Source organism: Ovis canadensis, chromosome 15 (assembly GCF_042477335.2).
Source record: "Ovis canadensis isolate MfBH-ARS-UI-01 breed Bighorn chromosome 15, ARS-UI_OviCan_v2, whole genome shotgun sequence".
NCBI lineage: Eukaryota > Metazoa > Chordata > Mammalia > Artiodactyla > Bovidae > Ovis > Ovis canadensis.
This window is the reverse complement of record NC_091259.1, coordinates 53,846,195-53,918,283: the sequence shown is the minus strand read 5'-3', so window position 1 is coordinate 53,918,283 and position 72,089 is coordinate 53,846,195. Positions and strand designations below refer to the sequence as shown.

General features: G+C 39.1%; 5 protein-coding genes and 1 non-coding gene across 6 annotated transcripts; 3 read left to right on the top strand and 3 right to left on the bottom strand.

Annotated features, from left to right (window-relative positions):
- Positions 1-5,593: 5,593 nt before the first annotated feature.
- Positions 5,594-6,538, top strand: LOC138420519 (olfactory receptor 2AG1-like). The gene has a single exon (XM_069553754.1). It carries the CDS (start codon positions 5,594-5,596, stop codon positions 6,536-6,538), a length of 945 nt encoding a protein of 314 aa, XP_069409855.1.
- Positions 6,539-29,035: 22,497 nt separating this feature from the next.
- Positions 29,036-29,980, top strand: LOC138420554 (olfactory receptor 2AG1). Its single transcript, XM_069553846.1, has one exon. It carries the CDS (start codon positions 29,036-29,038, stop codon positions 29,978-29,980), a length of 945 nt encoding a protein of 314 aa, XP_069409947.1.
- A 4,498-nt stretch (positions 29,981-34,478) lies between these two features.
- On the bottom strand, positions 34,479-34,584 carry LOC138421426 (U6 spliceosomal RNA). Its single transcript, XR_011249504.1, has one exon. It is a non-coding gene; the product is annotated as a U6 spliceosomal RNA (small nuclear RNA).
- A 4,592-nt stretch (positions 34,585-39,176) lies between these two features.
- LOC138420535 (olfactory receptor 2AG1-like) lies at positions 39,177-40,109 on the top strand. Its single transcript, XM_069553771.1, has one exon. The coding sequence runs from the start codon at positions 39,177-39,179 to the stop codon at positions 40,107-40,109; it is 933 nt and encodes a 310-aa protein (XP_069409872.1).
- A 9,333-nt stretch (positions 40,110-49,442) lies between these two features.
- LOC138420557 (olfactory receptor 2D3-like) lies at positions 49,443-50,408 on the bottom strand. Its single transcript, XM_069553850.1, has one exon. The coding sequence runs from the start codon at positions 50,364-50,366 to the stop codon at positions 49,443-49,445; it is 924 nt and encodes a 307-aa protein (XP_069409951.1). The 5' UTR covers positions 50,367-50,408.
- A 15,021-nt stretch (positions 50,409-65,429) lies between these two features.
- Positions 65,430-66,353, bottom strand: LOC138420353 (olfactory receptor 2D3-like). The gene has a single exon (XM_069553545.1). The coding sequence runs from the start codon at positions 66,351-66,353 to the stop codon at positions 65,430-65,432; it is 924 nt and encodes a 307-aa protein (XP_069409646.1).
- Positions 66,354-72,089: the final 5,736 nt, after the last annotated feature.

Below are 72,089 nucleotides of genomic sequence, written 5' to 3'. Positions count from 1 at the left end.
TTAGTATTCTTAATCACCTTTCAATAGTATGTGTTTATTATTACTATTACTGTATTTATAATTGCTTGACTATATGCTGCCTTGTAAGTCTAGCAGTAGAGAATGTTTTTGCTCCTGTTCTCTAGTTCCATTGGTCAATAAAGAATCTCTGTTTCCATTTTTCCTCACCAAAATTTCCTTAGGTTTTACCATCAGTTTATTCTTCCTGATGAATTTTTGAATCATCTGCTAACTGTTCAAAAAACCACACTGGTATATTGTTGCAATTGTATTTAACTCATACATTGATTTGGAAGTGCTATCTTTTTGCAGTATTCAGTCTTAACTCCCAGGAATGTAGTATCCTATTGCCTCACCCAATATAATTTGTTTGTTATTTCCTAAAAATACCATTTCACACCTTGACTCTCTGCTTATGACTTGCATCATACATCGCAGGGAAAAGGGGAGTAGATATATAGAACTTCATCATCTTCCACTACCAGCTTGACTAGCATAGCTGCACATCGTGTTTTCATCTTTGGAAGAGCCCATCATATTCTCCAGGACAATCCATGTTGCTACAAATGACAGAATTTCACTCTTTTTAAATGGCTGAGTTATTTTTCATTGTTAAAATTTAAAAAGTGCCCGTGAGAGACCAAACACTACACTAAGTTCTCTTGAACCAAGTTCTCTTACTACTCAGAGAAATAGGTATTAGCATTATCTGCTTCTGCTCTGCAGCATCTCTTTACAGAAATATTTGCTGCAGTTTACACACTTGCTCCAGTAACCCCCATCTTAAAGAACTCTTCTTTGAAGTCATACTCTCCCCTCCAGTTCCTACTCCATTTCTCAGAACAAGTCATCTTACCAGGAACTATGGCTTTAGGGCCTAACTATACACGTAGCTTCAGGCCCTTTCCTACTATTCAGGACACCTGCCACTGTAATCAGGTCCCCTTCCACGCCATACCCGGAGTACTGAAGTTGCGCTTGTCAGCAAAGACAGGTTTGTGATTCATCGTCCGACAAAGAAAATATAGTTTGTGTATTTTATAAAGTGGTAAATGTGAACTTTAATTACCCATGATAACCAATGACCATAAAAAGGTTTTAGAGATTAAAAACTACATTCCATAGAAGATACAACAAAAAATCTACATGTCTCAGAAAAAGTTTGAACAATTTGTGGGAACTTCCAACACTGCTAACTCTACAGAATTCCATTGTCATTAATGTTTTTAGTCTTATACTCAGTGTGTGTGTTCCTACATGATTTTCTCTCTGGAACTGCACTCCTTCTAATAAGCATAAAAAATTCTGCTCATTTCCCAAAACTCCTTTTTCTACTTTCGAAAATGCTTATTGGAAAGATGTGAGGTTTAAGGGTTGAGGCAATAATTCCCTCATTTTGAATGACAACTTAAAGAGCCTATATTTTGCAATTTAATAGAATGCAAAATGAAAAGTAAAATTGGAAATGAAAATGCTTCAGTCACTATGGAAGATAATTCCTTAAAAATACACTTACCAAAAAACTGAGCAAGTTCACTAAAAGATATTGACCCAAGTGAGTAACTTTATGTTCACTTGAAAATCTGCACCTGAATGTTTGTAATGGCTTTTTACACAAACAACAAAAATCAGAAAGAACACACAGATGTCTTTGATGAATAGATAAGCAAGCTATGATACATCCATACAAGTGGACACTACTCAGCAATAAGTACGAACAGGCTTCTAATAATCAGCAGAATTTGGATAAATCTCAAATATATTATGCTAAGTGAAAGGAGCTATACTCAAGTGTCTGATACCATTCATATGACATGCTGAAAAGGCAAAAAAGAAAAATAGTAGCAGTGGTAAACAGATCAGAGAGTTGGCAGGGGACTGGTGGAGGGCAGGATATAATTACCAAAGGACACCAGAGAATTTGGGAGGTTGATACAACTTCTATATCTTGATTTTGGTGGTGGCTGTATACTATATATGGGCTTCCTTGGTACCTCAGTGGCAAAGAATCTGCCAGTGCAGGAGATGTGGGTTGATCCCTGGGTCAGGAAAAGCCCTTGGAAAAGGAAATGGCAACCCACTCTAGTATTCTTGCTTGGGAAGTCCCCTGGACAGAGAAACCTGGCAAGCTGTAGTACATGGGGTCACAAAAGAGTCAGACACAACTTAGTGACTGAACAACAAATATACATTTATTAAAACTTGCAGCACTATATACTACAAAAGGTGAATTTAACTGTATGAAAACTGTACCTTAGTAAAACTGAAAAAAATACAGGAAAAGATAATTGTAAATAAGAGGATATGAAGCTTTTAATACCCTGCTTCTACAACCTTCTTTGAGTACCATTAGAAAAAGTCCCCTGCCATATTGTTTTTTGTCAAGAGTTTAGTGTTATAGTTTTGAAATACGATTGTATTTATTCTGTCAATTAAACTTGCCAGATTATTTGCTGAGCCAATTACTGTGTTCATCATTGCTCCCTGTAATATATATACATCCCTAGGCATCACCTTCCTTCTTGATGAAATTATTATATTTGGGCATCTTTGGTGGTAAAGCCTTATAGTTTTGTTTGTAATTTTTTGTCGCTCTCTACTGATGCTTTAATCTATGCAGAAAACTCTCAGTGGGGGCAGTTATGTTCCCTCAGCACTTCTGAAGATATTTCTCTCTTGTCCTATAACTTCAGTGAGAACTCCACTATCTTCTGTCTTTATCAGTGGGAAATCTGTCTTGTTTCTTTGAGAGAATTTAAAAGATTTTCATTAACACTGATATTCTCTATATTCAGTACTGTCTGGATAACTTTTTTTATTGGCTGCTCAGTGTTTACGAAGTTGCACACTTTCTTTTCAAACGTCGCTTGTGGCATACATTATAACACCAACACACATACGTATGTACAGGACAAAACAGATTGCCAAAGGTCATGGAGGGAAGACTTGGAACTACAGACTCCACAGAGCACAGTCATGTTGAATTAAATAGTCCAGGCTAAGAAGATGATAAGTGAGGCCAGGGGGATGGAGGTGGGAAGCAATGTCCCATAGATGCCTCAAAACCCACCTTAAATTTGGGGCAGAGGACTGATTGACCACGAAAGGGTCTTTTCTTCCTGTTCATTTCAGTCGGTAATTTGGAAATGGGCTATCAGTGCCTTCCTTAGGTGACATAGAAACCCAGGGCCTCCAAGCTCATTTAGTGAGAGAAGAGTACAAGGAAACAGGGCCAGGAAACAGGCCCAAAGGGATTCATTACCATCCTGTTTCCTGGACCAGCCTTTCTAGGAAAGGCCATTACAGCTGAGAGGCTAGGCTAAGTCCCTCTAAACACAGGGGTAGAACAGAGGGAGTGGGATCGTGGGATGAGGAAACTGGGTAGCCTCCACCAGGACAGGCCCTGGCCTCGTGTTGACCCCAGGGACGGTGAAATCAGTCATTGCTGGGTCTCCTTTGAGCAGCCCTTCTAATATCTACTTCCTCCCGATTCCCACTGCTTTCATTTTTTCTCCCAGACGCCAGCAAGAGTAAATAAAAGTCTCAGCATCAGTACCCATGAACTCTGTCTGACTAATGCACAATAGATAGATGAAACTTTTACTTGAGGAGCTGTGTGACAGAAGCAGTTTCTTTTAATTTTCCACAGGTGTAAAAACAGGAAAGCTATCCTCTTGTTCCGTAGAAGCTCTCCAAGTCAGAAGGATTCAGCTGGCTCTGTCAGCAAGGATTGCATTTCCAGAGCAGACCTGCAGAGGAACTGAAGGAACGGAAGGAGTCCTAACTGACCTTGGTCAGACCCCTCAGACTTTTAACATCGCTTAGCAAAATCAAACCTATTGGATATGGCTGGAAAAGTCCCATCTTCCTTCTCATTTTCTACTGCATCTTCCTTGACCCTCAAACAATCCCCAGGGTTGTCCATGTGGTCAGGCAGCTGGCATTTAACCGCCTCAGGTAAGAGTATTGTCTCACTTTCAGGGAAGGGTGCAGTCTTGAGGAATTTCGACTTGAGAAACGGAGCCCAGTGCAGATCCTAAGAACTTCAGCTACTCCGTCTTCCAGATTCTCTGGTGCTTGGGCTCTATACCTCATCACAAACTCCTCTATTCTTTGTTTTCTAAAAATGAGGAGGAATCAGTGAGGCTTGATGGAAGATTCTATGCTACATCCCAGACCAGTGTATGTGCTTCCGGGTGGTAGCATCAGGATCTGTCTTTAGACCCCATAGGCTTTGCTGGCATCTGATAAAAATATTTGTAGCTATGTTATAATATATGCCTCTGAAGGACCATTTAAGATCAGATGATAGGTTTGTGACATGTTTTAGTACCTCTTTACTATTAAAATTCTGTGGAACCTGTAGAAGTCAATGGAAACTAGTGAAATGACAAAATATATGACATAATAGAGGAAAGTGAGTTTTATAAATATGCCTCATTTACAGACTTTTTAAAATATGTTCAAAGTTGGATTTATCTGCCCAGTTTCCATGATGTGTGAGACTGATTTTTGTCAATCTCATGTCCCTGTTCTAGAAAGCTTCTCTGGGAATGGGTCCCAGACTCCCATGGCAGCTTTCAGAACAGGAGCTCTTTTTCCTCCCCTGTGGCTCCTCAATGCAGTGTGGATGCCCTGGCTCTGTAGTTTGGGGACCTAAGATGGTGAAAGAGAGGGAAGCTAAGGTTAATGAGCTTGATTACAAATACAACACATGCTCTTTTTTCCCCTAAAACTTTCCCTATTTCTCCCCCAAACAGTCTGAGCTTCCTTATCAATTCCTTATGTTTTTCATATTTCTGAGTAATCCCAGGGTCACCTTTATTATATAAGAAACAGCTTATAAAAGAAACAGTTAAAACAGTTATAATGAAACAGCTATGTTTGCCTTGATTTTAAAGGTTAAGTTCTGAAAGTGACATCACCTCAAGCACACTATTCCATAGTCTCAGACAATCTAAATTATCTTCCCTCTTTGGCACATGGAGAGTGTAAGGCTGTTCCAGTGAACTAAGGTGCACACTTTAGCTCTTCTAATAAGACTGTGTCTACAGCTTTGAGGGCTGCAAATCAATGTGGACATACAGTATATGGAAAAAAATAATGAGGTACATTATTGATATCACACTGATGCTCTTGTTTTAGTATTTCATATTCAAAATAGGTACACAGAACAATGACTGGGTACTTATATATCAGTCAAACATTATACCTAAAGCATAGGTATAAGAATTATTAAGAGCATGGATACCTGGATATTGATATATTGTAATGAGAAAGATGATTTGAATTTCTGGGGAGATACATATTCAGGTTTGATATCCTGAATAATATTCTTATCTAGTGATCTTTGAATATTTAGCTGTTAATGTGATGCTTGTTCTCCATTCAGATGGTTCTTTTCAAGATACTTAGAAGATTCAGAAACAGAGATCAAGAAATAAAATTAGCTACCAGTGAGAAAGGAATCACCATATTGGACTCATATTGGTCATTGTATGGGGCCTCTGATGTTACAAAATGCTGCAACCATCTTAAAAAAAAATTCACCTAGAATCTACTTGGTTCTAGGCAACTAAAGAAACAACACAGAATGGAGCACTGGAACTCCACCCTGGGAAGTGGCTTCATATTGATGGGGATTCTGAATGACAGTTTGTCTCCTGAGCTGATCTGTGCTACAATCACAGTCCTGTACATGCTGGCCCTCACCAGCAATTGCCTTCTGCTCCTGGCCATCACAACGGATGCCCGGCTCCACGTGCCCATGTACCTCCTGCTCAGGCAGCTCTCTCTCATGGACCTCCTCTTCACATCTGTTGTCACTCCCAAGGCCATTATGGATTTTCTGCTCAGTGAAAACACCATCTCCTTCGTGGGCTGTGCCCTTCAGATGTTTCTGGCACTGACCCTGGGTGGTGCAGAGGACCTCCTACTGGCCTTCATGGCCTATGACAGGTATGTGGCCATTTGTCATCCTCTGAACTACATGGTGCTCATGAGGCCGAGAGTTTGCTGGCTCATGGTGGCCACATCCTGGATTTTGGCATCCCTTAGTGCCATTGTATATACTGTGTATACCATGCACTATCCCTTTTGCAAAGCCCATGAGATCAGCCACCTGCTCTGTGAGATTCCACCTCTGTTGAAGTTGGCCTGTGCAGATACTTCCAGATATGAACTCATGGTGTATGTGATGGGTGTGACCTTCTTGATTCCTCCTCTTGTTGCTATCCTTGCCTCCTACACACTAATCCTGCTTACTGTGCTCCACATGCCCTCAAATGAAGGGAGGCAGAAAGCCCTGGTCACCTGCTCTTCCCACCTGACTGTGGTCGGGATGTTCTATGGAGCGGCCACATTCATGTATGTTCTGCCCAGTTCCCTCCACAGCCCCAAGCAAGACAACATCATCTCTGTCTTCTACACGATTGTCACCCCAGCCCTGAACCCCCTCATCTACAGCCTGAGGAATAAAGAGGTCATGGGGGCCTTAAGGAGAATCCTGGGAAAATATATGCTGTGGACACACTCCTGATAGAGTTGCCAAGTGGACTTGGTAGGGGACTAAATATCATGTGGCTGTGATAATGGTAGCTTATAGAAGTCTGATCAAACTCCAATAGCCTCTTACATCAGAGGAGAGCTGCTCTCATCTGACTGGATTCTTAGACAATTGTAGAGAGAAGTAGCCTCATAAGACATATTAGGCTTCTTGTTTATTAGGTAGATGGTTGTTCAAACAATTAGTTGGAAAGAATAATCGATTTGTGACTACATTTGTACAAATACTTATGTTGAGAGAGTGGGAAAGGCTAATGGGTCATTTTTATACCACGAAATGAAAATTAAAGTACAGAAATGAGTAAAACAGAATGTGGAAGTTCCCAGATTTCAAGTGAGCATTGGAAATATAATAGTAGTGAGAGTCATGTGTTGTGTATTTTTCTTGAGTTTTTAAAAATGTGAGTTACATACATGTAGACCTGTTTTGAAACATCAGAACATGCATAAAAACATTAAAAAAAAAAAGAAACATGAGAACATTAGAACAATTGTCTTTGTCCACAGGAAAGGAAAGCTATCATATATAATTCACTTTCTGCTAATTTAGATATGCTTTATTTGTATCATTTGATTTACCTGTGTGGAAATATTTATAACAAAAATGCAAACTTTCCTGGCTCACCTAATTGAAATTATTTTGGGAGATAGTGCTTTTTTTAAAACTCAGAAATATTTTCTTTTCAGAAGATGTCTTAAATTACTTAGTTTATTAAGATCAGTGATAATATAAAAGCTAATAACCTATGGAACTAGTCCAAGTTCATTTAAAAACAGAAAATTCAGAAACTGAGAAAGAAGCAAAAATCTCCTATTAAGTTTTCTATTCATTTTTTGCTTATCTATATGCAGTTTACTGAATAGCTATGTACATTTTGGCTAAAGTTTTGCTTTTTTGTTGCTTGATTTTTGGCGAAGTTTTTTCCTTTGAAGAGAGGACAGTACAGTGTAGGGCTGGGGGACTTAGGGAGGTAGGTGGCCAGAGTGCTGAGTTTAATCTCTGCTCACCATGTATCATCTGTGTATCTTTGAACACAAATTAAACCATTCATTTCTCACTCTGAAAAGCAATGAGAATCATAAGACTCATGATGATCTCATGTTTTAGGGTGACTTGAATAAGATGATGGTCTTGATCCCTGTCTCCTGTACAATGTCACAAACTTCTGTCCATAGTTCATCAGGCACTCTGTCTATCAGATCTAGTCCCTTAAATCTATTTCTCAGTTCCATTGTATAACCATAAGGGATTTAATTTAGGTCATACCTGAATGGTCTAGTGGTTTTCCCTACTTTCTTCAATTTAAGTCTGAATTTGGCAATAAGGGGCTCATGATCGGAGCCACAGTCAGGCCCAGTCTTGTTTCTGCTAACTGTATAGGGCTTCCCCCATTTTTGGCTGCAAAGAATATAATCAATCTGATTTCGATGTTGACCATCTGGTGATATCCATGTGTAGAGTCTTCTCTTGTGTTGTTGGAACAGGGTGTTTGCTATGACCAGTACATTCTCTTGGCAAAACTCTATTACCCTTTGCCCTGTTTCATTCTGCACTCCAAGGCCAAATTTGCCTGTTACTCCAGGTGTTTCCTGACTTCATACTTTTGCATTCCAGTCCCCTATAATGAAAAGGACTAACTAAAAGGGTGTTAGTTCTAAAAGGTCTTGAGGGTCTTCATAGAACCATTCAACTTCAGCTTCTTCAGCATTACTGGTTGGGGCATAGACTTGGGTTACTGTGATATTGAATGGTTTGCCTTGGAAACGAACAGAGATCATTCTGTCATTTTTGAGATTGCATCCAAGTACTGCTTTTCAGACCCTTGTTGACCATGATGGCTACTCCATTTCTTCTAAGGGATTCTTGCCCACAGTAGTAGATATCATGGTCATCTGAGTTAAATTCACCCAGTCCAGTCCATTTTAGTTCGCTGAATCCTAGAATGTCAATGTTCACTCTTGCCATCTCCTGTTTGACCACTTCCAATTTGCCTTGATTCATGGACCTAACATTCCAGGTTCCTTGCAATACTGCTCTTTACAGCATCGGACCTTGCTTCTATCACCAGTCACAGCCACAACTGGGTATTGTTTTTGCTTTGGTTCCATCCCTTCATTCTGGAGTTATTTCTCCACTGATCTCCAGTAGCATGTTGGGCACCTACTGACCTGGGGTGTTCCTCTTTCAGTATCCTATCATTTTGCCTTTTCATACTGTTCATGGGGTTCTCCAGGCGAGAATACTGGTTTGCCATTTCCTTCTCCAGTGGACCACATTCTGTCAGACCTCTCCACCATGACCCATCCATCTTAGGTGGCCCCACAGGGTATGGTTTAGTTTCACTGAGTTATACAAGGCTGTGATCTGTGTGATCAGATTGGCTATTTCTCTGTGATTATGGTTTCAGTGTGTCTGCCCTCTGATGCCCTCTCACAATACCTGCCATCTTACTTGGACTTCTCTTACCTTGAACATGGAGTATCTCTTCACAGCTGCTCCTTGCCTTGGACAGAGGTATCTCCTCTTGGCCACCCCTCCTGACACTGAACATGGAGTAAATCCTCTGGGGCCCCTGCACCCATGCAGCCGTTGCTCCTTGGATGTGGGGTTCGTAACATTGTACAGGAGACAGGGATCAAGACCATCCCCATGGAAAAGTAATGCAAAAAAGTAAAATGGATGTCTGAGGAAGGCTTACAAATAGCTGTGAAAAGAAGAGAAGCAAAAAGCAAAGGAGAAAAGGAAAGATAGTCCCATTTGAATGCAGAGTTCCAAAGAATAGCAAGGAGAGATAAGAAAGTCTTCCTTGGTGATCAGTGCAAAGAAAGAGAGGAAAACAACAGAATGGGAAAGACTAGCGATCTCTTCAAGAAAATAGAGACACCAAGAGAATATTTCATGTAAAGATGGGCTTGATAAAGGACAGAAATGGTATGGACCTAACAGAAGCAGAAGATATTAAGAAGAGGTGGCAAGAATACACAGAAGAACTATACAAAAAAGATCTTCACAACCCAGATAATCACCATGGTGTGATCACTCACCTAGAGCCAGACATCCTGGAATGTGAAGTCAAGTGGGCCTTAGAAAGCATCACGAAAGCAAAGCTAATGGAAGTGATGGAATTCCAGTTGAGCTATCGCAAATCCTGAAAGATGATGCTGTGAAAGTGCTGCACTCAATATGTCAGCAAATTTGGAAACCTCAGCAGTGGTCGCAGGACTGGAAAAGATCAGTTTTCATTCCAATCACAAAGAAAGGCAATCCCAAAGAATGCTAAAACTACCACACAATTGCACTCATCTCATGCGCTAGTAAAGTAATGCTCAAATTTCTCCAAGCCAGGCTTCAGCAATACGTGAACCATGAACTTCCAGATGTTCAAGCTGGTTTTAGAAAAGGCAGAGGATCCAGAGATCAAATTGCCAACATCCTCTGGATCATGGAAAAAGCAAGAGAGTTCCAGAAAAACATCTATTTCTGCTTTATTGACTATGCCAAAGGCTTTGACTGTGTGGATCACAATAAACTGTGGAAAATTCTAAAAGAGATGGGAATACCAGACCACCTGATCTGCCTCTTCAGAAACCTATATGCAGATCAGGAAGCAACAGTTAGAACTTGTAATGGAACAACAGACTGGTTCCAAATAGGAAAAGGAGTAAGTCAAGGCTGTATATTTTCACCCTGCTTATTTAACTTCTATGCAGAGTATATCATGAGAAACGCTGGGCTGGAAGAAGCACAAGCTGGAATCAAGATTGCAGGGAGAAATATCAATAACCTCAGATATGCAGATGACACCACCCTTAAGGCAGAAAGTGAAGAGGAACTAAAAAGCCTCTTGATGAAAGTGAAAGAGGAGAGCGAAAAAGTTGGGTTATTGCTATGTCACTTCAGTCGTGTCCGACTCTGTGCGACCCCACAAACGGCAGCCCACCAGGCTCCCCCTTCCCTGGGATTCTCCAAGCAAGAACACTGGAGTGGGCTGCCATTTCCTTCTCCAACGTATGAAAGTGAAAAGTGAAAGTGAAGTCGCTCAGTGCTGTCCAACTCTTGTCAACCCCATGGACTGCAGCCTACCAGGCTCCTCCGTCCATGGGATTTTCCAGGCAAGAGTACTGCAGTGGGGTGCCATTGCCTTCTCCTGGGTTAAAGCTCCACATTCAGAAAACTAAGCTCATGGCATCTGGTCCCAACACTTCATGGGAAATAGATGGGGAAACAGTGGAAACAGTGTCAGACTTTATTTTTTTGAGCTCCAAAATCACTGCAGATGGTGACTGCAGCCATGAAATTAAAAGATGCTTACTCCTTGGAAGGAAAGTTATGACCAACCTAGATAGCATATTGAAAAGCAGAGACATTACTTTGCCAATAACGGTCCAACTAGTCAAGGCTATGATTTTTCCAGTGGTCATGTATGGATGTGAGAGTTGGACTGTGAAGAAGGCTGAGCGCCAAAGAATTGATGCTTTTGAACTGTGGTGTTGGAGAAGACTCTTGAGAGTCCCTTGGACTGCAAGGAGATCCAACCAGCCCATTCTAAAGGAGATCAGTCTGGTGTTCTTTGGAAGGACTGATGCTGAAGCTGCAACTCCAATATTTTGGCCACCTCATGTGAAGAGTTGACTCATTGGAAAAGACCTTGATTGTGGGAGGGATTGGAGGCCGGAGGAGAAGGGGACGTTAGAGGATGAGATGGCTGGATGGCATCACCGACTTGATGAACATGAGTTTGGGTAAACTCAGGGAGTTGGTGATGGACAGGGAGGCCTGGCGTGCTGTGGTTCATGGTGTTGCAGAGTCAGACACAACTGAGCAACTGAACTGAACTCAACTGAATAAGATGATAATACACTTAGACCTGTGCCTCGCAACTAGTTCTTAAACCATGCAAACTGTTATATGAATACCTAGTAAATAGTCTTGATAAAACTTCATTTCAAATGACTACATATGTACTACTATGGTATATAATGGCATCATATGAATCCTCTATATAATGTTTAGGGATTTCCTTACATTTAATTTTGTCCCTTCAAATTTTTTTATGTAAGGGTATATTTTATGTGAGGTCAAATTCTTGAAGTGTAAATAATGGAATATAAGCAATGAAACTATGAAATTCTTATTTTAAAGAGCTGTTTATGAAAAAGTTAGAGACCTTTTACGTGCTGGCTAGCATTTTGTGAGAGTCTCTGCCTCACTGTACTCTTTCCCATGCTGTCTTATATAAACTCCCTTTTAAATTTATTAAGCACATAAACAAAAAGTAACAGGTGTTTTCACTTATAATATTTATTTTGTTTTATTCTAATGATTTTTCTGTAGCCCTATATAGACAAAGGTCCTAGAAAATTTGGCAGTTATTTATGTGGCAACATTTATTTTTAGTTTATTACATATGCAGTAGGATATGTTGGATAAAGTGTTACAACATTTACAAAATGTCATAGATTCATTTTTTCCTTTGTACTTTATAAGTGGTAGTACCCTTACAATTTCCATTTTTAATTCAGATAATATTGCCATAAATCTTTAGATTTGCTTAATAAACTTTAACTCTCTGTTATTATTTAAATACATTATGGGTAGTGAAACTTTAAGTTAGTTGTTTTCTAATAACTGATTTTCCTGTTAGCATTCCTAATAACCTTTACTTATTTATGTTTATTATTATCATTTACAATTGCTTGACTATATATTTTCTTCTTGTAAGTATAGTGGTAGAGGGTGTCTCTAGTACTGGTCTAGTACTACCCATTCCTCAGAGCAAATCGTCTTAAAAGACTTCACTGTACCTATACCTCTGGTCCTTTTCTCCCGTTCATGATTCATGTCACTGTAATCAGGCTCCCCTCCACAGCCAACAGCACCTCCCCTCCCTACCACATTGTAGTTGTGCATGTCGACAGTGACAGAGGTATATGTCTCATCTGTTCTGACAAAGAAATAATAGTTTATATATGTCATAAAATTGTAAAATGTGAATTTTAGAATCATTACCTGTGATTACCACTGAGCCTCAAAGGGCTTAGAGATTAAAACCTATATTCCATAGGAGATACAATAGATCTTTATAGTCCACATATCTCAGAAAAATTTAAATAATTGTAAATATTTCCAGAATTGCTAACTAGACAGGATTTAACTATCATTAAGGTTTTCAGTCTCCAGTCCTAAGTGTGTGTATGTGTGTGTGTCCCTGTATGACTTTCTGTCTTGAATTGCACCTTCTTCTTTACTTGCATAAATAATCCTCATTCCCCAAAACTCTTCTTTTTATCTTTAAATACTAATTAGGGAGACATGAAATTTAAAACTTGAGGCAATATGTGCTTCATTTTTAATTTAAAACCCCATCTTTTAATAGCTTAAAAATGCAAAATGAGAATAAAATTGTTCAGTCACTACAGAAAACAGATGGACAGTTTTTAATCAAATTAAACGCATACCTACCACACAACATAGTAAGTTTACTACAAGGGACTTACCCAAGTGAATAACAATTTATAGTCACTCAAAAACCTATACATGAATATTTATAATGGCTTTTTCCACTAACAACAATAATGAGAAACAACGCAAATATCCTTCAACTGGTGAAAGGATAAAGAAACTATGATACAGCCACACAACTGGATGTTACTCGGCAAAAAATGGGAACAGACTATTAATAGATGGCAGAATTTGAATGAATCTAAAACATATTATGCCAAGTGAAAGGAGCTACACTCGAAGTATCTGATACCATTCATATGACCTGAAGGGAAAAAATAGGAGCGGCTGTAAACAGATCAGAGAGTTCTCAAGGGTTTGGGTGAGCATGGGATGATTATCAAAATGCACCAGAGAATTTGCAGGGTTGAGGCAACTTTTATATCTTGGTTTTGGTGGTGGTTATATTCTGCTATGGGCTTCTCTGATGGCTCAGCAGGTAAAGAAACCACCTGCCCTGCAGAAGACTCAAGAGATGTGGGATTGACTCCTGTGTCACGATGACCCCTGCAGGAGCGCATGCCAACTCACTCGAGTATTCTTGGCTGGAGAATCCCATGGACAGAGGAGCCTGGTGAGGTACAGTCCAAAGGGTCTTTAAGAGTTGGACAAGACTGAGAGACTAACACTTTCACTTTCCGTTTCAACATATGCTATTATATGCATTTGTCAGAAATTGCAGAACTGTATACAAAAAGAGGCAGATTTTATTGGGTGAAAATTTGTGCCTTAATAAAAATTTTAAAAGTAGGAAATAATTGAATAAAATTTTTAATATTCTGCTTGTACAGCCTTCTTTAAGTACCAATAGAAAAAAGTCCCATCATCTTGATTTCTTTCTGTGAATTAAAAATTTTTTATTTATATCCTATCTGCTTTGAAAAGGGATTTAATGTTCAGTCAGTTCAGTTCAGTCACTCAGTCGTGTCTGACTCTTTGCGACCCCATGGACTGCAGCACACCAGGCTTCCCTGTTCATCACCAACTCCTGGAGCTTGCTCAAACTCGCATCCATTGAGTTGGTGATGTCATCCAACCATCTCATCCTCTGTAGTCCCCTTCTCCTCCCACCTTAAATCTTTCCCAGAATCAGGATCTTTTCCAATGAGTCAGTTCTTTGCATCAGGTGGCCAAAGTATTGGAGTTTCAGCTTCAGCATCAGTCCTTCCAATGAATATTCAGGACTGATTTCTTTAGGATGGACTGATTGGATATCCTTGCTTTCCAAGGGGCTCTCAAGAGTCTTCTCCAACAACACAGTTCAAAAGCATCAATTCTTCAGTTCTCAGCTTTCTTTATAGTCCAACTCTCACATCCATACATGATTACTGGTAAAACCACAACTTTGACTAGATGGAGTTTTGTTGGCAAAGCAATGTCTCTGCTTTTTAATATGCTGTCTACGTTGGTTATAACTTTTCTTCCAAGGAGTAAGCGTCTTTTAATTTCATGTCTGCAGTCACCATCTGCAGTGATTTTGGAGCCCCCCAAAATAAAGTCTGTCACTGTTTCCATTGTTTTCCCATCTATTTGTCATGAAGTGATGGGACTGGTTGTGTCCAACTCTTTGTGATGCCATGGACTATACAATCGATAGAATTCTCCAGGCCAGAATACTGGAGTGGGTAGCCTTTCCCTTTTCCAGGGAATCTTCCCAACCCAGGATTGAACCCAGGTCTGCCGCATTTCAGGGAAATTCTTCACCAGCTGAGCCACAAGGGAAGCCCAAGAATTTTGGAGTGGGTTGCCTATCCCTTCTCCAGTGGATCTCCTCGACCCAGCAATTGAACCGAGGTTCCTGAGTTGCAGGCAGATTCTTTACCAACTGAACTATCAGGGAAGCCCTTACGATACAGTGGAAGTGATTATACAGCACAACGCTGGAGATGCGGCTGAAAAAGATACCCCACATCCAAAGGCAAAGGAGAAGCCCCAGCAAGATGGTAAGAGGGGCAAAAACACATTTAGAATCAAACCCCATACCTGCCAGAGATGCTCAGAGGGCTCAAACAAACCTTGTGCACACCAGAACCCAGAGATACCCCAGAGACTGAGCCAGAACTGTGTTGGAATGCCTCCTGTGGAGGTACGGGTCAGTTGTGGCCTGCCACAGGGGCAGGGGCTCTGGGTGCCACAGACCTGGGTATGACATAAGCACTCTTGGAGGAGGTCACCATTAAAACCAGCATAGAGGCACCAGAACTTACACAGGACTGGGGAAACAGACTTTTGGAGGGAACAAACAGAACTTTGTGGGCACCAGGACCCAGGAGAAAGGAGCAGTGACCACACAAGAGACTGACCCAGACTTGCCCATGAGTGCCCAGGAGTCTCTAGTGGAGGCATGGGTCAGCAGTGGCCTGCTGCAGGGTTGGGGGCACTGAGTGTAGCAGGGCTTGATGGGACCTTTTGAAGGAGGTCACCATTATCTTCACTGCCTCCACCACAGTTTGGCCCCAGATAAATAACTGGGAGGGAAAACAACCTCACCCATCAATAGAAAATTGGATTAAAGATTTACTGAACCTGGCCCTGCCCATCAGAATAAGACCCAGTTTCCCCCTCAGAACAGTGGAGGAGCTACTACACATTTAAGGTCAGGAGGGGTGGCAGTGAGGAGATACCCCTTGTCCAAGGTAAGGAGCAGCAGCTCCGCTTTGCTGGAGCAGCTGTGAAGAGATACCACACATCGAAGGTAAGAGAAACCCAAGTAAGACGGTAGGTGTTGTGAGAGGGCATCAGAGGGCAGACACACTGAAACCATAATCACAGAGAAATAGCCAATCTGATCACACAGATCACAGCCTTGTATAACTCAGTGAAACTAAACCATACCCTGTGGGGCCACCTAAGATGGATGGGTCATGGTGGAGAGGTCTGACAGAATGTGGTCCACTGGAGAAGGGAGTGGCAAACCAGTATTCTCGCCTGGAGAACCCCATGAACAGTATGAAAAGGCAAAATGATAGGATACTGAAAGAGGAACACCCCAGGTCAGTAGGTGCCCAACATGCTACTGGAGATCAGTGGAGAAATAACTCCAGAAAGAATGAAGGGATGGAGCCAAAGCAAAAACAATACCCAGTTGTGGCTGTGACTGGTGATAGAAGCAAGGTCCGATGCTGTAAAGAGCAGTATTGCAAGGAACCTGGAATGTTAGGTCCATGAATCAAGGCAAATTGGAAGTGGTCAAACAAGAGATGGCAAGGGTGAACGTCAACATTCTAGGAATCAGCAAACTAAAATGGACTGGAATGGGTGAATTTAACCCAGATGACCATTATATCTACTACTGTGGGCAGGAATCCCTCAGAAGAAATGGAGTAGCCATCATGGTCAACAAGAGAGTCCAAAAAGCAGTACTTGGTTGCAATCTCAAAAACGACAGAATGATCTCTGTTCGTTTCCAAGGCAAACCAATCAATATCACAGTAATCCAAGTCTATGCCCCAACCAGTAATGCTGAAGAAGCTGAAGTTGAACGATTCTATGAAGACCTACAAGACCTTCTAGAACTAACAACCCAAAAAGATGTCCTTTTCATTATAGTGGACTGGAATGTAAAAGTAGGACGGTAAGAAATACCTGGAGTAAGAGGCAAATTTGGCCTTGGAGTGCAGAATGAAGCAGGGCAAAGGCTAATAGAGTTTTGCCAGGAGGACGCACGGGTCATAGCAAGCACTGTCTTCCAACAACACAAGAGAAGTCTCTACATGTGGACATCACCAGATGGTCAACAACAAAATCAGACTGATTATATTCTTTGCAGCCAAAGATGAAGAAGCTCTATCCAGTCAGCAAAAGCAAGACCAGGAGCTGATGGTGGCTCCAATCATGAACTCCTTATTGCCATATTCAGACTTAAATTGAAGAAAGCAGGGGAAACCGCTAGACCATTCAGGTATGACCTAAATCAAATCCCTTATGATTATACAATGGAAGTGGCAAATAGATTCAAGGGATTAGATCTGATAGACAGTGTCTGAAGAACTATGGATGGAGGCTCATAACATTGCACAGGAGGCAGGGATCAAGATCATCCCCCAAAAAAAGAAGTGCAAAATGGCAAAATGGTTTTCTGTGGAGGACTTTACAAATAGCTGTGAAAAGAAGAAAAGAGAAAGGCAAAGGAGAAAAGGAAAGATATACCCATTTGAATGCAGAGTTCCAAAGAATAGCAAGGAGAGATACGAAAGTCTTCCTCAGTGATAAATGCAAGGAAATAGAGCAAAACAATAGAATGGGAAAGACTAGAGATCTCTTCAAGGAAATCAGAGATACTGAAGGAGGAAACAGACAGAACAAGTTCCATCTTTAAAGCAGGCCTCCATCTTGAGCCGGACTGTGGAATTTGAGCTATATGCCCTGTATCTATGGAAACGGCATACACTGGAAAATCAGAGCCCCAGATGGAAGAGCCCCAGGGCTGGCACTTAGACTCTCTGTCGCCTAAAAAAAATACCCTAATTATCTGTGTAACTGAATAGAATCATAAATTCTATTATGCTTATTGGGGTATGACCACAGGCCTATTGATAATTGCCCACTGTTAACTTCCTGGCTTAAGGTATACGAATCACAGGTTAACTTTGAATGTATCTTTCTTTTCTTTTGTTCAGACTAGTTTCAGAGAATGTGGGGAGGTGAGTTTGAGCACGTACACTTAGGGTACATAAGGTTTTCACAAAAACTGGTCACTGTCCTTAGCTAAGAGGAGACTGCCTTGGGCCTGCCAGTGTAATAAACTGCACTCTGCTATCTGCATTGTCCTTCTAAGCGAGTTTGTTTCCCAGAACGCATAAATACAACAATACCAAGAGAACATTTCATGCAAACATGGGCACAATAAAGGACAGAAACGGTATGGACGTAACAGAAGCAGAAGATATTAAGAACAGGTGGCAAGAATACACAGAAGAAATATATATATAAAAGTTCTTCACGACCCAGATAAGCACAATGGTGTGATCACTCACCTAGAGCCAGACATCCTGGAACACTAAGTCAAGTGGGCCTTAAGAAGCATCACTGCGAACAAAGCTAGAGGAGGTGATGGAATTCCAGTTGATATGTTTCAAATCCTAAAAGATGATGCTGTGAAAATGCTGCACTCAATATACCAGCCCCTACTCAGCAGTGGCCATAAGACTGGAAAAGGTCAGTTTTCAAAGGCAATGCCAAAGAATGCTCAAACTACTGCACAATTGAACTCATCTCACAAGCTAGCAAAGTAATGCTCAAAACTCTCCAAGCCAGGCTTCAACAGTACATGAGCTCTGAATTTCCAGATGTTCAATCTGGTTTTAGAAAAGGCACAGGAACCAGAGATCAAATTGCCAACATCCGCTGGATCATCGAAAAAACAAGGGAGTTCCAGAAAAATATCTACTTCTGCTATATTGACTGTACAAAAGCCTTTGACTGTGTGGATCACAAAAAGCTGTGGAAAATTCTAAAAGAGATGGGACTACCGGACGACCTGACCTGCCTCCTGTGAAATCTGTATGCAGGTCAGGAAGCAACAGTTAGAACAGGACATGGAACAACAGATTGGTTCCAAATTAGGAAAGGAGTAAGTCAAGGCTGTATATTGTCACCCTACTTATTTAACTACTATGCAGAGTACATCATTAGAAAGGCTGGGCTGGAGGAAGCACAAGCTGGAATCAAGATTGCCGGGAGAAATATCAATAACCTCAGATATCACCCTTATGGCAGAAAGCGAAGAGGAACTAAAGAGCCTCTTGATGAAAGTGGAAGAGGAGAGTGGAGAAGTTTGCTTAAAACTTAGCATTCAGAAAACTAAGACTGTGGCATCTGGTCCCATCACTTCATGGCAAATAGATGGGGAAACTGTGGAAACAGTGTCAGACTTTATTTCTTTTTTTTTTTTCCCCCTGGGTTTTTCTTTTTTTTAATTTTTATTTTTACTTTATTTTACTTTACAATACTGTATTGGTTTTGCCTTACATTGACATGAATCCACCACGGGTGTACATGCGTTCCCAAACTTGAACCCCCCTCCCACTTCCCTCCCCATAACATCTCTCTGGGTCATCCCCATGCACCAGCCCCAAGCATGCTGTATCCTGCGTAAGACATAGACTGACGATTCGATTCTTACATGATAGTATACCTGTTACAATGCCATTCTCCCAAATCACCCCACCCTCTCCCTCTCTCTCTGAGTCCAAAAGTCAGTTATACACATCTGTGTCTCCTTTGCTGTCCTGCATACAGGGTCGTCATTGCCATCTTTCTAAATTCCATATATATGTGTTAGTGTACTGTATTGGTGTTTTTCTTTCTGGCTTACTTCACTCTGTATAATCGGCTCCAGTTTCATCCATCTTATCAGAACTGATTCAAATGCATTCTTTTTAACGGCTGAGTAATACTCCATTGTGTATATGTACCACAGCTTTCTTAGCCATTCATCTGCTGATGGACATCTAGGTTGTTTCCATGTCCTGGCTATTATAAACAGTGCTGCGATGAATATCGGGGTACATATGTCTCTTTCAATTCTGGTTTCCTTGGTGTGTATGCCCAGAAGTGGGATTGCTGGGTCATAAGGTAGTTCTATTTGCAATTTTTTAAGGACTCTCCACACTGTTCTCCATAGTGGCTGTACTAGTTTGCATTCCCACCAACAGTGTAGGAGGGCTCCCTTTTCTCCACACCCTCTCCAGCATTTATTGCTTGCAGATTTTTGGATCACAGCCATTCTGACTGGTGTGAAGTGGTACCTCATTGTGGTTTTGATTTGCATTTCTCTAATAATGAGTGATGTTGAGCATCTTTTCACGTGTTTGTTAGCCATCCATATGTCTTCTTTGGAGAAATGTCTATTTAGTTCTTTGGCCCATTTTTTGATTGGGTCGTTTATTTTTCTGGAATTGAGCTGCATAAGTTGCTTGTATATTTTTGAGATTAGTTGTTTGTCAGTTGCTTCTTTGCTATTATTTTCTCCCATTCGGAAGGTTGTCTTTTAACCTTGCTTATATTTTCCTTTGTTGTGCAGAAGCTTTTAATTTTAATTAGATCCCATTTGTTTATTTTTGCTTTTATTTCCAGAATTCTGGGAGGTGGATCATAGAGGATCCTGCTGTGATTTATGTCGGAGAGTGTTTTGCCTACGTTCTCCTCTAGGAGTTTTATAGTTTCTGGTCTTACATTTAGATCTTTAATCCATTTTGAGTTTATTTTTGTGTGCGGTGTTAGAAAGTGATCTAGTTTCATTCTTTTACAAGTGGTTGACCAGTTTTCCCAGCACCACTTGTTAAAGAGATTGTCTTTACTCCATTGTATATTCTTGCCTCCTTTGTCAAAGATAAGGTGTCCATATGTGTGTGGATTTATCTCTGGGCTTTCTATTTTGTTCCATTGATCTATATGTCTGTCTTTGTGCCAGTACCATACTGTCTTGATGACTGTGGCTTTGTAGTAGAGCCTGAAGTCAGGCAAGTTGATTCCTCCAGTTCCATTCTTCTTTCTCAAGATTGCTTTGGCTATTCGAGGTTTTTTGTATTTCCATACAAATCTTGAAATTATTTGTTCTAGTTCTGTGAAAAATATGGCTGGTAGCTTGATAGGGATTGCATTGAATTTGTAAATTGCTTTGGGTAGTATACTGATTTTCACTATATTGATTCTTCCAATCCATGAACATGGTATTTCTCCATCTATTAGTGTCCTCTTTGATTTCTTTCATCAATGTTTTACAGTTTTCTATATATAGGTCTTTAGTTTCTTTAGGTAGATATATTCCTAAGTATTTTATTCTTTTCGTTGCAATGGTGAATGGAATTGTTTCCTTAATTTCTTTTTCTACTTTCTCATTATTAGTGTATAGGAATGCAAGGGATTTCTGTGTGTTGATTTTATATCCTGCAACTTTACTATATTCATTGATTAGCTCTAGTAATTTTCTGGTGGAGTCTTTAGGGTTTTCTATGTAGAGGATCATGCCATCTGCAAACAGTGAAAGTTTTACTTCTTCTTTTCCAATTTGGATTCCTTTTATTTCTTTTTCTGCTCTGATTGCTGTGGCCAAAACTTCCAGAACTATGTTGAACAGTAGCGGTGAAAGTGGGCACCCTTGTCTTGTTCCTTACTTTAGGGGAAATGCTTTCAATTTTTCACCATCGAGGATAATGTTTGCTGTGGGTTTGTCATATATAGCTAATGTGGTGAATTACATTGATTGATTTGCGGATATTGAAGAATCCTCGCATCCCTGGAATAAAGCCCACTTGGTCATGATGTATGATCTTTTTAATGTGTTGTTGGATTCTGATTGCTAGAATTTTGTTGAGGATTTTTGCATCTATGTTCATCAGTGATATTGGCCTGTAGTTTTCCTTTTTTGTGGCATCTTTGTCAGGTTTTGGTATTAGGGTGATGGTGGCCTCATAGAATGAGTTTGGAAGTTTACTTTCCTCTGCAATTTTCTGGAAGAGTTTGAGTAGGATAGGCGTTAGCTCTTCTCGAAATTTTTGGTAGAATTCAGCTGTGAAGCCGTCTGGACCTGGGCTTTTGTTTGCTGGAAGATTTCTGATTACAGTTTCAATCTCCATGCTTGTGATGGGTCTGTTAAGATTTTCTATTTCTTCCTGGTTCAGTTTTGGAATATTGTACTTTTCTAAGAATTTGTCCATTTCTTCCACATTGTCCATTTTATTGGCATATAACTGCTGATAGTAGTCTCTTATGATCCTTTGTATTTCTGTATTGTCTGTTGTGATCTCTCCATTTTCATTTCTAATTTTATTGATTTGATTTTTCTCTCTTTGCTTCTTGATGAGTCTGGCTAATGGTTTGTCAATTTTATTTATCCTTTCAAAGAACCAGCTTTTGGCTTTGTTGATTTTTGCTATGGTCTCTTTTGTTACTTTTGCATTTATTTCTGCCCTAATTTTTAAGATTTCTTTCCTTTTACTGACTCTGGGGTTCTCCAATTCTTCCTTTTCTAGAGTTAGGTTATTTATTTGACTTTTTTCTTGTTTCTTGAGGTATGCCTGTATTGCTATGAACTTTCCTCTTAGCACTGCTTTTATAGTGTCCCACAGGTTTTGGGTTGTTGTGTTTTCATTTTCATTAGTTTCTATGCATATTTTGATTTCTTTTTTGATTTATTCTGTGATTTGTTGGTTATTCAGAAGTGTGTTGTTCAACCTCCATATGTTGGAATTTTTAATAGTTTTTCTCCTGTAATTGAGATCTAATCTTAATGCATTATGGTCAGAAAAGATGCTTGGAATGATTTCGATTTTTTTGAATTTATCAAGTTTAGATTTATGGCCCAGGATGTGATCTATCCTGGAGAAGATTCCATGAGCACTTGAAAAAAGGTGAAATTCATTGTTTTGGGGTGAAATGTCCTATAGATATCAATTAGGTCTAACTGATCTAATGTATCATTTAAAGTTTGCATTTCTTTGTTAATTTTCTGTTTAGTTGATCTGTCCATAGGTGTGAGTGGGGTATTAAAGTCTCCCACTATTATTGTGTTATTGTTGATTTCCCCTTTCATACTTGTTAGCATTTGTCTTACATATTGCGGTGCTCCTATATTGGGTGCATATATATTATAATTGTTATATCTTCTTCTTGGATTGATCCTTTGATCATTATGTAGTGGCCTTCTTTGTCTCTTTTCACAGCCTTTGTTTTAAAGTCTATTTTATTGGATATGAGTATTGCCACTCCTGCTTTCTTTTGGTCTCTATTTGCATGGTATATCTTTTTCCAGCCCTTCACTTTCAGTCTGTATGCGTCCCTTGTTTTGAGGTGGGTCTCTTGTAAGCAGCATATAGAGGGGTCTTGTTTTTGTATCTATTCGGCCAGTCTTTGTCTTTTGGTTGGGGCATTCAGCCCATTTATGTTTAAAGTAATTATTGATAAGTATGATCCCGTTACCATTTACTTTATTGTTTTGGGTTCGGGTTTATACACCCTTTTCGTGTTTCCTGTCTAGAGAATATCCTTTAGAATTTGTTGGAGAGCTGGTTTGGTGGTGCTGAATTCTCTCAGCTTTTGCTTGTCTGTAAAGCTTTTGATTTCTCCTTCGTATTTGAATGAGATCCTTGCTGGGTACAGTAATCTGGGCTGTAGGTTATTGTCTTTCATCACTTTAAGTATGTCTTGCCATTCCCTCCTGGCCTGAAGAGTTTCTATTGAAAGATCAGCTGTTATCCTTATGGGAATCCCCTTGTGTGTTATTTGTTGTTTTTCCCTTGCTGCTTTTAATATTTGTTCTTTGTGTTTGATCTTTGTTAATTTGATTAATATGTGTCTTGGGGTGTTTTGCCTTGGGTTTATCCTATTTGGAACTCTCTGTGTTTCTTGGACTTGGGTGATTATTTCCTTCCCCATTTTAGGGAAGTTTTCAACTATTATCTCCTCAAGGATTTTCTCATGATCTTTCTTTTTGTCTTCTTCTGGGACTCCTATAATTCGAATGTTGGAGCGTTTCATATTGTCCTGGAGGTCTCTGAGATTGTCCTCATTTATTTTAATTCTTTTTTCTTGTTTCCTCTCTGATTCATTTATTTCTACCATTCTATCTTCTATTTCACTAACCCTATCTTCTGCCTCCATTATTCTACTATTTGTTGCCTCCAGAGTGTTTCTGATCTCATTTATTGCATTATTCATTATATATTGACTCTTTTTTATTTCTTCTAGGTCCTTGTTAAACCTTTCTTGCATCTTCTCAATCCTTGTCTCTAGGCTATTAATCTGTGATTCCATTTTGATTTCAAGATTTTCGATCATTTTCACTATCAATATTTGGAATTCTTTCTCAGGTAGATTCCCTACCTCTTCCTCTTTTGTTTGGTTTGGTGGGCAACTCTCCTGTTCCTTTACCTGCTGAGTATTCCTCTGTCTCTTCATCTTGGTTATATTGTTGCGTTTGGAGTGGCCTTTTTATATTCTGGTAATTTGTGGAGTTCTCTTTATTATGGAGCTTCCTCACTGTGGGTGGGGTTCTATCAGTAGCTTGTCAAGGTTTCCTGGTTAGGGAGGCTTGTGTTGGAGTTCTGGTGGGTGGAGCTGGGTTTCTTCTCTCTGGAGTGCAGTGGAGTGACCAGTAATGGGTTATGAGACATCAAAGGTTTTGGAATAACTTTGAGCTGCCTGTATTTTGAAGCTCAGGGGAGTGTTCCTGTGTTGCTGGAGAATTTGCATGGTATGTCTTGTTCTGGAACTTGTTGGCCCTTGAGTGGAGCTTGGTTTCAGTGTAGGTATGGAGGCATTTGATGAGCTCCTATTGCTTAATGTTCCCTGAATTCAAGAGTTCTCTAATGTTTTCAGGCTTTGGACTTAAGCCTCCTGCTTCTGGTTTTAAGTTTTATTTTTACAGTAGCCTCTAGGCTTCTCCATCTATACAGCACCGATGATAAAACATCTTGGTTAAAGATGAAAAGTTTCTCCACATTGAGGGACACTCAGAGAGGTTCACTGAGTTACAAGGAGAAGAGAAGAGGGAGGGGGTAGTTAGAGGTCACTGGAATGAGATGCGGTGAGATCAAAAGAGGAGAGAGCAAGCTAGCCAGTAGTCACTTCCTTATGTGCACTCTATAGTCTGGACCGCTCAGAGGTATTTACGGAGTTATACAGGGAAGAGGACAGGGAGGAAATAGACAGAGGTGGCCATGAGGATAAGAGAGAGGAATGAGAAGGAGAGAGACAAATCCTGCCAGTAACCAGTTCCTTAGGTGTTCTCCACCGTCTGGAACACACAGAGATTCACAGAGTTGGATAGAGAAGAGATGGGGGAGGAAAGAGACAGAGGCCACCTGGTGGAGAAAAAGGAGAGTCCAAAGGAGGAGAGAGTGGTCAAGCCAGAAATCTCGCTCTCAGGCAAAATTGGGTAGTGAAGTTTGGGTTTTTAAATGTACAAAATTGACAACAAAAACCAAAGAGCAAAGATTAAAAATCTAGAGTAGAGGTTGGATTTTCAAAAATACAATATTAAAGAAAAGAAGCAGAAGGAAAAAGGAAGAAAGAAAAAAGAGAGAGAGAGAGTAAAAAACAAACAAACAAACAAAAAACAAGAATTATTAAAAACACACACACACACCAACAACCACCCAAAGACTATATATGGTGTTTGCCTTAAAAAAAAAAAAGTCTTTTTTTTTAAATAGTAATAGTAGGTTATAGAAATAAAAATTAGAGGAGAAATAAAAGACTGTTTTTGAAGACAATGGTCTGCTTTTCTGGTTGCCTGATGTCCTCTACCAGCCTACAGAAGTTGTTTTGTGGAGTTTGCTTAGCATTGAAATGTTCTTTTGAGGAATTTGTGAGGGAGAAAGTGATCTTCCCGTCCTATTCCTTCGCCATCTTTGATCCAGCCCCCAGACTTTATTTCTTGTGCTCCAAAATCACTGCAGATGGTGACTGCAGCCATAAAATTAAAAGATGCTTACTCCTTGGAAGAAAAGTTATGACCAACCTAGACAGCATATTAAAAAGCAGAGTCATTACTTTGCCAGGAAACATCTGTCTAGTCAAATCTATGGTTTTTCCAGTAGTCAGGTATGGATGTGAGAATTGGATTATAAAGAAAGCTGAGAACTGAAGAATTGATGCTTTTGAACTGTGGTGTTGGAGAAGACTCTTGAGTCCCTTGGAAAGCAAGGAGATCCAATTAGTCCATCCTAAAGAAATCAGTCCTGAATATTCTTGGAAGGACTGATGCTGAAGCTGAAACTCCAATACTTTGGCCACCTGATGCAAAGAATTGACTCATTGAAAAGACCCTGATGCTGGGAAAGATTTAAGGTGGGAGGAGAAGGGGACGACACAGATGGGATAAGATGATTGGATGGCATCATTGACTCAATGGACTTGAGTAAACTCCGGGGGAGTTGGTGATGGACAAGGATGTGTTATAGCCACATGTTCCGGGAAACAAACTCATCAGAAGGACAATGCAGATAGTGGAGTGCAGTTTATTACACTGGCGGGCCCAAGGCAGAGTCTCCTCTTAGCCAAGGACTCTGACCAGTTTTTGTGAAAACCTTATATACCCTAAGTGTACGTGCTCAAACCCACCTCCCCAAATTCCTTGAAACTAGTCTGGACAAGGTAAAAGAGAGATACAATCAAAGTTAACCCATGATTCATGTGTCACAAGACTAGATAAACAGTGGATATTTATCAATAGGCCTGTGGTCATATCCTGATAAACATAATGGAATTTACCATTTTGTTCTGTTACAGAGATAATTAGCATATTCTTTTAGGCAATGGAGAGTCCAAGTACAAGTCCTGAGGCTCTTTTATCTGGGGGTCTGGTTTTCCATTGGTATGCCATTTCTGTAGACACCGGGCACAAAGTTCAGATCCATTGGGAGGGTGACCATGCATGCAGCCTAATGTTCACAGCCTGGCCTAAGATGGAGTCCAGCTCTGTCTGTTTCCTCCTTCACCTGTATCAATTTATATTCCCACCAACAGTGCAAGAGGGTTACTCTTTCTCCACATCCTCTCTAGCATTTATTGTTTGTAGATTTTTTTCCATGATTACCATTCTGACTGGTGTGAGTTGATAACTTCATTGTAGTTTTGGTTTGCATTTCTCTAGTGATGTTGAGCATTTTTTCCCCCCATGTATTTATTAGCCATCTGTGAGTCTTCTTTGGAGAAATGTCTGTTTAGGTCATCTGCCCACTTTTTGAGTGGGTTGTTTGTTTTTCTGATATTGAGCTGCCTGAACTGATTGTCTGTTTTGGAGGTTAATCTTTGGTCAGGAGGCCAGGGGAGTGGAGATGGGAAGCAAAATGCTACAGGTGCCCCAAAACCCACCGGTTTTGTGGCAGAGGACTGATGACCATGAAAAGTGACCTTTGCTTCCTGCTCAATTCAGTCAGTAATTTGGAAATGCGCCATCAGTGCCTCCCTTAGGTGACAGAGAATCCCAGGGCCTCCAAGCTCATTTAATGAGAGAAGCGTGCAGGGATACAGGACCAGGAAACAGGCCCAAAGGAATTGATTCCCACTCTGTGTCCTGGACCAACATTTCCAGGGGAGGCCATTTCAGCTGAGAGGCTAAGTAAGTCCTTCTGAACACAGGGGTAGAAGAGAGTAGAGAAGTGGGGTCACGGGTGAGGAAACCAAGCAGCCTCCCCCAGGAGAGGCCTTAGCTTAGTGTTGGCTCCAGAGACAGTGAGGTCAGTCATTGCAGTGTCTTCCTTGAGCAGCCATTCTAATATCTACCTCCTCCAGATTCCCACTGCTTTCATCTTTCTCCCATTCCCCAGCAAGAGTAAATGAAAGTCTGAGCGTTGGTACCCATCAACCCAGTCAGACAAATGGTCCAGAGCTAGACAGGCCTCTACTTGGGGAACTGCGTGACAGAAGCAGCTTCTTATAATTCTCCACGGGCGTGAGAACAGGAAAGCTATCTTCTTGTTTCATAGAAACTATCCAAGGACTGTATTGATGTTCTTTCTGCATTTATTGCATTTCCAGAGAAGACCTCCGGAAGAATTGAAGGAACAGAATAAGCCTGACACCTTCCTTGGTCAGATACCTCAGACTTCTAACTCAACTTAGCAAAAAACTAACTGAATATTGCTAGAAAGTGCATTTCCCCATTTCTTCTGGAACTTCCTTGACTCAGACTATCTCCAGGATAGACCGTGTGGTCAGGAAGCTGGCTTCCCACAGTAAGTGTATTGTCTCACTTTCAGGAAAGTGTGCAGCTTCTAGGAATGCTGAGTTGAGAAATGGAGCCCAGTGCACACATATGAACTTCAGCTACTCTGACTTCCATGCTCTATGGTGCTTTGGTCTGTACCCCATCCCAAACTCCTATATTCTTGGTTTTCTAAACATGAGGAGGAATCAGTGAATCTGACAGTCTGCTGTAAGATTCTAAGTTATATCCAAGACCAGGGTATCTGCTTCCTGGTGGAAGCTTTAGGACCTGTTTTTAAACTCCATAGACTTTGCTGACCTTTGATAAAAGTGTTGGCACCTACATTACAATAAATGCCTCCAAAGGAATATTTAAGAGTAGATGAAAGATCTGTGATATGCTGTAATACCTTTTATCATCAAAATTCTGTGGACCTTGTAGAGGTTGATAGAAATTAGTGAAATGTCAAAATATAGGACACAATAGAGGAAAGTGATTTTTAGAAATATGCTTCACTGTGTTCAAAACTGGATTTATCTACCCAGTTCCCATGCTAAGTGACACAGATTTCTGTCATTCTCAGGTGGCTATCTCTCTATTTTCTCCCTGAAATTGGGTACAACACTCCAAGAGCCATTTCCAGATCAAGAGCTCTTCCTTTCATTCTATGTGGCCATTCAATCCAGTGTGGATACCCTAGCCCTGTCAAAGGGAGAATGGGGATCTGAGTTTAAGCAAAAGTGAGAAGGTAGGATTAATAACACAAGTTATATGGAGAAGTATATTGAGGTGTGTTATTAAAATCACATTTCTGTGCCTGTTTCAGCAAATCAATCAAAAAAGACTTATGCAGATCACTGACAGGGTATGTAAATTATTGATTAAACATTCTTCTTAAAACATAGGTACCAGAAAAAATCAGGAGCATGTATAGTAGAATATCTCTTTATTGTTGTGAAAGAGATGATTTGACTTTCTAGGGAGATACATGTTCACGTTTGATGTCCTGAATAATCCTCATGTAGTAATCTCTTAATGTTTAGCTCTTTAGTGATGTTTATTTTCCAATTAGATAAGTTCTTATACTAATGTTTGTTCTCCAATTAGATGGGTTCTTTGTTTATCAAGATACAATTTAAAAAGTCAGAAACAGAGATTAAGAGAAAAAATCAGCTACCAGTGGGAAAGGCATCATCTCACTGGATTCATGTTGGCCATCCTATGGGAACTCTGATGGTATAAAACTATGAGACCATCATAACAAAAATTCACCAAGGATCCATTTGTTTCCAGGCAACTAAAGAAATAACATAAGAATGGAGCTTTGGAACTCCACCCTGGGAAGTGGCTTCATATTGATGGGGATTTTGAATGACAGTGGGTCTCCTGAGCTGCTCTGTGCCACAATCTCAGTCCTGTACACACTGGCCCTCACCAGCAATGGTCTGCTGCTTCTGGTCATCACAATGGATGCCCAGCTCCACGTGCCCATGTACCTCCTGCTCAGGCAGCTCTCTCTCATGGACCTCCTCTTCACGTCTGTTGTCACTCCCAAGGCCATTGTGGATTTTCTGCTCAGTGAAAACACCATCTCCTTTGGGGGCTGTGCCCTTCAGGTGTTCCTAGTACTGACCCTGGGTGGTGCAGAGGACCTCCTACTGGCCTTCATGGCCTATGACAGGTATGTGGCCATTTGTCATCCTCTGAACTACACGGTCCTCATGAGGCCGAGAGTTTGCTGGCTCATGGTGGCCACATCCTGGATTTTGGCATCCCTTAGTGCCATTGTATATACTGCGTATACCATGCACTATCCCTTTTGCAAAGCCCGTGAGATCAGCCACCTGCTCTGTGAGATTCCACCTCTGTTGAAGTTGGCCTGTGCAGATACTTCCAGATATGAACTCATGGTGTATGCGATGGGTGTGACCTTCTTGATTCCTCCTCTTGTTGCTATCCTTGCCTCCTACACACTAGTCCTGCTTACTGTGCTCCACATGCCCTCAAATGAAGGGAGGCAGAAAGCTCTGGTCACCTGCTCTTCCCACCTGACTGTGGTCGGGATGTTCTATGGAGCGGCCACATTCATGTATGTTCTGCCCAGTTCCCTCCACAGCCCCAAGCAGGACAACATCATCTCTGCCTTCTACACAATTGTCACCCCAGCCCTGAACCCCCTCATCTACAGCCTGAGGAATAAAGAGGTTATGAGTGCCTTGAGAAGGGTCCTACGAAAATATATGCTGTGGACACACTCCTGACACAGTTACAAAATAGACATGGTAGGGGACTAAGTTTCAGTCAATATCACGTATCAGTGATCAATAGCAGTAGATTTAGTCTGAAAAACTCCAATAGCCTCTTAAAATCAAAGGAAGACTTCTCTTGTTTGAACAAGATTCTTAGACTATTGCAGGAATATGGATCCTCAGAAGATATACTGGACCTCTTGTCTGTTATGTAGCTGTTGTTCAAATAATTATTCGGAAAGAAGAATCGATTTGTGTCTATGCATCTACTTCAGTTTCAAGGGACAGTTTTTGTTGAGATAATGGAAAAATCCAAATGGGAAAATTTAATAGTGACTTAATTTAAAATTAAAAGATAAAAACCAATAAAACTGAATGTAGAATTCCTCAATTTGAAATTAGGGTTAGAAATACAGCCATAGATACATCTATTGTTATATTGCTTGAATTTTTAAAATATATACTTTATTATAGATACAGAAAATTTTCAAAACATCAAGACAATTGTGACGTGAGTATATCTCCGTGTCCACATGAAAGGAGGGATATATATATATATATATATATATATATATATATATATATAATTTTCTAGCTACCTTAAATATGCCTTATTTCTGTGATTTGATTTACCAGTGTGGGAATATTTTGGACAAACCTGGTAACTTCAGTCTATTCAGTTAAGAGGTGACAAAGTACTCCTGTTCACATCATTGGAATTATTTTTGTGGATAGGGCTTTGTAAAGATTAAGAAATATATTTTTTTACAGAACTATCTTAAATTACTTAATCTATTAAGATCAACCATAATGCAAAGGCAAAAGCTAATCTATGAAACTATAATCCAAGTTCATTATAAAAACAGAAAATTTAGAAAGAAGCAAAAATCACCTATAAAGTTTCAGTTCAATTCAGTCACTCAGTCATGTCTGACTCTTTGCAACCCCATGGACTACACCACACCAGGCCTCCCTGTCCATCACCAACTCCTGGAGTTTACTCAAACTCATGTCCATTAAGTCAGTGATGTCATCCAACCATCTCATCCTCTGTCATCCCCTTCTCCTCCTGCTGTCAATGTTTCCCAGCATAATGGGTCTTTTCAAATGAGTCAGTTCATCAGGTGGCTAAGGTATTGGAGCTTCAGCTTCAGCATCAGTCCTTCCAGTGAGTATTCAGGACTGATTTCCTTTAGGATGGACTGGTTGGATCCCTTGAAGTCCAAGGGACTCTTAAGTTTGGCATTCACTTTTTTGGGTTATTCATACATGCAATTTACTGAATAGTTCTGTACATGTTGGTTAAGGTCTTGCTTTATTGTCATTTAAAATTTGGTGAAGCTTCTTCCTTGTGAAGAGGGAACACTATAGTGTAGGGGTGGAGAGAAGAGGAGGAGAGAGTGAGGGGGGTCAGAGTGCCGAGTGTAATATCTGCTGTCACTTTATCATCTGTGAACATTAAATTGAACCATTTGTGTCTCAGTTTGCTCATCTGAAAAGTGATGATAGTGATAAGATTTATGATAACCTCATGATGTTTTGCAGGGACTTGAATAAGATAATTACACACTTAGACCAGAGCCTGGCAAATAGTGCTTAATATATGCCAGCTGTTATATAAATAACTAGTAAATAGTCTTGATAAATGATCAATATAAAAGACTATGTAGTATCATCATTTGAATCCTATATAATGTATTTAGGGATTTGCTTACACTTAATTTTGTTCCCCCCAAATTTTCTTACAATGAATGTATGATTTTATGGTAGATCAAATTTCTAGAAGGGAAATTACTGGATATAGGCAAAAAAAAAATTTTAATTCTTGTTACAAAGAGCCAGAGCTGACTGCTTATGAGAAAGTTAGAAACTGTTTGCATACTAGCTAGCATTATGTGGGAGTGCCTGCCTCACTGTACTCTTTCTAGGGCTGTCTCATCATATGAACTCTTTGCTAATTTATTAAACATATCAATGAAAATGTAACAGATGTTTTCATTTATATTACTTCCTTGGTTTTATTTGAACTCTTTATTTTAGCTCTATATAGACAAAGCTCCCCAACAATTTGACAGTTATTCATGTTCCAACTTTTATTTTTAGTTTATTACCTAGATATGTAGTGGAATATGTTGGATAGAGAAGTGCTACAATATTTATGTCATTTCATATATTTATATTTTACTTTGTATTTTTAAGGCGATTGTGCCATTACAATTCCCATTTTTTGTTCAGACAAATTGCATATTTCTCTTAGATCTCTTTAATAATCTCACAAGTGACTTTAGCTTTAATTTCTCTGCAATTAATTTTTATGGTACATTATGGATGGTGAAACTTTAAGTTAATATGTTCCTAAATAGCTGATTTGACTTTTAGCTTCCTTAATAACTCTCTCCTATCATGTATCTTCTCATTATTATTTACAATCCCTTGACTATAAACTGTCTTCTTAGAAGTAGAGTAGTAGGGAGTATTTCTGGGTATATTCTCTAGTTTCTGTGTTTTGTAAGGGGTATCCTTTCCCATATTTCCTCATATGTCTTAAAGTTTTATCATCTGTTTATTCCTCCTGATGAACTTTTGAGTCATCTGCTAAATGTCTAAAAAATCCTATTAGTATATTAATTGCAATTGTATGTAACTCATACACTGATTTGGAAATAATGTCTTTTTGCAATACTCAGTCTTAAATTCCAGGGACATAGTATCCTATTGCCATACCCTAATAAACCTGTTATTCTTTTAAAAAATGCCCTGACTCTTAGCTTATGACTTTGCATCACTGAGAAAAGAGAAGGTGTCATATAGGACTCTCTCATCTTCCAATACCACATTTACCAGCCCATCTGCACATAGTGTTTTTTCTTTCAAAAGAGTCCATCATATTCTCTAGGTCCATCAATGTTGTTATATAAATGGTAGAATTGCTGGGGGTTTTTTTCTTTTTAAAAATTATTTTTATTTTACTTTACAATACTGTATTGGTTTTGCCATACATTGACAGAATTGCTGTTTTTATGACTAATATCCCATTGTCAAATAAAAAAGAGACCATCAGCGGCCAGATCCTCCATTAGTACTCTTCAGCCAGGCTCTCTCACTTTTCAAAGATATTGGTCTTGTAATTTCCTGCTTCCCTCTGTATCATCTCTCTCCTTACAAGAACATTTACTACAGGTTAGACACATGCTCCAGTATCTCCCATCTTAAAGAAGCTCCCCCTTGCAGTTCTCACAGCATTTCTCAGAGCAAATAGTCTTGAAAGACTTAACTGTACCTATAGCTTCTGATCCTTTTCTACCATTCATGATTCATGCCACCATAATCAGGCTGCCCTCACTCAATCCCTCAGCACTAGAGTAGTGCTTGTCAAACAGTGACAGAGGTGTATGACTCATCTGTCTGACAAAGAAATGAGTTTATATATTTTATAAAATGTGAATTTTAATACCAAACTAACAATTACCAATGAGCCTAAAAGGGCATAGAGATTAACAGCTACATTCCATAGAAGATATAATAAATCTTTATAATCTACATATCTCAGAAAGACTTTAAACAAAGAGGAGCCTGGTGGGCTGCAGTCCATGGGATGTCTAGGAGTGGGACACAACTGAGCAACTTCACTTTCACTTTTCACTTTCATGCATTGGAGAAGGAAATGGCAACCCACTTCCTTTCTTGCCTGGAGGATCCCAGGGACGGGGGAGCCAGATGGGCTGCTGTCTATGGGGTTGCAGAGTCGGACACGACTGAAGCGACTTAGCAGCAGCAGCAAGAATATTTCCAGAATTGCCAAATAGTCAGGATTTAACTCATTAATTTTCAGTTCCCAACTCTGTATGTGTGTGTATGTGTGTGTCCCCAAATGACTTTCTGTCTTGAATTGCACATCCCTGTTTACTTGCTTAAATGACCTTGCTCATTACCTCCAAACTTCTTTTTTCTTTAAATGCTAATACCAGGATGATTGCTTTACAATGTTGTGTTGATTTCTGCCGTATATCAGCATGAGTCAGCCATAGATTGCAGCCTTCCCCCTTGCCACCTGCCACCCCATCCCATCCCTCCATGTTGTCACAGAACACTGGACTAAACTCCCTGTCTCATACAGCAAATTCCCACTGGCTGTCTGTTTTACCTGTGGTTATGTATGTTTCAATACTACTCTCTCAACTCGTCCTACCCTCTCCTTCCCCCGCTGTGCTCTATGTCTATATCTCTATTACTGCCCTACAAATATGAATAGGTTCATCAGTACCATTTTTCTAGATACCATATATATGTGTTCATATACAACATTTGTTTTTCTCTTTCTGACTCTCTTCACTCTGTATAACAGGCTCTAGGTTCATCTGTCTCACTAGAACTGACTCAAATTCCTGTGTATGGCTAATATTTCATTGTATTAGTATATATGTACTACCCCTTCTTTATCCATTCATCTGTCAATGGACATGTAGGTTGCTTCCATGTCCTGGCAGTTGTGAATAGTATTGCAATGAACAAAAATTTTGAACACTTCATGAATCTTTTGCCGTCCTTACACAGGGGCCACACTAATCTTTTCTGTATTGTTCCAATTTCAGTATATGTGCTGCTAAAGTAAGCACTTTCTTCACGTTTAGCCAGAATTTAAAAACTCTATATTTTATCGCTTAACAGAATGAAAAATGAGAATAAAATTGGGAATGAAAATGGATTAGTCACAATGGAAAACAGTTCCTTATCAACTTAATGCACTTATCATACATAACTGAGCAAGCTCGCTACAAGGTACTTACCCAAGTGAATAGCAACTTATGTTTACTCAAAAACCTATATGTGAATATTTAGAATGACTTTTTCCGCCAACAACAGAAACTGGAAACAACATGAACGGCCCTTAACTAGTGAATGGATAAACAAATTATGTACACCCACACAACTGAACACCGCTCAGCAAAAAATGGTAACAGACTACTAATAGCAGAATTTGGATGAATCTCAAACAAATTATGTTAAGTGAAAGGAGCTAGATTCAAAATATCTGAAACCATTCATATAACATGCAGGAAAACGTGAAAACAGGAGCAACAGTAAACAGATCAGAGAGTTGGCAAGAGTTTGGGTGCGGTTGAGATATCAATACCAAAGGGCAACGGAGAATTTGGAGAGTCAATACAACTTCTCTATCTTGATTTGGTGGTGGTTATATACTATATTGGAGAAGGCAATGGCACCCCAGTCCAGTACTCTTGCCTGGAAAATCCCATGGATGGAGGAGCCTGGTGGGCTGCAGTCCATGGGGGTCACGAAGAGTCAGACACGACCGAGAAACTTCCCTTTCACTTTTCACTTTCATGCACTGGAGAAGGAAATGGCAACCCACTACAGTCTGCCAGGAGAATCCCAGGGACAGGGGAGCCTGGTGGGCTGCCATCTATGGGGTCGCACAGAGTCGGACACAACTGAAGCGATTTAGCAGCAGCAGCAGCAGATACTATATATATTTGTCAAAACCTGCAAAATATGTACTAAAAATGGTGAACTTTCTTGTATGAAAATTGTACCTTAATAAAAATGAAAAAAATGTGGGAAATAATAATTGGAGATAAATATATATGAAGCTTTTAATATTCTACTCCGACAGCCTTCTTTAAGTACTAATAGAGAAATTCCCCTGCCATTTTTTTTATTTTTGTCAAGAATTTCAATTGTACTGTTTTGAAATACAAATATATTTATTATTGGTCAGTTAAAATTAGCAACACATATATTGAGCCAATTTCTGTGTTCACTATTGCTTCCTGTATTATAAACATTATAAAATTATTTTATTGGGGCATCTTTGGTGGTAAAGTCTTGTGCTTCTGTTTGTAGTTTGTTTTCACTCTCTAATGATACTTTATCTATGCATGGAGAGAACTCTATGTGGGGGCAGTTATGTTCCCTCATTGCTTTTGAAGGTGTTTCTTTCTTGTCTGATTACTGTCAGTGAAAACTCCACTATCTTCTGTCTGTATCTGTCTTTGTCAGTGGGAAATCTGTCATTTTTCTCTGAGAGCATTTAAAAGATTTTCATTAACACTAACATTCTCCAACTTCATTACTGTCTCTATTTCTTCTTGTTGTTCCTGCCCAGTATTCACAGATTTTCATACTTTCTCTTCAGATGTTACTGTGGCAGACAATAATAACACCAAACACACATACTTATGTAGAGGTTACAACAGGTGGCCAGAGGTGGCTCAGACAGTAAAGAATGTGCCTGCAATGCAGGAGGCCTGGGTTTGAATCCTAGGTTGGGAAATCCCCTGGAGAAGGGAACAGCTACCTTCTCTAATATTCTGGCCTGGAGAATTCTGGCTTGGATTGCAATTCCCCCAGGCCTGGGTCACAGAGAGCTGGACACGACTGAGCGACTTTCACACAAAGGTCAATAAAGGGAAGACCTGGTAATTACAAACTTCACAGAGCATAGTCAGATTGATTTAAATAGTCCAGTCTAAGAGGATAATAAGAGAGGCCAGGGTTATGGAGGTAAAAAGCAACATTTCACAGACGCCTTAAAACCCACCTTAAATCTGAGGTAGAGGGCTGGCTGACCATGAAAGGGACCTTTGCTTCCTGCTCAGTTCTGTCAGTAATTTGGAAACAGGCCATCAGTGCCTCCCTTAGGTGACATAGAAACCCAGGGCCTCCAAGCTCATTTAGTGAGAGAAGAGTGCAGGGATACAGGATCAGGAAACAGGCCCAAAGGGATTCATTACCATCCTGTTTCTACGACCAGCTTTTCCAGGGGAGACCATTTCAGCTGAGAGGTTAGGCTACGTCCCCCTAAACACAGGGGTAGAATGGAGGTGGTGGGGTCATGGGATGAGGAAACTGGGCAGCCTCCCCCAGGACAGGCCCTGGCTCGGTGTTGGCCCCAGGGACAGTGAGATCAGTCATTGCTGGGTCTCCTTTGAGCAGCCTTTCTAATATCTACTTCCTCCAGATACCCACTGCTCTCATTTTTTCTCCCAGACCCCAGCAAGAGCAGCATCAGTTCCCATGAACTTTGACAAATGCACCATAGCTAGATGAGCCTCTTACTTGAGGAGCTGTGTGACAGAAGCACACAGCTTCTGAATTAGAAGTTTCTCCTAATTCTCTACAGGCTTGAGAAGAGGTAAGCAATATTCTTGTTCCATAGAAACTTCCAAAGCCCAAGGACTCAGCTATCTGTCTGTAAGTGCCACATTTCCAGAGCACATCTGCAGAGGAACTGAAGGAACAGGAGTCCTATACTTCTCTTGGTCAGACTCCTCAAACTTCTAACCCAACTTAGCAAAAATTTTACAAATTGAATACTGCTGGAAAGGTCTTATCTTCCTTCTCTTCATAAAAAGCTTATTTTACTTTATTTTATTTATTCACCTCTTTCGACTGCACTGTGCAGCATGTGGCATCCTGGTTCCCAGACCAGGGTTTGAACCCTTGCTCCCTGCAGCAGCAGCGCAGAGTCTTAACCACCGGACCACCAGGGAAGTCCCCTTCCTTCTCCTTTTCTACTGGATCTTCCTTGACCCTTAAACAATCCCCTGGGTAGTCTGTGTGGTCAAGCGGCTAGGTTTCTCAGCCACCTGAGGTAAGAATATTGTCTCACTTTCAGGGATGTGTGTAGCCTCTTAAAAGATGAAGCCCAGTGCAGACCTAACAACTTCAGCTTCTCTGCCTTCTAGGATCTCTGGTGCTTGGGCTCTGTACCTCATCCCAACTCCCTTTATTCTTGGCTTTCTAAACATGTAGAGGAACCAGTGAGGACTGATGGAAAATTCTATGCTACATCCCAGGCCAGGGTATCTGCTTCCTGGTGAAAGCATCAGGACCTGTCTTCAGATTCCATGTACTTTTTCTGTCTTCTGATAAATGTATTTACTCTTAGATTATAATAAATGCCTCCAAAAGAACTTTAAAAAGCACCTGATAGGTCTATCACATGCTCTAACACCTTTTTACTATTAAAATCCTATAAACCCCATAGGGACTAATAGAAACCAGTAAATGTCAAATCTGTGACACAGTAAAGGGAAATGACTTAGAGAAATATGTTTCACTTACAGATTCTTATGTTCAGAGTTGGATTTATCTGCCCAGTTCCTAAGATGCATGAGGCTGATTTCTGTCAACCTCAGATCCCTGTCTGTTTGATTTTCTCCCTGAGATTGGGTACCACACCCCAAGCACAGCTTCCAGAACAGGAACTTACCTTCCTCTTCTTTGTGGCTCCTCAGTGGTGTGTGGATACTCTGGCCCTGCAGGAGGGAGAATGGGGATCTGGATAAGATGCAAGAGAGAAAAGTTAGGATTATTGAGCCTGATTACAGCATACAACATGAACTCTTTTGCTTCCAACATCTTTTACCCACTTCTGCCCAAAACAATCTGAATTTCTTGAGTAGGTCCTTATTTTTTATCATATTTCTCAGTAGTCTCAGGCTGACATTTTATCATAACCTGTTTTAAAAAAAAAAACCTCCTTTTTTTTTTTTTGCATTGATTCTAAAGTTTTAGCTCTAATAGTGACAGTACCTCAAACTCAACAATCTCTAGTCTCAGACAGTCTATAATCCCTTCCCTCTTAGGTTCATAGAGAGTGAAAGCCTGGTCCAGTGAACTAAGTTGGACATACTCTATCTCTTCTAACGAGGCTGTGACTACAGTTTTGAATGCTGTAAGCAAAGCGAACCTAAGTTATTTGGGGAAGTATATTGAGGTGCTTTATTGACATCACATTTCTGTACCTGTTTTAGTATTACATTTTCAAAATAGGCCTATGCAGAACAGACTGGGTATGTAAATCTTTTGATTAAAAATTATACTTAAAACCTAAGTACCAGAAAAATCAGAAGCATGGATGTCAGAATATTGCTTTATTGTTATGAGAGAGGTGATTTGATCTTTCTGGGGAGATACATATTTAGGGTTTAGATACTGAATAATATTCTCATCGAGTGACCTCTTACTGTTTAGCTATTACTGTGATGCTTATTCTCCCAACTAGATGTGTTCTTTTTAGCAAGATATAAAGAGTCACAAATTGAGAGATCAAGAGGAAAAATCAGTTACCATTGGCTTGGCCATCCTACAGGGCCTCCGATGTTACAAAACTATGGAGTCATCATAACAAAAATTCACCAAGAATCTACTTTGTTCTAGGCAACTAAAGAAACAACACAGAATGGAGCACTGGAACTCCACCCTGGGAAGTGGCTTCATATTGTTGGGGATTCTGAATAACAGTGGGTTTCCTGGGCTGCTTTGTGCCACAGTCTCAGTCCTGTACATGCTGGCCCTCACCAGCAATGGCCTGCTGCTCCTGGTTATCACAATGGATGCCTGGCTCCACGTGCCCATGTACCTCCTGCTCAGGCAGCTCTCTCTCATGGACCTCCTCTTCACGTCTGTTGTCACTCCCAAGGCCATTGTGGATTTTCTGCTCAGTGAAAACACCATCTCCTTTGGGGGCTGTGCCCTTCAGATGTTCCTGGCACTGACCCTGGGTGGTGCAGAGGACCTCCTACTGGCCTTCATGGCCTATGACAGGTATGTGGCCATTTGTCATCCTCTGAACTACATGGTCCTCATGAGGCCGAGGGTCTGCTGGCTCATGGTGGCCACATCCTGGGTCCTGGCTTCCTTGAATGCATTATGTCATACCCTGTATACCATGCACTTCCCTTTCTGCATGTCCCGGAAAATCAACCACCTACTGTGTGAGATTCCACCTCTATTGAAGTTGGCCTGTGAAGATGCCTCTAGATATGAACTCATGTTGTATGTGACTGGTGTGACCTTCCTGATTCCACCTCTTGTTGCTATCCTTGCCTCCTACACACTAATCCTGCTTACTGTGCTCCACATGCCCTCAAATGAAGGGAGGCAGAAAGCCCTGGTCACCTGCTCTTCCCACCTGACTGTGGTCGGGATGTTCTATGGAGCGGCCACATTCATGTATGTTCTGCCCAGTTCCCTCCACAGCCCCAAGCAGGACAACATCATCTCTGTCTTCTACACGATTGTCACCCCAGCCCTGAACCCCCTCATCTACAGCCTGAGAAATAAAGAGGTTATGGGGGCCTTAAGAAGAGTCCTACGAAAATATATGCTATAAACACACTTCACCATCTTGGGAGAGCTTATAGCTTGACACCAAAATTCATTCCTCCTCAAAGTCAGAAGTTTTCTGCTAAAAATGAAATAGTCATGGCAAAAACACCGTAGTGGAGAGTATATCTTTTAATAGAAAAATGAAGAATTTAGCTTTACTTGTCAAATGCTGTTTTAAATTGTCTTTCTGTGAAGTAATTTATGAGATATGTATCAGACTGTATTTATGTAATTACTCACTTATTTATTTTTATTGAATTATAGTTGGTTTACAACATTGTATTGATTTTCTCTATATAGCAAAGTGACTCAGTTATACATATATTCATTCATATTATACATATATATTCATTTTTATATTATTTTCCATTATGGCTTATTTTAGGATATTGAATATAACTTCCTCTTCTATACAGTAAGACCTTGTTTGTTCATTCTGTAAATGGTTTGATTTGCTAACCCCGAACTCCTAGTCTATCCCTTCTCCTCCTTCCCTCTTCCTTGGCAACCAGAAGTCTGTTGTCTATGTCTGTGAGTCTGTTTCTATTTTGTAAGCAGTTTCCTTGGTGTTATAGTTTAGATTCCACATATAGGTGATATCCTATGGTCTTCTTTCTCCTTCTGACTTACTTCACTTGGTATGATGATCTCTGTTTCCATCCATGTTCCTGTTGGGCGCTTGTGCTTGGCTGCTCAGTCATATCCAACTCTTTGGGACACTTTGGACTGTAGACCACCAGGCTCCTCTGTGGTATCTTTCAGGCAAGAACACAGAAGTGGCTCGCCACCTACCTTCTCCAGGGGATCTTCCTGACCCAAGGAATGAACTCCTGTCTCCAAAAGTGAAAGTGTTAGTCACTCAGTCACATTCAACTCTTTGTGACCCCATGAACTGTGTAGTTCAACCAGGCTTCTCTCTCCATAGAATTCTCCAGGCAAGAATAATGGAGTGGTGCAGTTCAGTTCAGTTCTGTCTCTCAGTCCTGTCCGACTCTTTGCGACCCCATGAATCGCAGAACGCCAGGCCTCCCTGTCCATCACCAACTCCCGGAATTCACTCAAACTCATGTCCATCAGGTCGGTGATGCTGTCCAGCCATCTCATTCTCTGTCATCCCCTTCTCCTCCTGCCCCCAATCCCTCCCAGCATCAGAGTCTTTTCCAGTGAATCAACTCTTCGCATGAGGAGGCCAAAGTATTGGAGTTGCAGCTTCAGCATCAGTCCTTTCAAAGAACACCCAGGACTGATCTCCTTTAGAATGGACTGGTTGGATCTCCTTGCAGTCCAAGGGACCCTCAAGAGTCTTCTCCAACACCACAGTTCAAAAGCATCAGTTCTTCAGCACTCAGCCTTCTTCACAGTCCAACTCTCACATCCATACATGACCACAGGAAAAGCCATAACCTTGACTAGACGGACCTTTTTTGGCAAAGTAATGTCTCTGCTTTTGAATATGCTATCTAGGTTGAACATAACTCTCCTTCCAAGGAGTAAGCATCTTTTAAGTTCATGGCTGCAATCACCATCTGCAGTGATTTTGGAGCCCAAAAAAATAGTCTGACACTGTTTCCACTGTTTCCCCATCTATTTCCCATGAAGTGATGGGACTGGATGCCATGATCTTTGTTTTCTGAATGTTGAGCTTTAAGCCAACGTTTTCACTCTCCTCTTTCACTTTCATCAAGAGGCTTTTTAGTTCCTCTTCACTTTCTGCCATAAGGGTGGTGTCATCTGCATATCGGAAGTTATTGATATTTCTCCTAGCAATCTTGATTCCAGCTTGTGCTTCTTCTAGCCCAGTGTTTCTCATGATGTACTCTGCATAGAAGTTAAATAAGCAGGGTGACAATATAGAGCCTTGACTTACTCCTTTTACTATTTGGAACCAGTCACAGACTGTTCCATGTCCAGTTCTAAGTTTCTCAAGAGGCAGGTCAGGTGGTCTGGTATTCCCATCTCTTTCAGAATTTTCCACAGTTTATTGTGATCCACATAGTCCAAGGCTTTGGCATAGTCAATAAAGCAGAAATAGATGTTTTTCTGGAACTCTCTTGCTTTTTCCATGATCCAGCGGATGTTGGCAATTTGATCTCTGGTTCCTCTGCCTTTCCTAAAACCAGCTTGAACATCTGGAAGTTCACAGTTCACGTATTGCTGAAGCCTGGCTTGGAGAATTTTGAGCATTACTTTACTAGCGTGTGAGATGAGTGCAATTGTGTGGTAGTTTGAGCATTCTTTGGCATTGCCTTTCTTTGGGATTGGAATGAAAAGTGACCTTTTCCAGTCCTGTGGCCACTGCTGAGTTTTCCAAATTTGCTGGCATGTTGAGTGCAGCACTTTCACAGCATCATCTTTCAGGATTTGAAGTAGCTCAACTGGAATTCCATCACCTCCACTAGCTTTGTTCGTAGCCATTCCCTACTCCAGGGGATCTTCCTGACCCAGGGAACAAACCCAGTCCCCTGCATTGCAGGCAGATTCTTTACCATCTGAGCCATCAGAGAAGCCCCCATCTTTCTATAACGACCCTTTCAAGAAGGTTAGTGGGTCTAAAATTTGTACAAAACTCAAGTTCCTTGTCCCTGCTACATGGTCTTTGCTTAGGTTTCCAAGTTGAATTTTCTTTTTGGGGCCCTTATATTGGTTCAGTATGGACTCCTGCAAGTCAGAGGTCCTGTCCCAAGTTTTCAAAAACTCCTCTCCCCATTTAACATTGTAGTTAATTGGGAAAACAAAGAGTAAATTTTAAGTACAATATGATCAAATAACAAATGCTGGAGAGGGTGTAGAGAAAAGAGAACCCTCTGACACTGTTGGTGGGAATGTAGTTAGTGTAGCCACCATAGAAATCAGTATAGTGGTTCTTAAAAAAAATTTGAGTTACCATATGTTCCATCAATCCCACTCCTGGGCACCTATCTGGACAAAACTACAAGTCAAAAATATATATGCTCCCCTATGTTCGTATCAGCACTACACACAATAGCCAAGACATGGAAGTGACCTAAATGCCCATTAACAGATGAACAGATGAAGGTATGGCAAATATATACAATGGAATACTACTCAGATATAAAAAGAATGAATTAATTCATTAGTTCTTAATTAAGTCCATGGGGTCACAAAGAGTCAGATATGACTGAGTAACTAAGCACAGCACATGATAATTATAATTAATTATTAATATTAAATCAAGTATATAATTAAATCAATAAATATATATTAATTGTATTCAATATAATATAATTATTTAATTATATTATTTATATCATCTGGTCTCATCACTTCATGGGAAATAGATGGGGAAACAGTGGAAACAGTGTCAGACTTTATTTTGGGGGGTCCAAAATCACTGCAGATGGTGACTGCAGCCATGAAATTAAAAGATGCTTATTCCTTGGAAGGAAAGCTATGACCAACCTAGAGAGCATATTCAAAAGCAGAGACATTACTTTGCCAAGAAAGGTCCGTCTAGTCAAGGCTATGGTTTTTCCAGTGGTCATGTATGGATGTAAGTGTTAGACTGTGAAGAAAGCTGAGCGCCAAAGAATTAATGCTTGTGAACCGTGGTTTTGGAGAAGACTCTTGAGAGTCCCTTGGACTGCAAGGAGATCCATTCAGTCCATCTGAAGGAGATCAGCCCTGGGATTTCTTTGGAAGGAATGATGCTAAGGCTGAAACTCCAGTACTTTGACCACCTCATGCGAAGAGTTGACTCACTGGAAAAGACTCTGATGCTGGGAGGGATTGGGGGCAGGAGGAGAACGGGACTACAGAGGATGAGATGGCTGGATGGCGTCACTGACTCGATGGCCGTGAGTCTGAATGAACTCCAGGAGTTGGTGATGGACAGGGAGGCCTGGCCTGCTGCGATTCATGGGGTCGCAAAGAGTCGGACACGACTGAGTGACTGAACAGAACTGAACTGATATCATAATTAAATATTGTAATTATACTTAATTATTAATTCATTCTTTTTATGGCTGTGTAGTAGTCCATTATATACCTATATCATATCTTCATCCATTCATCTGTTAATGGGCATTTAATTTATTTCCACATCTTGGCTATTGTGAATAGTGCTTGTATGAACAAAGGGGTGCATGTATCTTTTTGACTTGTAATTTTGTCCAGATAGATGCCCAAGAGTGGGCTTGCTGGATCATATGGTAATTCAATTTTTCTCTTTTGAGGGAATCTCTATACTGTTTTCTATAGTGGCTACACTTACATTCCCCAAACATTGTAAGAGCATTCTCTTTTCTCCACACCCTCTTCATCATTTGTTATTTGATCACATTGTATTTAAAACTCACTCTTTGTTTTCCCAATTAATTACAGTGTTAAATGGGGAAGGAGGTTTTGCAAACTTCAGACATGACCTCTGACTTGGAGGAGTCCATATTGAACCAATATAAAGTCCCAAAAGAGAAAGTTTCAACTGGGAAGCCTAAGCAAGGACCATACAGCTGATGAGATGTAGTTATCAGGGGCAGGGACTTGAGGTTTGTACAAATTTTAGACCAACTGACCTTCTTACAAGGGTTTCCCAGGTGGCCTAGTGGTAAAGAATTCGCCTGCCAGTGCAGGAGATGCAGGAGACATAGGTTCGATCCCTGGGTCGGGAAGATACCCTGGAGGAGGAAACGGCATGCTTGGAAAATTCCATGAACAAAGGAACCTGCTGGGCTATGATCTGGAGGCCAGGCGGGGCGGGGAGGGGGGTCACAAAAAGTTGAACACGACTGAGGGACTGAGCATGCACACATGCCCTTAAAAGATCATGCCAGCAGCCTAGTTTAATGCCCACGCTAGTGGTGGTTTGGATGTATTTGCATCATGTTCACTCCTCCTTTTTCCAAACATCAGCCATCATGGAAACTCCCCAGTCTGGACACTCCAACAGGTGTTTTTTATTTGTTTATCTTTTCTTGTTTTGCTTTTGACATGGAGACTTTTTAATGCTGCCTAAAATTCCAAAAATACTGAAATGAGTAAAAGAAAAACAAGGCATCAGCATAGGCTGTAAGTAAACAGCTATGTTTATGATTTCACAATAAAAGTAAAGTCACTCAGTCGTATCTGACTCTTTGAGACCCCGTGGACTGTAGCCTACCAAGCTCCTCCATCCATAGGATTCTCCAGGCAAGAATACTGGAGTGGGTTGCCATTTCCTTAAACAAGCACACAAACAAGACTAGTTTTCCATTATCTCAAGGCTATATTGAAATATCCTTACACTTGCAAAAGGTATGTTTGACGTGTGAGTCTACAGATATGTATTTATGCTGAAAAGGACTCACATGCACATACAAACTCATGCTTATTCTCTAGTAGCTTAAATATGCTGTGGGGCTACCACTTATAATACAACAAATGATAGACATTGTTTTCTCTTTTTGCTTATTGACTCCAGTAAATCCTGTTGGTTTCATCTATACAATACATTCCAAGTGTGGGCACTTGTTGCCGTCTCTCTTCAAAGCATCTTAGTCCAGTCACCATATTCTGTTGCCTATTGTTGCACAGTAGCCATTTCTTATTTCCGTTCTTGTCCCTCTGTAATCTGCTTTCTCCCTTTCTCCCTCCTTAGACTATTTATGATGGTTTAAGATTGACCATCATAAACATGTCAGAGCATTTCACTTTTCAAGGAGGATACACATGATCTTGCTCTGCCTACCGGTCAGTCCATATTTGAGACTGCGCTCTCTTACATTCACTCTAACTCCTTTGACCTTCTTGTTGTCCATTACACAGTTCAAAATTATTTCTGCTTTAGAGCCAGTTAGTAGCTATTCTCCTAGCCTGTGATGTTTTTCTGTCAAATCTGCTTGTCTTACTACTTCTTGTCATTCACATCTCATCTTAAAAATCTTAACTTTTCAAAAAGGTTACTGATTGAAGTGGCATGCACCCAAACCGAAAGGCATTATCACACACTGTGTTTTAATTTTTTCATTGTATTTATCATTATGTAAAACTTTCTTACACCTTGGTTTACCTGCTCACTCTCTGTTTCCACTTTCCAAAATGAATATTCCATGAGAGCATGGACTCTGCTATGTGTGTGTCATAGCTTCTTCTCCATAAAAATTGAGGTATGTATAGAGAATAGTCTCTACAATAGCAATGTGTATGCATGTAAGGGCATGTACATATCTTCACTGATGAAATAGAGGAATATGCTATGTTCTTACATACAAAGATTACTATTTTATTTAAGTACAGTATATTAGTTTTTTGCTAAATAACCTATAAATTCAAATTTATAACTATCAAAACTTTAATGTCATTTAAAAAAGTGAATTTGGACAAGCTAAGAAGTAGAAAATTGTAGAACAGATGATATATAAGAGATATGTCCTACCAACTAAAACTACAGTAATTGAAATAGAACAAAGTATAGTAGTTGATAAATAGGCAATATTCATATTGAAATTTAGTATATTATATGGTATATTTGATATTAATGGGAAAAGATGAGTAACCATGATACTAGAAAAAAATGGCTAAATATTTAGGAAAATAGTACCATATTAATTCATAATAAATAAATATATATATATTCTCCTAAAATAAATTCCAGATTTTTTAAAGATCTAATGGTTAAAACACAGTCTAATGTCAGGCTGCCCACCCCAGATTCATGTCCCTCTTGTTTCTGTGCATATGTGGGACCATGTGATTGAACTTCAACCAATGGAATATGATGTGTGCTTCTTCTAAGGCACAAAACCTACCAATGAAAAACCTTTTAATCTTCATTTTTCTGGATATTACATGCAAGATAACCATGGAAGCTGCAAACAGCAGAACTTCTGTCAACCTAGGCCTACACATCTTCCACTCCATCCCTCAACTAGGATTTGTGTCAGTGAAAAACAAGCTTCTGCTTGTTAAACCACTGAGATTTGAGATTTATCTGTTAGAACAGGGAATAGTAAACACACCTGGGGAAGTTTTATGGGAACACATTCATTTTTGTATTGTCTATGACTTGTTGTCCCACAGCAATAGTAGTGATGAGACAGTATGGCCTGCAAAGCCTAAATATATTTAGTTTCTACCCTTTACAGAAAGTTTGCTGACTACTATGCTAAAGCAAATAGTATTATTTTACATAAAGGAAAACTGTAAGCAGATAAGGTAGGGGACCACTGTATAAAGAGAACCAGGCATGGCTTTCTTGACATAGGAAGAAGCCATTTTTCACCTAAACCACTTTGTGCTCTAAGTTTGGCCATATTGCTAGCCCTTGAGCAGGTCTCAGTAATTAATGATCTTAAGGGAGCAAAAGAATACAGAAAAGACAAGAAAAACAAGAAATCCTTCCTTCTCTTGACTTTGCCTTAGCTGTGTCTTTTGACTTAATACCCACCAAAAGGTGAATCCAGATTTGAGGTATCAAAACTAGAACTTGAACTGGAAGATGACATAGAATATTTTTGTTATATTAAGGGCGAGAAAAGCTCTCTTAGTAAAAAGAAAAGGATTCTAGCCTTTTACCACTCCCCCATCACACCTTTATCTGGTTGACTCTTTCATCCTTCAGTTTTCAACTTAAAAGTTGCCTCCTCACAAATTGATTCTGTATGATTTCCAGTCAATTATTCTGCTGTAATAATCTTTGTCAAGGTCAGTAATGACCAAATCGACAAATTATAGGCTTTTATCAATAATACATAAAACTCTGAGTCATTTGAGAAATCTTTCCTGGATGGTCACTCCTTTCACCACATCTGACGCTCCATCTGTTTCTCTGATTCTTGCTGCCTCAGACTTGATTGGCTATACTTCCACCTTGAAATGTTGGTAACTGCAAGGTTCTGTCTTGGATTCTTTCCCACTGTCTTCCTTGAACATCACATCTCATCCACGATTGCACTTCAGAATTACCTTGGGATATTGTTACAAAACATCTGTATTGCCTCCATCTTTGCCACCCCTGTGGTCTATAACAGGACCAAGAATTTGCATTTTAATATAACTCCTTCAAGATTGCAATGTATAAGCTTGGTTTTCTGATTAAAACCTTTGGCACATATCCTGAGATATGTCAAATTTCACTTGCAATTATTTACAGTAAACTTGAAGATCTATTTCTCCAGCCCATATCTCTCTTTTAAACTCTAGCTTTATCCATTCATTTGAAAATGATATTTCTTGAGCAATAACAATGGCTGGATAGTTTACTATAAGTGATAATATAGAGATCAACAAAGCAGTCACAGTTTTTACCGCTGTGGAATTTGCAGCCTAATGGATGAATCAGATACTAAGCAAATAATTACACAGTTTGCTTCTGCAAAAGCCATTCCATTACCTAAAATGCAGTGTACAATTTTTAGTGTGTTTAAGAATCACTTGGGACTCGTTACAAAAGGAGATCCCTAAGATCAACTTCCCTACTCCACTGTGTATTGAACAATATTTTCAAAAAATGACTTAGGAATCATTTTAAGTCATAATATATAAAACTATGGTCTACATTATAGATGCCTTACCAAGGCATAAAGTAGTGCCACAGTTCTCATTTTCTTAACTTCATCCTCATTATCTATTACTGTCTTATAAATTACCCATATTCAGCATTTTCAGAATTACATGCTGGGCAAATTCTTCAGTACAAAAAAAGAGTATTTCTCAGTCTAGACTCTGTCTTACTTTTATCTTTATCGCTCATTTTCTTAACATATACATACTCTTAGAAAAATTCTGCCATTTGCTGTTCCTTAAATATTCTCCCTTTAAAATTTTAGATATTGTTAAAATTAGAATTTTAAGCTATGCTGGAAATATAACACCATCAAGACTTTACATTTTTTACATCTATAGCCTCATCTTCCAGAAATACACCTGAAATATATGCTGTATTCAAAATATATTTGATGAATGCATGCAAGTATGAAGAAAATGAATCCATTTGCCAGAAATACATTCTTGTATTTGTGATAGTTTTGTTTGTTTCTTTGTTTTTTTTGATGTACAGTTGTCTACTTGTTTTGATTTCCTTATTAGCTTGTATGGACTTGAAGAGTAGTGACTGTTTATTCATCAGCCTTTCATTTCCTTCCTTCCTTTCTTTTCTCTTTCCCTTTCTTCCTATATTTTTCTCCCTTCTTTTCCTTTCTATGTTACTTTCCTGTGTCTATCAAGGTTCCTTGCTTTGATTAGGCAATATGCTGAACTTATTTGAGAAGACATGTGAGAAAATAGGAGAAGAAAACAGAAGTGTAGGAATGGAATGAAAATGGGAAAGTTTTTATAATAAAGCCACTTCTCTCCACATCCCTAAAATTGTCATCAAAATCAGAGATTCCCACTTTCAAAAAAACTATTTTGCAATCACCCTCCTGAGAGCCCCTTTGACATCCTTGTTCCTCAGACTATAAATGATGGGGTTCAGCATGGGTGTCACTGCTGAATAGAAAACAGAGATCACTTTATCTCTTTCATTCATTATCTTGGAGTTCGGTCTCATGTAGGCAAATATTGCTGAGCCATAGAAGAGGACAACAACAGTGAGATGGGAGCCACAGGTAGAGAAAGCCTTGAGCCGTCCCTCCCCAGATTGCATCTGGATCACAGTGGAGATGATATTCCAGTAGGAGACCAGGATCAGGGAGACAGGAGCTAGGAGGATGGCCACACCCATTGCAAAGATGGCCATTTCTGTCCTGTAGGTGTCTGCAGAAGCCAGCTTCAGGAGGGCAGGAGGTTCACAAAAAAAATGGTTAATGATATTGTTCCCTCGGTAGGGCAGACACAACGTGAATGTGGTGTCCACCAGAGACACAAATGCTCCACTGGCCCAGGATCCTATCGCCAGCTGGGCACATACCCAATGTGTCATGATGGTGGTGTAGCGTAGGGGCTTGCAGACAGCTACATACCGGTCATAGGACATCACCGCCAGCAGTGCACACTCAGTGCACCCAACCAGAAGTAAAACAGCTATCTGTGTTGAGCATCCAGCAAAGGAAATGGTTTTCCTTTTTACCAGGAAGTGGACTAGCACCTGGGGAACTGTAGTAGTAGAAAAACAAAGATCAGCAAAGGACAAGTTTCTAAGGAAAAAGTACATGGGTGTATGGAGCCTGGAATCTATGTGAATGAGCACAACAATAAGCAGATTTCCCAGCACAGTCAGCAGGTAGATGATCAGAAAAAGGAAGAAGAGCAGGACTTGCATGTGTGGATCCTGTGAAAGGCCCAGGAAGACAAATTCAGTCACATATGTTTGGTTTCCTTCTCCCATGAATATTTAATATTCTTTATAGGTCAGCACCAAGAAAAAAAAGCAGACACATATCGATCAGTTAAAAACTATATGAGTAACAAGTATTTTATCAATCAATATACAAAACTGGGCCATTGACTTCCAACTTTTATCTGCTTCCATAGGTTACAAGAAAGAGTTCTCTTTTTGCTTGGTAGTTCTGACAATTGAAATCCATTTCTGATTTTCTCTGCCCTTGAATCTTTCAGTAGAACTAGAGAGCCAGCAATCATCTTGAATATACTATGTGACCAAGCCTCGGCTGGGCTACACATAGTTCTGAGAAGATTTTAAGAGCTGCTCACAGTGCATCCTTTCTTGTACACAAATTTGGGAAACAAACATACTCCAGTTGCTTTAAACCAGTTAGATTTTTATGCTGCAAACTGACAACATTTGTGAAGGCAAATTTTTGTCTTTATATTTACAAAGTAATCCTAAACAAGTGCTCTGAAGCCAGGAAAGGGAAGTTAAAGGAAGATATTGTTGTTTGTAATCCCGGCCCTTAAACAAATTCATCTGTCATTTGTTCTCAACGTGAAGAAGACGCTGAGGTGCATCAGTAAAAATAGCTGCCTCTTTGGTCATTGTACTCTGTGGTGTCCTTTAAATATGCCCTATTCTGTCCTCAACACTCTTTTCTCTCTCTTTGCACAAAGCCTTTTGGCAAGAATAACACTAATTATCATGTGTCAGGCACTCTCTTGGGACTAGTCATTATTGTTTCTTTATCCTTTAATTTTAAATCTTAATTCCATGAGTTAATTATTATTATCCCCCAAATACAGATGATGAAACAAGGACTCAGAAATTTTCAAACTGGCTCATCTAAGCCTTTGTCATCCTTTCTATATCCTGCAATTATGTTCCTTTCTTACTGAAAAACTGGTTGTAGAGAAGGTTAAGGTTTAGCCCAGTTCTCTCCACTCCTTGAAGATAAATCCACAGACTTTCTCCATTTTAAGGGTTTTAGAGCTCATCCACTATGGCAGAGCTATTTATCAATTCAGTTAAGTTACTAAGTAGTGTCTGACTATTTGTGACCCCATGGACTGCAGCACACCAGGCCTCCCTGCCAGTCACCAACTCCCAGAGTTAACTCAAACTCGTATTTATAGGCACACAAATAACAGGCATATTTGAACATATTTTAAAGCATTTTGAGGTGCCATGCCTAAAGGACAACAGAGAGAATTCAAGGAAAAATATTGAGAAAACTGATAAAGATTATTTGCAGATCTCTAATTGTACATCTTTAAAAAATGCAAAGGGATCCAAAGCAAGCTTAGTAAGCTGAGTAAGTGAAAAATAAGTAGAAATTTTAGTTAAAAAAAGAATCCCTTCACAGTTGCTAAACTTAACAGTGCGCAGTTAAGAAACATTCAAAGACTTATGTGAAGAAAACCATGAAATATTATATTTGAATAAGTGAATAAGCAGATTAATTTTATGCATCAATTCAGTCAGTCGCTAAGTTGTGTCCGACTTACTTGGAACATAATCTTGTAAAGATGTTCATTTCATCGAAATTCATCCATAAATTCGTTGAAATTCCAACCAAATTCACAGAAGATTTTTGTAATGGAATTTAATAAACTTATTTTTAATTTCTTCTAGATTCATAATTTTATAGTAGAAAATGAGATGTGGAAAAGAAAAATGAGGGAGTAGAAGAAACATACCCAACCAGACATAAAATATATAATAAAATTTTCCTTCCTTACTGATATTGTATATACTGAACTGGCATAAAGCATTTGACAAATAAACATGTTATAGAACAGAAACATTTCCTGTATGTATGAAAATTTTATATTTGACAAATGTGGCATCTGAAGTGTATCACTTCTAAAAGATATAGAACAATTGGATATTCACTTTAGAATATAACATATGTATGTTTATATAAACATATTTATATATACATATAATGTAAGTATCAGTTCAGTTCAGTCGCTCAGTCGTATCCAACTCTTTGTGACACCATGAATCACAGCACGCCAGGCCTCCCTGTCCATCACCAACTCCCAGAGTTCACCCAAACTCATGTGCATCAAGTCGGTGATGCCATCCAGTCATCTCATCCTCTGTCATCCCCTTCTCCTCCTGCCCCCAATCCCTCCCAGCATCAGGGTCTTTTCCAGTGAGGCAACTCTTCACATGAGGTGGCCAAAGTACTGGAGCTTCAGCTTTAGCATCAGTTCTTCCAATGAACACCCAGGACTGGTCGTATAAGCAATAATAAATCCCAATTGAATTATCTAATTTTAAAAAACACTTTAATTTTCTATGTAATTAGATAATCTACCTATTTTTTGATTTATCTATCGGTCTATTCAATCTTCGGGGAAGTAAAAGCTTTCCTAAACAAGCACACACACACATACATGCAAAGAGACAGAAATCATAAAGAAAAATGCCCACAAAACTGGCAATTGAAGAATATCAGAATGCCACTTTAAACAAAATTTAAAATAAATAAATCTGAGAAAATATTTGCAAACACTTTAACAGAATTTTAAAATTATCCTTAATATATAAAGGACTTACTAAATCAATTATATATAACTGTATAACATAAATACATACATAGGCAAATTGTCAGACTTTGTATGTGATGCATCATTTTAATATTTTAAATCGAGTGTGAATGGGTGTGTGTGTCTGTGTATACATGTATATTTGTGGTATATGTGTGTTTCCACAGTCATTTCTCCTATAGTGAGAGTCAACTGCTCATGGGCTGCATGAGCTGCTGCCATTTGTCAGGAGACAGCATAACTCACTGATTGGCAGTTGGGGCTCTATAGCTAAACTACAGGGTTTAAATCCTAATTTTTCTGGTTGATGTGTTGACCAATAGCAAATTTCTTGGCTTTTCTGTGCCTTGCTTTCCTCATCTGCAAATGGTGAGATTAATAATACATATCTTATAGTGCTTATGTAAACATTAAATAACATACAAAGCATTTAAAGAAATTAAGACAGTAAGCAAAGCTAGCCCATAATATTATATGATATCCCATTACAGTAATGGGATTGTAATCTAGAAGTAACTGAAAGATTAGGAAAATTAAGGACAAAGCATAGTAACACATGGCTGCTAGGTCTGAGTGAGGAAAATGCTTCTTCTCCCTGTTTTTACAGTTTTCCTTCTTTTTCCCTTTGTTCATCCTTTGGAACTGGATCTGTGTTGCTAGCAGAATTCAATGTTAAGGCCAGATATGATAGGGGACGATGAGAGGCTTCTAGGTATATAGAATGAAGGGCAAAGACAAACTTAATAGTTTGATTTAGTCATGTTTTTCTCTCTTTTTGAAAGTCTTACTATGGAAATTTCCAAACATATATGAAAGTGAAGAGAATAGTAAATAAAATGTCAAATACCTAGTAATAGGATTCAAACGCATTAATCAGTTTTGATAATTTAAACATCAAATTTATTAGAGTTTGACATAATAAAATATACTTATAGCTATTGAAAAGCTCCTTTATTACTGAAAGTCTAAAAAAGAAATCATTGTCATATAAGTCTAACATCAGAACCTAGCTTTTTCTCAAAAGTCAAGCATAAAAAGTAAAAACAACCGTATTTAAGGATTCTTACAAAGTCTATCGTGCTATAGAAGAATACTTTGTATACATGATTTGTAGATCAATAGAAATTATTCTGTTAACAGTGATTATCCCCAGAAAGCAGAATTCTTGAGGGAGCAGGGCAAGTGACTGAGATCACACTTTTACCTGTTAAGCCAATCTGTATTGTTTCACTTGTACAATGTAGCCTGCATTTTTTAAGTAAAAAAGAAGATTTAAATTATTTAAAATGAAAAACTTGAATGAATCACAATGATAATACAGTGCAAGCAATACAAATTGTAACAATGAAAATAATATTAGAATAATGTAAAAACTGAAAGATATATCACTGGATCAGAATAAAAATAGAACTTTCAAAGGCTGTGCAAGAATTGTGTAAATGCTTCTGGTAAGTCAGTAAAGCACATATTATTCAGCAAATCATGCTGGAATAATTGACCACAGGCATACTTTTTTTACTGCACTTCACTTTACTGTGCTTTGCAGATATTGCATTTTTTTAAAATAAATTGAAGATTTGTGGCAATTCTGAGTTGAGCAAGTCAATTTGCACCATTTTTTCCCGAAAGCATTTTTGCACTTAGTGTATCTATATTATGTTTTGGTAATTCTCACAATATTTCAAACCCTCCACCAGCAAAAAGATTATAACTTGCTAAAGACTCAGATAATGGTTAGCATTTTTAGCAATAAAGTATTATTAAATTAAGGCATGTACATTGTTTTTTTAGACATAATGTCATTGCACACTTAATAGTCTTTAGTATATTTAGTGTAAATATAACTTTTATTATATGTGCTAGGAAGCCAAAAATCTCACATGACTCACTTTATTGTAATACTCACTTTATTGCAGTGGTCTGCAACTGAACCTATAGTATCTCTGAGGTATGCCTAGAGTTGACAAACAAATGAAATGTGTCCACTTCATTCATTACAAAGAAACCATTCCAGAAGGGTGAAGGATATTTGTCTGTTCATTACACATGGATACACACATAGAAATAACCTTAAACATTTAAAAATAAGGTAATTATCCATTGATCTCATGTAGTAGAATACCTTTCTGAGCATTACAACAAAAGTGCAAACTATAAAAAAAAAACCAACTTATTTTACTTCAATTTTAATCTCTACACATTCATTCAAACAGCACAATAGCAAGAAAATACATAACCTGAGTTTAAAACGAAAGAACTGAATAGATATTTCTCAAAAGAAGGCATACAAATGGCCAACAGGGATATGAAAAGAGGTTCAATATCACTAATAATCAGGGAAATGCAAATAAAAACGCAATGACAAATAATCTCACACCTATTAGGAGAACTACTATTAAAAAGACAAAAAATAACACATTTTGACAGAAGGAGGAGAGGGGCCACTTACACTGTTGGTAGGAAGCTATTTGAAAAACAGTATGGAATTTCCCCTCAAAATTAAAAATAGAACTACCAAGTGATCCAGTGGTCCCACTTCTGGATATATGATCAAATGAAGTGAAATTTGTCTCTCAGGGAGACATCTGCACTCCCAAGTTGATTACAGCATTATTCACAATAGCCAAGATTATGGAAAGAACCTAAGAATCTGTTCATGGGTGATTGGATAAAGAAATTGTGATACAGACCCCCACACACATATGCAATGGAATATTATTCAGTCTTAAAGGGGAAGGAAATTTTGCTGTCTGTGACAACTTGGATGAACCTGATGGACATTATGCTAATTGAAATAAACCAGAGACAAAAAGACAAGTACTTTATGATCTAATTTATATGCAGCATCTGAAAAATTGATCTCATAGAAGCAGAGAGTAGAATGGTGGTTACCAGGGACTGGCAAGCAGGGAAAATGGGAAAATGTTGATAAAAGGGTAAAAGTTTCAATCAGGCAGGATGAATAAGTTCTGAAGATCTGGCATATAGCACCAGTGACTACAGTTAATAATGTATTATACACTTATTTGCTGAGACTAGATTTTAATTTTTCTCCCCTCAAAAAGTAACTGTGAAGAGACAGATATATTAATTAACTTGATTTTGGTAATCATTTCACAATGTATACATCACACATCAACACCTCACATTGTGTACCTTAAATATATGCAATTTTTATTTGTCAATTAAACCTCAGTAAAGCTGGGGAAAATCTTTTAATACATTCATAAAACAAAAACTGAAAGTAAACAACAACATGGAAAAATTAACTTTAGCAAATGTAGGAGATCAAGGATTAATATCCTTGATATTAAATTTATAATTAGTATAAAAAGTCTAATAATAATCAGAAAATAAATTATAAATATTATAGGGAAAAGGTATATACATGAATTGACATTCATAATTAGTAAATTTCAATCTCAATACAAGAAAAGACAAATTAAAATTAGATGTCTTTTCTGACCATCACATTGGCATGAATTTTTAAAATTTGTAGTATTCAATGATAATGAAGTTCTTGTTTTTTGGGAAACAAAAATATTAAAACCTGGATGATGGGTAATTTGTCAACATATAGAAAATGCATTAAAATGAGCAGTATACTTTGATAAAGTAAATTCAGACTTACTATTTTGTCATGAATAAATATAATAATATTTTGTCAAAAAACAATATGGGTAAAATAAATCTGTGAGGATTTTATTACAATTTTATAACTACAACACTTTAAAAGAAGAAATCTCAAAAAATCAAATATAGAACATCCAAATGATGGAATACTATGCAGCCCCTGAAAAACTGTAAAATTATTTAATATCAAAAGTTTGCAAAATATTTAAGATGAAGTGTGAATTATAAAAATATTTTATATTTTAAAATATTCTCATTTAAAAATTTGCCTAGCCAAGGTGTTCATGTGTGTGTCTTTCTGGGTGATGGGATTATGAACATTTTTTCTTTCCATTTTTATGTGATTTTATATCTTTAATAAAAACAAATTATTTTGTATGCAGAAAATCAGTAATCTTTCACTCAATCCTTTGTTATCTGGTGCCTGCTTACCTCTTCACTCTCATCTCTTGCTTCTTCCTATCCTCTGACTTTATATTCTGGACCAGTATAAATATTGTTTCTTCAAGTGGCTTTTCATTGAGAAGTCCTGCATTAAACTCTTGATAGTCATTATCCCATTCCTTCTTTAGAATGACCTTACTCTTTGGTAATATCATCCAATCATTTTTCATAAATAGTGATCCTTAAGATAGTTGAGTAACTTTTAAATTTTAACTACCTTAACTTTTTCCTCTAGGGAAAAAAAAGAGAAGCAGCATAACCTTCCTTCATCATACTATTCCTTGTTGTTATCTGACTTCTATTCCTAAATTCATCAGTTACTCATTACCCATTACTTCTACTTTTTTATCATATGGTTGACTCTTCAATTTCAGTCTCTCTTTAAAATTTTATGATTGTGTTGAAATCAAAGATACTCTTTTGTCCATTCAATGACGTTCTTCTCATCCCATATCATTTTCAATGTCCAAGGAATTTGGCATAATTTAACCATAAATATTTCTTAAAATCTCTCACTTTTGCTATCGTAGGACAAGTTCAGTGTGATAAAGGACAAGATACCAAGATCTGTGTATGTCAGCACACACAAATGAACAGACCCACGTAGCCTTGTGTGGCCATTCAGGGACCTCCAAACACAACAAGATCCTGCCAGGACAGGAAGCTCAGGTTCCATCCTGGTCTTCCTTCCTCCCAGTGTTCAAACCTAAGTGGTTAAAAGGAAGGAGGAAGCAGTCTCTGAGAGGAGAGCACTGAGAGAGCAATCGGCAGGGGAGAATCTGGCAAATTAGCTTTTGATGCAAAAAGAGAGGCAGTGGGTATCCACAGCCTTGCAGTCACTCTAGTATCCCTGGTTAACAGCTTAATCCTCCTTGGAGTTGTGGAAAAGGATTCATGAGGCCTTTGTTCAGGAGAAGCAGCAAAAGATGAGCAAGTATTCTCTCTAGAAACCAGGTTGAAAAGAGAGGAACAGGAGAGTGAAAGGCAAAGCCCAATTCCAAAGAATAGACTTGAGATTTCAAAGTCCCTAAGAGAATCAATGCTCCATAGTTACCCTACCCACTCTCACCTGGATGATGGGTCCTTGAGACAACACAAGACAGTGGGATCAGTGATGAAGAGATAAGTTAATGAATGAAGAAAGCCATGGTTTCTTCAGTCTGCTAATCCATGTCCCAACAATCAACCTCCACTGCAGTTTACAAAGTATTCTGAAGGTTTGGACATTACCTGAGCTTTATGTCTTACTCTATATCAAGCAAGGTGTGCCTTCTTGTTAAAATTCCAAACTTCTCTGGAGGATTTTCCTTGAATGAAGTTTTTAGACCTAACATCCTAAGAGCTACTGTAAATAGGGTATTCCCTGGAACAACCTGCACTTTTACTATTTTTATATTTTTTAAACTTTCTACAATGACAGATACCCTGGGGCATTTTTTATGGTAATCACAAACAGAAATACCTGAATCTTACCTGATGTGAATTTCTTCACTACTGTTTTTCAGATCAGTCCGAGGAACTCTGAGGTCTCCAAGTTCTGTCGAAATTTTTAAAATAGTTTTCAATAATGATGGTATCACTCATATAAAATAGAGCTGACATATGTGTATGCTGCATTATCTTGGTGATACCTCCCAAGTTAAAAGTGCCAGGAGATTTCAGAATCCCTGTCTGCAACTATACTAAGAATGCTTTAATTATTTTCCACTAATGGGGGAAAAAAACTAGAGGTACAAGATGCAATTTAAGATGTCATGACTGTTTAAATGAAAGCTTTATTATAACTACTCAAATACAGAAGACTGTTTGAGAACTAAACATATGATACAGGACTGTATAAACAAGTCCAAAGGAGAATTCTCAATTTTCCAACCAAACTCCCTCTGTTTTGAATCCTCTTCATCATACACAGTTTTGCTCAAAGCCTCAGCAGAGATATTGCATTCTTTTTTTTTAATCTCTATTTCTTATCTACTCCTAAGTCCTACAATCTCTTCTACCTCTCCATTGCTACAAGTCTAGAGAAGACCATCATTTCTCTCCTGGGTTACCATAGCAAAGCTCAGTCTTACCGATTGCTTTTCTTGCTTCTATCCTTGTCCACTTGCAATCCAGTCTCTAAATATTGCTCAAAGGGACTTTTAAAAAGCATATTGGGGTGGCTTTCTATTGAACATAAAATCAACCACTTTTTTCAGGACTTCCAAGGTTGTAAAGAATTGAATTGTGTCACCCTAAAAGATGACTGAACACTATGAAAAGGCAAAATGATAGAATACTGAAAGAGGAACTCCCTAGGTCAGTAGGTGCCCAATATGCTACTGGAGATCAGTGGAGAAATAACTCCAGAAAGAATGAAGGGATGGAGCCAGAGCAAAAACAATACCCAGTTGTGCATGTGGCTGGTGATAGAAGCAAGGTCCAATGCTGTTAAGAGCAATATTACATGGAACCTGGAATGTCAGGTCCATGAATCAAGGCAAATTGAAAGTGGTCAAACAAGAGATGGCAAGAGTGAACATCGACATTCTAGGAATCAGTGAACTAAAATGGACTGGAATGGGTGAATTTAACCCAGATGACCATTATATCTACTACTGTGGGCAGGAATCCCTCAGAAGAAATGGAGTAGCCATCATGGTCAACAAAACAGTTCCAAAATGCAGTATTTGGATGCAATCTCAAAAACAACAGAATGATCTCTGTTCGTTTCCAAGGCAAACCATTCAATATCACAGTAATCCAAGTCTATGCCCCAACTAGTAACACTGAAGAAGCTGAATTTGAATGGTTCTATGAAGACCTACAAGACCTTTTAGAACTAACACCCAAAAAAGATGTCCTTTTCATTATAGGGGACTAGAATGCAAAAGTAGGAAGTCAAGAAACACCTGGAGTAATAGGCAAATTTGGCCTTGGAATACAGAATGAAGCAGGGCAAAGACTAATAGAGTTTTGTCAAGAAAATGCACTGGTCATAGCAAACACCCTCTTCCAACAACGCGAGAGAAGACTCTACACGTGGACATCACCAGATGGTCAACACCAAAATCAGATTGATTATATTCTCTGCAGCAAAAGATGGAGAAGCTCTATACAGTCAACAAAAACAAGTCCAGGAGCTGACTGTGGCTCAGATCATGAACTCCTTATTACCAAATTCAGACTCAAATTGAAAAAAGTAGGGAAAACCACTAGACCATTCAGGTATGACCTAAATCAAATCCCTTGTGATTATACAGTGGAAGTGAGAAATAAATTTAAGGGCCTAGATCTGATAGATAGAGTGCCTGATAAACTATGGACTGAGGTTTGTGACATTGTACAGGAGACAGGGATCAAGACCATCCCCATGGAAAAGAAATGCAAAAAGGCAAAATGACCGTATGGGGAGGCCTTACAAATAGCTGTGAAAAGAAAAGAAATGAAAAGCAAAGGAGAAAAGGAAAGATATAAGCATCTGAATGCAGACTTCCATAGAATAGCAAGAAGAGATAAGAAAACCTTCCTCAGCGATCAATGCAAAGAAATAGAGGAAAACAACAGAATGGGAAAGACTAGAGATCTCTTCAAGAAAATTAGAGATACCAAGGAAACATTTCATGCAAAGATGGGCTCGATAAAGGACAGAAATGGTATGGACCTAACAGAAGCAGAAGATATTAAGAACAGGGGGCAAGAATACACAGAAGAACTGTACAAAAAAGATTTTCAATACCAAGATAATCACAATGGTGTGATTACTCACCTGGAGCCAGACATCCTGGAATATGAAGTCAAGTGGGCCTTAGAAAGCATCACTAAGAACAAAGCTAGTTCAGGTGATGGAATTCTGGAGGAGCTATTTCAAATCCTGAAAGATGACACTGTGAAAGTGCTGCACTAAATATGCCAGCAAATGGGAAAACTCAGCAGTGGCCACAGGACTGGAAAAGGTCAGTTTTCATTGAATCCCAAAGAAAGGCAATGCCAAAGAATGCTCAAACTACCGCACAATTTCACTCATCTCACATGCTAGTAAAGTAATGCTCAAAATTCTCCAATCCAGGCTTCAGCAAAACGTGAACCGTGAACTTCCAGAGGTTCAAGCTGATTTTAAAAAAGGCAGAGGAACCAGAGATCAAATTGCCAACATCCACTGGATCATGGAAACAGCAAGAGAGTTCCAGAAAAACATCTATTTCTACTTTATTGACTATGCCAAAGCCTTTGACTGTATGGATCACAATAAACTGTGGAAAATTCTTCAAGAGATGGGAATACCAGACCACCTGACCTGCCTCTTGACAAACCTATATGCAGGTCAGGAAGCAACAGTTAGAACTGGACATGGAACAACAGACTGGTTCCAAATAGGAAAAGGAGTACGTCAAAGCTGTATATTGTCACCCTGCTTATTTAACTTCTATGCAGAGTACATCACTGAGCGTGAACTGAACTGAACTGAAAAGAAGTCTACTTGAAATCTCAGAATGTGACTCTTTTGGAACAAATTCTTTGCAGAAGTAATTATGGGATATCTCAAGATGAGATCATCCTGAGCTCAGTTCAGTTCAGTTCAGTTCAGTCGCTCAGTCGTGTCCAACTCTTTGCAACCCCATGAATTGCAGCACGCCAGGCCTCCCTGTCCATCCAACTCTGAGAGTTCCCCCAAATTCATGTGCATCGAGTCAATGATGCCATCTAGCCATCTCATCCTCTGTCGTCCCCTTCTCCTTCTGCCCGCAATCCCTCCCAGCATCAGAGTCTTTTCCAATGAGTCAACTCTTCGCATAAGGTGTCCAAAGTACTGGAATTTCAGCTTTAGCATCATTCCTTCCAAAGAACACCCAGGACTGATCTCCTTCAGAATGGACTGGTTGGATCTCCTTGCAGTCCAAGGGACTCTCAAGATTCTTCTCCAACATCACAGTTCAAAAGCATCAATTCTTCAGCACTCAGACCCTAATCCCAGTGAAGGATACCTTTTTAAGAAAAGAGGAAGACAAAGAAAATGAAGGAACAAGGCATTTTGAATACAAAGGCACAGATTGGATTTATGGTTCCACAAGCCAAGGAAGTCTCCTCCACTAGAGCCTTCTGAGAGGGCATAATCTGCAGATATCTTTGACTTCAGACTTCTGGCTTCCAGAACTATGAATTTCTATTCATAGAACTCTGATCTAAGTCACAGAGTTTGTGGAAATTTGTTATGGCAGCCCTAAGAAGGCTGCCTACCAAAGACCCTACCAATCTGTCCTCTGCTTGTGTCTATGACCTCATTCATCGCACTCCCCCTGTCACTCATCAGCCTCCAAACATTCTGATCTGTTTCTGTCCTTATTGCAAAGAAACTCATTCCAATCCAAGACTCTATATTTTCCCCAAACCCTCCTCTCTAAATCCCTTCTTGGTTGGTTCTTTCTTCTCAACCTTCTGGTCACAGCACAAATGTTGATTTCTACAAAATATAAGATCTCTTTTAATGAAATATCACCTTCTCAGAAAGGTCTTTCTTGACCACCTGCTTAAAACTGCAACCTACCTTTCCTTGCTTTTATTTTCTCAAAGCACTTATTACCATCAGACATATTATGTGTTTTATTGTTTATTCACTTTTATCACCCTCTTCTAAAATGTAAATTCAGCAAGGATAGGAATTTTAAACTGTTCATTCTTATATATTCGGCACCTAGAAGAGTTCTCAATAAATATTTAGTTAATAAATCAATTAGATATTCATTGTATAAATAAGCTCAAACTGTGCTATTGAAAGCAATATTGTATGGGTTGACTTAATACAAAAATAACCGTCATACAACCTGTAGCATAATGAAAGGAAATTTATTTCTTTTAAAACTTGGAAAACTATTTGCTCTAGAAAACATGAGTAGTTCCCAGATTGTGACTTCAGGAGCTTGTTCGTTTCTCACATGCTCTAATTCATCTATCTTCGGCTGCACAGTCATCAATAGTCTGGCATCTAGTCAGAGGTGGGTGTTTTCTTTTAAAAATGTGTTTAAGTATCTGTATTTTCTTATTCCGTTTGAGTTTTCTATAACTCAGAGTGACCCACGGCCACTTTTGCAAGAATCACTCCAATTATGTGCTACAGCTTCCCTTTTCCTAAATGGAAAGAAAAGAGCAAGTGATGGACTGAGCTTACAAATGGTCGTGAGGCAGCAGCGTGTTTAACTAGTTGCTGTTGTTTATAACTTAGTTTCTCAAATAATCTTTGGAGCAGGATTTTGTTTCCTTGTATAGGTGCATACTGGTTCACATAATCTGAAAACAATATACATCTATGCACATAGGTGAATCTAGTATTGCACAGATTTATTCTCCCATGTAGGATCATTCTACACGATGCATTCAATTCAGCAAGGACCTTGTCACATATAATGAACAGCACTGGGTGCTCATAAAAGGCCATGGACGTGGAAGCTGGAATTGCCAGAAGTCAGTGTGGCAAATTTGACTTTCATGAGGGCTTCTCACTATTCCTGGCTTATGCCATCCTTCACCCACAATCACCTTGCAGATGCCTAAAGAGAAAGTCATGAAGTGAGAGCAGAATTCCAAGTGGAAATTGTTCAGTAAAAGATAAGTGCTTCCATAATCTTCTCACTTTGTGAAAGGATGATCTGGCTATGGTTAGCAGCCCTCATCTTCATATGACAAGAATCTCTACATACGGCTCCATAGCAGGTAGGTGGGGGTGAGTCAGGAGGTACATGTAAGTTTGGAAATGGAGGAAAAAGGAATGGAATGAGTTTGCGTCATGGGACCTCTGCCAAGAGAAATGGACAACCATGAGGGCAAATGGGCAGCATTGAGATGGTCCCCAACTATGTTTCATAGCTCACAAGCCCTGAAACAGGCCATGAATGTGAACTGGGATTTCTCACACTTACCAATGAAGCATTAAGAAATTTCACTTAAAACTTGCAGTTAGATCTTTGCTGTTGTTCAGTCACTCAGTCATGTCCGACTTTTTGTAACTCCATGGACCACAGCACACCAGTCTTTCCTGTCCTTTACCATCTCTGGGAGTTTGCTCAAACTCCTGATTTTTAGAGTTCAGGGCAGGGGAGAAGAGGACGGTGGATTTTCTTCTAAGGGAGGGGCAGTGTGCCAGGCTGGAAGTTGATTAGAAGCTACAGGTCTGTCAGTGATGCTGCTTCTGCTCTTACAGAGGGTTATAGCAGAGTTAGAAAAGACCAAAGGCATCCTTTCATCCTCAGAGCAATCTTCACCTTCTAGGATTGCTTGTCATATGTCAGTGATTCTCTTCCACTTTCCAAAAAAGAGGACTGATGGGTGTTGGCAAGTCAAACCTGCAGAAGAGGGGAGAGCATGTCTGAGGGGGAGCAACTGTGGTATATTGGTGTCACAGGTAAAGGACCTGAGAGTTCTGATGTAGGCAATGTTCCTCTCCATTCTAGTTCCCTTAGCCAGCAACGATGCTTGGAGAGAAACTGTGCGTGATATACAGAAGATGTATCATATTTACTGGAATCTGAGGTCCCACACATTATCGTCTGAGCCAACAACGCCACCATGTGCAGCTGAATTGGCTATAGGAGTGTTTTGAGACTGCAGGAAATGAAACAAATGAAAAACCAAGAGTCCAGTATCAGAATTTCAGGGTTAAAAAAGTCATTAATATGTTCTCACTAGAACTTTTAGAGTCTAGCATAGGACTCCAAGATGTGTAGAAGACTGTATTTGATGTTAGCATTGGAGGAGACTGACAACTAGCTGTGAAGTTTAGAATCAAAAGGTAATATCACTGGGTGAATATGGATTGCTGCTGCTGCTGCTGCTAAGTCGCTTCAGTCGTGTCCGACTCTGTGCAAACCCATAGACGGCAGCCCACCAGGCTCCACTGTCCCTGGGATTCTCCAGGCAAGAACACTGGAGTGGGTTGCCATTTCCTTCTCCAATGCGTGAAAGTGAAGTCGCCCAGTCATGTCTGACCCTCAGCGACCCCATGGACTGCAGCCCTCCAGGCTCCGCAGTCCATGGGATTTTCCAGGCAAGAGTGTTGGAGTGGGGTGCCATTGCCTTCTCTGGAATATGGATTAGTACAGTGTAAATAAAGATCCTATTCAATATTTTTAAGTATTCATATAACGTAATGTATAAATATAATCAATATAATATTATATTATGCAATATAAGAGCAAAGCTCTATTTTACTTGCCTCATAATAATAATAATTATTATGAGGCAAGTAATCTATAAATACAAAGAATAATCTAGATCAAGATGCAATAGACAAACTTGAAACATTCTAGATGTACAAGGGCACCTGTATGTGCCTTACTGATGTATCAGCCTAGAGACACTCAGAGAGAAAGCTGTTACAGGTGTTGAATCACTTTAACATGTCTTCATCCCCATGATGGCATGTCAATACAGAGACCACTGGCTCTAAGGGACTCTATCTTCCAAATACTTTTCTAAATGCCTGCTTAACATCTTTGTTCCTTAGGCTATAAATGAATGGGTTCATCATAGATGTTATGACTGAATAGAACACTGAGATCACCTTATCCCCCTCATTCATTTTCTTGGAATTTGGACGCATATAGGTAAATATTGTTGATCCGTAGAAGAAGACAACAACAATGAGATGGGAACCACACGTAGAAAAGACCTTGAGTCTCCTCTCCCCTGCCCGTATCTGAATCACAGTGGAGATAATATTCCAGTAAGAGAAAAGGATAAGGGAGAGAGGACCGAGGAGAATTATCACACCCATGGCAAAGATGGCCATCTCAGCTTTGTAGGTTTCTTCTGAAGCCAACTTCAAGAGTGCAGGAGGTTCACAAAAATAATGATTAATTATGTTCTGGCCATGGTATGAGAGATATAAAGTAAATGTTGTATCTACTAGAGACACAAGTGCTCCACTAGTCCAAGATCCTATGGACAGCTGAACACAAATCCTCTGGGTCATGAGGGTGGAGTAGTGAAGCGGCTTGCAGACAGCCACATAGCGGTCATAGGACATCACTGCTAGCAGGGAGCTTTCTGTACACCCTGCTACTAGGAAAAAAATCATCTGAATAGAGCACCCAGACTTGGAAATGGTCTTTCTTGTTACCAGCAAATGGAATAGCATCTGGGGGACAATTGTTGTCGAGAAAAGGAGATCACTAAACGACAGGTTTTTAAGGAAGAAATACATTGGTGTATGCAGTCGAGAGTCAATATGAATTAACAGTATGATGAGCAGATTCCCAAATACAGTCAGCAGGTAGATGATGAGAAATATCACAAATAGCACAATCTGGGTCTGTTGATCTGCAGAAAGGCCCAGCAAGATGAATTCAGTCAGATAGGTTTGGTTTTTTGTACCCATGGATGTTTATTCCTGTCTACACAATAAGCATCAATAGAGCTATAAAAACCTGACTACATTTGAGCATCAGATCCTGAAAATAAAGATCTTACTGGAATAAAAAATGTATTTGATTTTAAAAAATTCTTATAAATATTTGACATGAATGTCTAAAAATTTCCACCACAGTATTTCTACTGAAGCTGTCTAAAAAGAACACTAACATATTATGTGGATGTGAAAAATTATAAAGTTTTCTGCATTTAGTAGAGAACCCAGGTTTTTATTTTTTGTAGTTTACTGTTTAGTCAGCAGACGTTCACTTTTATTTCATTAAGCAGAACAAATAATTAATTTTTCCTTTGTGATTCCAAGAGATGCCTTATCATCCTTCCAAGTAGAAAGTAAATTTTATGAGACCATTTTATATGATTTTATAATCCACAGTCCTGATTATGTCCTAAATTCTTCACTGGATCAGAGATACAAGGTTTAATGGAAGTGCTCAAGAGTAAGGCATGATCAGACTTCTGCATGAGAGAGGCAGGACAGTGGAGACCAGTTCAGACTGAGACAGCACCGCACACTTGGGAAATAGGGAGGGCCTTTTGTGGTGACTCAGTGCAGCCACAACAGCTGCCTACAGAGTTGCAGTGTCTTATCTGGCATAACCATGTTTGAGCTCCTTCATGCTGCAGATGTATCAGAAATCCCATCAGTCGGAGAGGTGCATCAGGCACTGGTTCAATGCTCTGCAGCCAGGCAAGAAACACTAGGCAAAGTCTATAGCTTTACCTCAGGAACAAGCAAGGAATAACCTGCTGAATCCAAGCTCCTGGGGAAAGAGTTTAGAAAGACTTAGGGAAGGTAGCAGGGTCATGGGCAAATGTCTAGGAATCAGGGCTGGAGTCTGATATTCCAGGGAAAGGCTGAAGTACTAGTCCCAGAAGTGCCCTTTACAATGAAGGAGATGTCAGGGAAGAAAGTCAGCTACCTGGCAGGGACTTCTTGGGATGGGGCGGGGGGTGGGGGTGGGTGAACTTGAAGACTGCCAGCATACAAGGGTTTGTTTTCAAAGATAAAACCACACATCTAACTGGCAATATAGGACAAATGTGGCCTGATCAGTTGTGACTGGACCACCTGCTCATGACCTGCTAAGTAGGACTCAAAGACCACATGGTTACAGTGAGGTCTCTATTCATAAATATCCAGATGGAAATGCAATGGATCCAGCCTGAACCAACTGTATAATATATTGGCCTTGAGGGACCAGGAAGGCAGAGTCAGGAAATAATTTGAGGAATTGCTAAAACAAAATGAGGAATATCTTTTCCATTGATACAATGGAAAGGGAATACACAGAGAATCATTGATAAACTGCCACCTCAGTAGCCAAAATAATCCACTACTGATTTCATTTCCCAGTTGTTTCTGATAAGCACATTTTTTTCACTGCTTCATCATTGTAAGTTTACTTGTAACAAACTGTGCATATTTCATGTGTAAAATTTGATGAGTTTTGATATATGTATATAACTACATGTTTTTTTTAAGTTCTCATTAATTTATACATAATTATTTGTTTACAAGCCTGTCTCCCAGGCTAGGTTTTATGTTTCTTCAGTGTAAAAATCCAATCTCAATCCATATAACTGCATCACCCAGTATATAGCAAATTTTTAGGAAATGTTTACTGACTGAATTAGTATATGAGTGACTGAATACATGCAGAAACGAATAGATTCCTCTCATACTCACAGGCACTGTTACAAACCTGCACTCAAACACTCCTAAGCTAATAATCCTTTTAAAAGCATAGTATGAAATTTGGAAGACACAGGTGATGCAGGTCCAGCTTCACGGTATCTTTGGGATGGGGAAATCCTGTGACCACGAAGAGGGAGTGACACTAGGTGTGACCACCTGGTATAAGAGAGAGGCATCAGTGGTAGCTGTTCCTCTTCTGGTAGAAATAGGAACAGACCCTCAATACACATCCTGTTCTCTTTTTCATTCTTACCCATGAGAGCAGATGTGCAATGTGGCAGCAGCCTGAATACTAGGTACTGGAGCAGGAAGTGTGCACACACCTCACACTAGCACTCCTGTGATTGGACTCTGCCCACCTCCCAGATGATGCCTAGTACGTTACAAGAAGCTCTGTCTTGTGTCCTAGGTATTTTCCTATGAGTTCAGTGGGGATCACCCAGAGAGTGTGGAAAAGGTGAAACAGGAAGAGAACACCTATGTAGCAGGGATGAAAGGTAAGAACACAGGAAGATTCTTATAGTTGAAAAGGGGTATCGAGTTTGAGAGACAATAGGTCTTTTGATTTCTTGTGCCTTTTAGCACACAAACTGACCACCTCGGTAAGTGCCTAGTAGCAAGATTTCTAAGAGTGAGAATTCATGAGAAGAAAGATAAAGAAAAATCTCTTCTCCTAAATAGACTGTGGATTGTAAAAAATAAAGACATAGCCCTTCTCCCAGGATAAACCTTGGTTCTGCAGAGAGTTGATGCCTTCAGCATCTTCCTCCTTACCTGGAGACCAAGGATGAGTTTGTTCTAGAGATGGGGAACTGTAGGTAAGTGGACATGCAGTGAGTCCAACAGAGTGAGATCCAGATATCCAAGCTGCACATCCAGAGTTTGGTTTTGTATGACAGTGATTCTCAGTCTTCTTTCCTAACAGCTGGGTATGAAATGGACATTTCTGTGGATTCTATTTCAATCTCTGACTGTTTTCTTGGGTGCATTTTACACTACTTTTTAAGCACCAACACTGAATTGAGTCTTTCTCTGAGAGGATCATAAAAGATGAGGTCCTGAGAGATGATGCCAGCAGGAGGTCCCCAGGGTATCACTGAGCATAGCTCCTTCTAGTATCTCTACACAATGAGATACCATGGGATCTTTTGTAGATTTTTCTTTCTTCTGTTTATAATCATAGAGTTCTGTGAATATCCTCTAATTCCCAGACATTTTCTAATTAAAGAAAAAAAATCTATAGGCTCTGGATATGAGAAAGAATCAAGTCTTTCTTCCTGGGAGCAGAAGCAATATGTAAAATATATGCCTGTTGGCATTTGTCCATCCTTTAATTTAAATCCTTAGAAAAATGGAAATATGCATCCTTTCCCATATTTCTCATTTTAACTGCTTTTAAAATTATTGTTAATCTGAGGATATTATGGCTACATTTTACAAAAGCTTAACTCATCTTAGAAAATAACAGGTTTGAGATACTTTGTGTAAAAATCAAATGTTTGAACTATATGCTAAAGACAGATCCATATTTTTCTGAAATATGCTACATTTAAACTACTCAATGCTTTATTTACTCATTGATATTTAGTTCTTTTTAATAAAAGAAAAATACTGTAGTCATTTATTATCTTTGCTACTAAATTTTCCCATCCATCTTTCTTTCCCTTTTATTCTGGCAGTAGGAAAATTATTTATTTATTGCTCAGAGGTAATTTTTAAAATTTATTAGTCAAGTTATATTTCTCATTGTAATTTTTTTGTTGAATATAAAGAAACTGCATTCTTTATATTATAGATATGTGATTAAATTTTTCTTACCTTTCTTTCTTGTTTTACCTCTTTTTTCAATCAAATCATTATGTATTCTGGTTTATGAAATCTCCTTGTGATTTCATATATCCTTACAACTATCCAGAGAAATGGGACTAATTTACTCTCAAATTATCTCCACTACATCTTTGTTGCTTTTTCTTTATTCAAATCTGTTTGTCACATTATATTTTCAGTTTGTGAGTATATTGTAAAGAAAATTTTATCTTTCTTTTTTAAGTTAATTTTTAAATTGAGGAATAATTAAAATAATTATTTTAATAAATAATATTGTGTTAGTTTCAAATGTACAGCAGAGTGATTTTTTTGCAGAATATATTCTTTTATAGGCTATTATAAGATATTTGGTATAATTCTCTGTGTTATACAGTAAATACTTGTTGCTTACCTATTTTATGTATAGTAGCTTATATCTGTTAATCCCATACTCCTAATTTGTCCTCCATACCCCATTTTCCTGTTTGGTAACTGTAATTTGTTTTCTATGTCTATGAGTCTGTTTCTGTTTTCCACAAAGATTCATCTAGATTATTTTTTAGATTTCTCATGTAACTGATGTCATATAGTATTTATCTTTCTCTGTCTGAAATATTAATCAGCCATAAAAATATTGCCATTTGCATCAACATGGATGACACTAGAAAATATAATGCTTAGTAAGATAAGTTACACACATATATAATACAATTTGAAAATATTTCACCCATTGTGTTGTAGGTTTCCCTATTATTTTTCTGATGGTTTCCTTTGCTGTGGAGAGGATTTTTAGTTTGATGTAGCCCTACTTGTTTATTTTGCTTTTGTTGTCTATGTCTTTGGTCTGAGATCTGAAAGATAATTGCCAAGACCAGTGTTAAGGAATTTCACCCTATGTTTTCTTCTAGGAATGGGAACATATTTAATCAATTTCAACTTTATAATTGTTGGAGTAGAATATTAGCTATTGGAATATCTTATCCTTAGGGCTAATGGGTGAAGAAAAGTCTTATGATGGCAATTATAGGAACAATCAAAGTCCAGGGACTTTTGATCAGGATTTATTTCTCACACAAGTTATTTATATTTCATCTGGGAGTAAAAACTCTTGTTGTGTAAATCTTGGGGTACACACATACACACACTCATGGGCACACATATCTGATTGTGTACTTACTGATTGATTTATTTCTTCTTTTGATATGTGCCAGGAGCCAGCCAGCGTGAGGAATCCCACCTGTGACAAGGTCATGCAGCAGAGATCTGATGGGCAAGGTCGAGTCAGATCTCAGGTTTTCCCCCTGGTATTTCCTGAGCATGTACCCCCAAAATAAGAATATGCCTGCCTTATTGTATTGTACTTTTTCACTCTTCTGACACACTCTGGAAAAAGTCAACTCAGGGCTTTAGTCTTCTGCATTTGAAAGGGTATTTCAATCCAAAAACCCCTCTGATGGCTTTCTAGCCTGCCTGCAGGACTCGTACAGCTGCGCATGTGATTGTTTGAGGCCTCCCAACCCAGGAGGCACAGGAAGCTTAAAACATCCTAGGAATGTAGGGGCTTCTGAGGACTCAAAATCATTAGAATAGGACTGATTAAAGGTTTCATTTGTTGAGCCAATACTTGCTGCCAAATTTTCATATCTTTTATATGTAGATATAGTTGGTATATAGAAAAACAGGTAGTAGACCTGGTATTAGCAACATTAGATCTTTGAGTTAAGTACTTTCTTTGTTATAATCCACTGCACCTTTGTTCTACAGGAATGTAACTTTATTTAGTACTTTGAGGGTGATGCAGAGTAAAGAAAAAATACTTCTAGGGAAAAGGAGTTTTCTGGTTGATGGACAATTATCCAGGAAGAGAGCCATAAAAATGTTAGCAGGCCTCTTGGCCAGAAGATAATGTAAACCACCTGAGACCTTTTGTATACGGGAGGGTATGCAAAAAGAAAGCTTTGCCTCAATGAGGGTCAGGACTGCTGCCCCTGCATAACTCTGCATATTCCATTATTTCTTTATGTACAACTTGGGGTATAGAAGCTGATTTTGAAAAATAGTTTTTGGAGTCTTGCACCGATGCTGGGCTTCCCCATGTCGTTCTTTTCTCCCCTTTTTCGGCTGAATTCCCATCTGGAGCGGGGAGGCTCACCACGTCTACTTACTTGCCCCAGTTGCTAA

Bases quoted from the DNA above. Each gene is read 5' to 3' on its own strand.
- LOC138420554 (XM_069553846.1), top strand. From the start codon at position 29,036: ATGGAGCTTTGGAACTCCACCCTGGGAAGTGGCTTCATATTGATGGGG.
- LOC138420535 (XM_069553771.1), top strand. From the start codon at position 39,177: ATGGAGCACTGGAACTCCACCCTGGGAAGTGGCTTCATATTGTTGGGG.
- LOC138420353 (XM_069553545.1), bottom strand. From the start codon at position 66,353: ATGGGTACAAAAAACCAAACCTATCTGACTGAATTCATCTTGCTGGGC.
- LOC138420557 (XM_069553850.1), bottom strand. From the start codon at position 50,366: ATGGGAGAAGGAAACCAAACATATGTGACTGAATTTGTCTTCCTGGGC.
- LOC138420519 (XM_069553754.1), top strand. From the start codon at position 5,594: ATGGAGCACTGGAACTCCACCCTGGGAAGTGGCTTCATATTGATGGGG.